Source organism: Amphiprion ocellaris, chromosome 4 (assembly GCF_022539595.1).
Source record: "Amphiprion ocellaris isolate individual 3 ecotype Okinawa chromosome 4, ASM2253959v1, whole genome shotgun sequence".
NCBI lineage: Eukaryota > Metazoa > Chordata > Actinopteri > Pomacentridae > Amphiprion > Amphiprion ocellaris.
The window spans coordinates 1,805,738-1,877,099 of NC_072769.1; the positions used below are offsets into that span (position 1 = coordinate 1,805,738).

Here is a 71,362-nt window from a genome sequence, read left to right on the forward strand (position 1 = left end):
TCTGGCACTTTATCTCTTCCTGGGTTCGGCCGGCGGCCTGTGAACCAAAGTGGATTTATTAGGGACGTTTAAAAGTAATCATGTGTTGGTCTGTGCGTCCTGGTGTGTCCCAGCTGTTTGGAAATGGCTCCGAATAATAAAAACAGATACAGAAGTGTTCAGAGGAGGTTAAGCTGGGTCAAGATTGGGTTTGTCAAAATGAACTTGGAAAAAGATCAGGAAGGGATATTTTTTTTCTCCTCCATTTGGGATCAATTAGTGTCAGGTGATCTGCAGAGAGCACCTGCACACATAAATCTTGCCTTAAAAGGACCTCTACATTAACAGGCAGTTCATTTCCCTCACTTCTAATATGTGCACTCTGTTGATCCAGTGGCTCAGTTTTGCATTTAACAACCAAAACGTGTTTTTATTTCAGATTTCTTGAACCTGAGGAGAAAATACCACCGACACCACTGCTTATACAGACGCTGCCTGCCCCTGCACTCCAGAGTACCCTTCCCCTGAGGTAAGACACTTAAACATGTGTTTCTGGGTAAGGGGAGGTTATGAGCCGAGCTGTGCCAAAGCGGGTCACGGAGCAGGCAGGTGGCAGTTAAGATGGTGGCAGTGATTAGTGGCAGAGGTGAGGTCGGCCAACCAGGGTGCACACGGGGGAAACGCTGGGACATAAATCTCACTAACTGTGGGCTTTAGTGCCATGAGGAGTGTTTGGACCGGGGGGGTGGGGGGCTGCAGGTGACTCCTGTGGTCGTTGAAGCGATTTTGTTGTTTCTGAGCAGGACGTTAAACGCTGTTTTTCTGTTCCAGGTCAGTGCAGTGCGGCTATGAGGAAAACCTAAGGAGAGAAATATGAACCACAGAGTGTGGCATCATGGATGGCAGCAAGAAAAAGGATGGAAAAAGAAGATGGGACACTGAAAATGCCAACCAAAGACTATAGTGTTTATGTTGCTGCTCCGACACACACAAGAATCTGTCCAGTCAGATGCAGATTAAGGTTGTGGATGTCCAAAGACGAACCATGAAATGTTACAGATCATGCTTTGCGAGCAGCTTCTCCAGAGGAGTGAGGAGCTGATATGACATTTAACTTTAAATATGTTTAATAAGCCACCTAATAGTTACGAACCAAAGAGGAAATGTTTTCATTGTATTCCTATAAAGTGTTTATAATGTTTGTATGCACTTCAAATGTTTATTTTAAACTTTTTAATAAAACACGTATAAATATACAGTTTTGTGAGATTGTGTTTGTGGCAAAAAGTAGCAGTTTTGAGCCAGACTTCATTTCAACTGATGAAAAAATTTCACATGTGAAGGTTTAAAGCCGCAGACTAAACTGATACCTGCAGGCCTCCGGTTCACTCTGGCCTCTCAGTTGAACCACATGGGAAAGGAGCCGTAAAATCTGAGCCGCTCTGACCTGTGGAGTTACAGACGCCGGTGCATAAAGGAAACACAATGGGGAGCAAACACCAGGGGCTCAAATGACAATGTTTCGTTAACGCAGACTCCCGTTGAAATTTAACACAGAGAAGGCAAGGCGGGAAAAAGACATTTACACCAGCTAACGTTGATGCTGCAGTGGTTCAGTTGTTGGAGCTCTGTCCTTTAGCTCCTCCAGTCCATTAAAACCCATCCTGAAGACATAAATGAAATAAACAAAACATAAGAACAGTAAAGATTTATTGGAATCTGATCACAAATACACAAACCCATTGAGTGAAAAATTGGTAAATCACGGACACACACACTCACAGATAAAATAGCCTTGAACAAACATTTTACAGCCTCTTTTTCCAGTGTCTCTCTTTCTCGTTTGACCCCGGTAAGTGGTAAACCTCTCCCTCCTCAGTGCACATGATCTCTAAAACTATTTTACTGTTCCGTCCCTCTGGCAGGAACAAAAGCAGCAACGTAGACGGGTCACCGGGGGTCGTAACCCGGTGATAAAACCCCTAACCTCTGATCTGTGACCCACGACTCCTCCTCTCCGCCTCCCACTTTGCCTTTTTAACTGTCCTCCGCTCCCAGTTCACCTCCTCCCACCTAATCCGTGCAGGAGGAAGCCTCACAGCCTCCCGTCTCAGTCTGTGCGTACAGGTGCGATTGCTTACTTGAGTCTTTTATCCAGTGTTTCCTACAGCTTCTCTTCTAAAGCCTCAGATTTTTACTCGCAGCGTTAAAATTCCTCCACCGTGCTGCGGTTGGTTCTCGGCCCGACTGCGGTTAGTGCTGAGCGGTGAGATTGAGCAGCCTCTTGCTCAGCGACGTGTTGTGCTGTTTCAGGTACTCGATCAGGTCGGCCTGCTTCTCCACCACCTCCTCCAGACTGGAGCTGCCTCTGTGACGCAAAAAACAGCGCATGAGCATTTTCACACGTGGAATTTGTAACACCGCTGGATTCGTGTGATTGTTTAAAGGGCTTCCTGCGATAAAACCTTCTATACGATGCTTTGAATATTTTCACCTTAAACTGCAGTGTGCTGGTGAAAGTCTCAAAAACATGGATTGTGCTTTTCTGTGTTTCATAAGTATCAAATACGAGAAGCCAATCCTGTTAACTTGCAGGATGGGAGTTTCTGGTTCACTAGAATCTTCAGAATCCAGTTTGAGGTCCACATGTGTGCCTCAATTATTTCAATATTACAACTTTTCATTGTGTAGTGAAGAGACGTTTGTCAGTGTTTAGGCAAAGTTGGAGGTGAGCTCTGTGCTTGAGTAGCAGAGTGGTTTGGAGTGGATGGAGAGAGGTGCACATTTTAGAGAAATCAATGGGTTTAATCAATGACTAGAGAGAGACTATGAGGAAAAGGCTGCTAAAAAACAACACTGGTGATCTCAAGCAGTATTAATTATACTAAGTACTGCTAAGTGGTGTCTAAAAACAGTTAAAAACGCATTTCTTCTTTAATACTAGCACAGGAATCCCAAATTCAAAGCCATGCTGCTGTAAATTTTGACTAGCATACTGATTAACACCTAAAAACTAATGCATTTCAATGATTTTTCCATCAAAATAATCCCCTCCTTCCTTAAAGTGGTCTAGATATACACTACAACTTTGTGATAGTGATTGTGTTTGGAGTTGTGTTGCTATGTTTTGTGTTTGTTGTTTTACCCACCTGCAAAGCAAATTTCCCTCAGGGGACAATAAAGATAAATTGAATTGAACAGGCCAAAAATTTGGAAGCAAGACACAATTTATACAAAAAAAGATCAGAGCTTCATTGGTGTACTTTGCAACAAAATAAACATGATTATTATAAAAAGGGTCACTCATCAGAATACATTTTTACTGTAATTATCAGGTATTTGTATCTGTACTCTTGTTTTTTTCTAGACATTTCTGTGGTAGTTATAGAGATATGGACACAGTTAGTTTAGATTTATTAGGATTTTTGTATGCAAAATCTCAAAAGCCAAACATCTAAAGTGAATAATGCAAACTGTGTGTTTTTTTAACTTTTAAACTGAAGTTGTGACTCTTGTAAAACTCTAAAACTAAGCCCTTCTTTTCTTTGGTTAACATTTATTCAACAATTGTCTGGTAACGTCAATGTATACTTAAAGGTAAATAAGGGGAAAATGGTGCATATCAGTTAAAGTGAAGTCTGATCATGCAGGAAGTAAATCCTAAAATTCATAGAATTCACACTGTTTTTTATTATGTTTACCTTTTTAAGAAAGACATTGAGAACAGTAACTTGAAGTTGCTTCCAAATGTTTGACCCCTAGAGTAACTAAAGTACTTGTTTTAGAATGTCCGACTCCATTAAAGTCCCTGCCTCTTTCTAGAGTCACTATTCTGCTGCTGGAACTCGTACAACTCTGCTAAAACACTGTTAGACTACTCTACAATGGCAGCTTGTAATACTGAAGTAATTCAGTCATACATGTTGAAGTCACAAACTGATTCTGAAGATGAACAATGATACACAAACCCCTCCATTCAAGTAGACAGAATTGGTTCCCAACGTTTGTTACATAAGGCATCTGAATCTGTGTTTCAACGACAAAATATTCAGCCATGGTATTGACTGAGTATTTCTTGTGATGAGTCTTTGGAATACAAAAAAACCCAACACCATCTGGACGTGAATATAGTCAAAAAATAACTTGATTTTCACCAGGTGTCTTTAAAATAAGCTCCAACATATACAGTTAACTCCTGCTTGAGTGTAGTTTCCAAAAACAAACAGTTTCTTTTAAAATATTTACATCTTCAACAGCTGTGAATGTGTTCGGAGATCCAAAAGTTGGCTGGAGAAGAAAACCAGATAAGTGCATTGTATATTTTGTTTTTAAATATTTAATACAGTCAGATTTTAGTTATCCTTTAACTAAGCCTCTAAACACAGCTGTCCATTACATCAGTGTTCCATAATGACTCTATTCGAACAACACAGCTCCATTCTGACTAGAACTACAATATTTGTACAATCCTGGGTTGCTGCTAAACAAAAAGGGAGACGTGATGCATCAGAAAGAGGTCTCATTTCTGTTTCACAGGCTGCCACAGTGATGGATTTTTAAATAGCATTTTCCCAGTGTACAGCGCACGAAGGTTCCTGAGCAACTTCTCACCACTGAATCCCCTGACAGAATGCCGTCAGTCACACTTTTAACTGAATGTAGATAGAAATGGTAGACAAGATATACACGACTGTTCAAAAGTCTGGGGTCACCCAGACAATTTTGTGTTTTCCATGAAAACTCACACTTTTATCCATGTGCTAACATAACTGCACAAGGGTTTTCTAATCATCAATGAGCCTTTCAACACCATTAGCTAACACAATGTAGCATTAGAACACAGGAGTGATGGTTGCTAGAAATGTTCCTCTGTACCTCTATGGAGATATTCCATTAAAAATCAGCTGGAATAGTCATTTACCACAATGTCTTGACTGTATTTCTGAATGGTAGTGTATATAGAGAGAATTTTGCTGCCATTTTCTACAGCTCAATGATGCTGGGTTGATGCTGCATGTATTAAACTTTTTACTGGGTATCAGTACAGTGATTTTGTTGTGTTCTGATATATTTTCCATCATCAGATCCACATCACTGAATGCTCAATGTTACTGAACGGATTTTAATCTTGTGCATTAGAGAGAGAATAATTAATGGTACAGTCAGTGATTAAAATCCAATCAAATTTTTGTCTAAGTCAGTGAATATATCCTCACGGTCTGCTAGCTGTCCGTTCTGTGCTATTTAAATAGACTAATCAGCTAAATACCAGATAAATACTTTATTCATCGCCTTGGGGAAATTCAGGGTATCCAGTAGCTCACACATGCCATTGGCATGCAAATTATGCTTGTCAATAAGGTGCCTAAAAAGGCTGGTATTTACAGAAACGTGAAAAAAATTGTTAGTGGCTATAATAAGGTGCAAATTGGTGGCATTTACAACAAAACACAGTATTATAAGCAAACAGGGTGCAATGTGAAAACAGAACTAGTAACTAAGAGTACAAATCTTTTTCCAAAACTCAGACCATAATTTACATTTATTATCTCGATAGCTATTTCATGTCATGCTGCTGAAGCCTTTGTTAAAGTCATTCAATTCAGATGTTTGCAGTGAAGAAACATAGATATACACTTCTAAAGACAGGCTGTATGTGCCTTTGCGTACCTGAAGCCGGTCTCGGTCGGGACGCTCGTGAAGCCGTAGTTGTGTGAAATCTCTTCTTGGCTCACATCTGGTGCAGCTCGCGCTCTGTTGAACTGCATCACCTTGACTGGAAACACAAACAGAAACTTCATTTTGTGTTGGAATCATCAAATGTTTCAGGTTTTCTGTAGCACATAAAGAGCCACAGATATTATTGAGCAGTGAGAGCTTTCCACAGATGTTAATCACTCAGGTGAGAAACTGCACACATTTGTTTTTTTTATTGTTTTCCATCCCTCTCCCTCTCCTAAACACACATTGGCTGTTATATCCTGCACTTAGGCCTTATAGGCTGCCATATCCTGCACTCAACCCTCTAATTCTAACACCCTAAACATACACCTTTACACAGGGGGCGGGGCTAGCAGCGAGGTGTGGCCGGGATGGGCACAGTAGCAGTAAGAGGAGCCAGAACCAGAAAGCACGTTGCAGCTGTTGGAATTGAGATAAGGCCACGATGTGTGACGATGTGTGTGTGTGTGTGTAGATGCTGAGCGAGTGTGTGAGGAAGGGCAGAGGGAGGAGCAGGCTGAGTATTGATAAGACTGGAGTGTCATTAGCCAGAGGAAATTGTCAGGGAGGTTCTAAAAAGCGTTCTCTTTACTCTGCTACAGTGCAGCATCTCAGCATCCACTCACACACAGTCCATAGAAATACTGCACATTCCTGCATAATGAGGCACTAAATCTGTGTGTGCGTGTGTGCGTGTGTGTGTGTGTGTGTGTGTGTGTGTGTGTGTAAATAAAGCAACAGAAAGCAAGTATGTGTGAGAGAGAGACAGAGACATTCCTGAAAGGCATAGAAATTAAGTGGTGAAGAGAAGAACAGAAGGTAAAAAGACAAAAAGCGATGAGTCTTTGTCTTAAAGCTGTTTGTCACAGAAAATAATGAAGCAGATCAGCAAATTACTGTCAAATATTTACAATTATTCTCAGGATGGTAAGACAAAACCATTTCCACTGAAAATAACTTTGATTTTCTTGTATATTAGGAATTCACATTTTCAGTTTACACTACATGTTTCTGTTGCTACTACAATTCTGTTTTTACAGAGTTTTACAATTGTTTTTAGTGTATATTGTTGGCACACTTAGAGAGCGGCTCATAAAATTTTTGTTGCACTTTGTTTATTGTCAATAAAAGCTTTCTATTCTATTTTAAATCGCTGACACTGTTGCCGCACTGTGCACTGCTTTGCAGGCATTTTATTCAGGAAAAAATGTACATTGAACATCAAAACTGCAAAATAATCAGCAATGAATTAATAAACGAAACTGCATCAATTAGTATTTTATGCACCAGTGACTGAATGGATTTGGAAGCTATAAAGCTGTTATTACATCATTGAATGACAATACATTTATGAAAACTGCTTAAACTTTCAATTAAAAAGAAACCTTTCACAGGTAAACTGCAATTTAAAACCTTCTTAGAGTTTGCCGATTATATTAGAGCTGAGGGCATTTAAATACAGCAGACGCTTGTATAATTTATGTTTATGTATTTTATAGATATTCAGCAGTAACTATCCTCAGAGGGAGTTAAACTTTCCACAAAATAAAGTCATTTACTTCTATTATGTGATGACAAAAACTTGGTGTTTCTCTTAAATACTTCGTGCTTCATGTTGATAAGATTATAACAGAGGCTTATTTTAACAAAAGTCTCTATACAGTGGTGAAAAAACTTTTCAGACACTCCATACATGTGTGAAATATTGCATGAAGAATCATTCTTAGGTCTTCCAGTCCAATTTCTTTTAGTACAATCACAGCCAAAATACTAAACAAATCCTAAAAAAGCCACGAAAAACTGAAAAATGATTGGTTCCATAAAAAAAAGAAATTTTGACTATTGGGTCATTTTGGTAAAATTTTGTTTTGTTCGTTTTTCGTGTAAACAATAAACAAAAAAATGTCATTTGCATACAATTTTAATTGTGTCCAAAAACTTTTTTCCACCATTGTATGCTTGATTGGATTTTGTTTCTGCCATTGTTTGTTCTTGGTAGATGCGTTTTTTTTCTTTTTATTGTCTTAAAATGTTTAGACATTGATTGATATGTCAATAGATTAACTTGTAAACAAAAGTTACGATGGATGGATGGATGGATGGATGGATGGATGGATGGATGGATGGATGGATGGATGGATGGGGAGTGTAAAGGAAGCGACACATTTCACACGTTGCCGTTAGAGACCCTCTCACGGCTGCACAGACTGAGCTCAGACTTGGTTAGCTCACATCTGAGAGGCTTCAATCACTCATCCAGAAGTGCACATTTCCAGGTGATAGCTCTGGAGCTGCAGAGGCGCTAAAAGTTAATGGGATCACATACAGTGCTCAACAACTTTCTACTGCCGGTACTGAAATCAAAGAGCTGGAAGGAAATTGATCCCAGCGAGCACACAGACTGATACTCAGGACTGAATAGGGAACCAAAAGATGAAGGAGAAGAGCTAGTTGAGCGACCTCTTAGGTGAAATTTACACCATGAAAGGATTGTAAAGTAGAATTTAAGTCGAGTCTAGTCGAGTCTAGTGGGAAATAAACTGTGCTCATCAAACTGTGTGGATGGAGGGCTTGTGTTAAGGAGAAAATGCAGCTCAGACTTACAGGCAATGTTTAACAATAATCAAAACATAGAAATTCTGAAGGATATAGACTCGAAAAGGTCTTTATTGTTCAAAGAACTGAACATAACGTATTATGACTAAGTCTGCACCTGAAAATTCTCTTCGGATGCAATAAAGAAAATCTACGACATTTACAAAGGGTTGCAACCTACAGCGCAGCTTTCAGGCTGCAAAAATAACCTTGCTTTGGCTTCGTTTCATATTAGATACCACAACTGTGATCTATATATCTGCCTACGTTCGCATCATTGATTGCATTTACATTTTTCTATAACAGCTGTGTTGCAGGTTCAGTCAGTAAACCTACAGTTACTGCTAAGTTTCAGTAAGTAAGTCAGTAGTTTTTCCTTTAGTGGCAGGTTTTCTACATCTACACACGTGGACAAAATAGTTGGTACCCCTCGGTTAATGAAAGAAAAACCAACAATGGTCACAGAAATAATTTGAATCTGACAAAAGTTATAATAAATAAAAATTCTATGAAAATTAACCAATGAAAATCAGACATTGCTTTTGAACCATGGTTTAACAGAATTATTTTTAAAAATAAACTCATGAAACAGGCCTGGACAAAAATGATGGTACCCCTAGAAAAGACTGAAAATAATGTGACCATAGGGACATGTTCAATCAAGGTGTGTCCTCTAATTAGCATCACAGGTGTCTACAAACTTGTAATCAGTCAGTCGGCCAAAAGTGTTTGTGTAAAACAGTGTCTGCAACGCTGCCAAAAGTCTGTTTTACGGGTCTTAAAAAGTCGGAGTCATGTGGAAACTAATTGTAAATGTTACAGTAACAGGTATGCGATTTAAAATGAAAACATGGAGTAGAAAGGGAGTAAATAAAGAAAACAAATGTGACAATTGTAAACCAGACTGTTGCTGACAATTTTTTTCACTCTTCAGTGTGGAAATATCACAGCAATAACAGCAGCAATTTTATTGCAAGCAAACCACCCACGATGTTCACATTTATGAACTTCAGATTCAATAAACACATTTATATTATTTCTTATCGCTCACCTGGTTCTACGCTGCTACAAAACGGTCACATTGATATTATGGTTGTCATGTCTAAATAAGTTTGAATTACAGGTTACGCATTTGGCAAACATTACTAAATGGAGCGAGTAATTCTTCAAGTTTTACTAGAGATGCTGCGGTGAAATGTCCAATATTCACCTTTCACTGAACAACAGGCATGAAACAAGCATAAATGACAACAACAACGTATTTATGATCAGCGATACGGTATGATTCTGTATCTTCTTTTAACTTCACCCACAGTTGATGTGTGTTTGTGTGTGTTAACCCTGTGCCCTGCAGTGCTTACACTGAGTTCTGGTCAGCCAGAAAAGAGAGAGATGTATTCAAAGTTAAGCCTTTGAAGGCCGCGGCGTGGCTTTGATGTGCATGGAGGTCTATAGGGGAGAGTGTATTCATGTTAAAATGAGAAAGGCAGAAACACACAGCTACAATCGGCACGCACTTCAAAGAGGAGGTGAACGAGGCCTTCCTGTATGGACTTCATAGCTGCAGGCATTACATCTCTGCCTCCGCATCTCCTCTAAGAGGAGACTTTTCATTTTCTCTCCTTGATTTGTCACCTTTGCTCTGCATCGGTCTAAGTGTGTGTGCCTGAGTTGAGGCGTCGCTCGGTTTGAGTCGTGGCTGACTGCACTGATCTGAGCAGGAATGCGATGGGCGAACAGCGATACCCCCCTCACACGCTGCATCACCGCCACTGTAAACACAAGGACAATGTGTTTACTGGCGGAGGGGGCCGAGGGCGACCCTTTGGCTAGGCTAAATCCTAATGCGTCTTATCTTCTCTACTGTGGTATCTCCATCTCACATCTGCGCCCTTCGGCTGCCAAACACACCTTTAATATGGATTTCCTTTCAATCAAGATTCTTCAATATCAGTATCCTCTGATTGGGCATCTTTAATAGCGGTTTTCCTTTACACACTGGGAGGAAGGTTCATCTGTTGGCCTTGACCAAACATTTGAGGCAACATTGGACATTTTTGACTGTTGAAGTGCTGTAAACAACAGTGCTGTCCAAATTTAAAAACATAAACAAACAAGAAAAGCACTCAGAGAGCGCAGTACTCTGCCAAGGCTGCTCAGTCGTATGATTTCTGACAGATGAAATCTTTAAAAAAATATTGTGGTCCACAGCGGTGGATTTGTAGTAGGATCGCAATCATGTGACCGTCAGAAGGCAGCTGACGTAGTGTCACTTGTCATAGTTACAGTGACGCTATCTTGCAATGATACAGAAATCTTTAACAAATCCGTGGATCCAGACTATAAGCCCCATCACTGCCAAAATCTAATCAGGTGGTCCTTGTGTTATTTCTGACCTTCCCTGAAAAGTTCATCCAAATCCTTTTGTCCATTTTCGAGTAATGTTGCGAACAGACAGACAGACGGACAAACCAACGGCAATCATCACATAACTCCGACGCCTTCCTTTGCGGAGTAATAAAAGCAAGTCAGGTTTGTCACATAAAATGCCAACAATGAAACACTTCATCCCACAGATTGCCCCAAAACATGTTAACTGAGGTTAAAGTGGACGCAAGTTAACCCTCTAGACTCCAAAACCTGCCAGTGGTTTTAGAAGGTAGGTTATCTTCTGAAATAGATTGAAAATTGTACTGTTCATCATAGAAACAGAAAAACAGCAAAAGAAAAAAAAAAACCTGAAAGAATCATCAGATTTTTTGCTTTTCCACAGTCTTACAACTGCTCATCTGTGTGCCCGGGTTATTTGTCAAAATCCAATCTATTTTATTAAATTCCCTTTATTCTACATGTCTTGTTGAAAAGATTACCAAAAATGAAATGTTTTCTCAAACCAGATGTTGAAAATATATATCTAAAAGTTCTGCTCCTCAGTGCAGCTGTGAACTAATTAGTGACTCAGCTGTGACCAACAGTCACGTGTTAAATTCAGGCATTTTTTGGTTGAATTGCAGGCAGTGTTTACACAGAGCAGGTAGGAGACAATGATGGAAGCAGATTAAAAACTAGGAAGCAAATATCTAGAGTATGTTGAGCCACCGTTTTTTTCCAGTGTTGGTATCACCTGTGGGAACAGGAAATGCTATACATGTTATTAAAAAAGTTTTTGTAAAATAAATGCACTACCAGTCAAAAGTTTGGACACACCATGCTTTTCATTTATTTGTATTATTTTCTACATTGTAGATTGATATTGAAGATTAACACTTTTTGTTTGCAACATAATTCCATGTGTATTCTTTTATAGTTTTGATGTCTTCAGTATTAATCTACAATGTTCAAAATAATTCAATAAAAAACACTGAATGAGAAGTTGTCCAAACTTCTGATAGTGAAAGTAAAAACACTCATCAAAATGATACATTGTTTAGCTCATATAAGCCTAATTTGCAGTTCAAATGTAGAGAGAAAAGGTTGTTAATATAAATAAATCTGAGCCAAACGGGTCTGTTCTGCAAAAACCCTCCAAAGACAGCAGTGATTTTTAATTTGATAGACCCCAACTAATGAGAACACACTGGTCTGACTGGCTGCTCAGTGTGTGAGGGTTTTATGTGTGGAGAGCATGTTGAGGTGAATTAAAAATGTCTTCACTGGCTGATATTGTATGTATTACATGAGTAACTGTGATGGGTTACATTTTACACGCTTTTTTCAACAAATAATTCATACTCTGTGAACAAATTTTAATGTCTGTTTCAGGCACTTTACTGTGAAACTGAATCCAGAAATATTTTATGACAAAAACACGAAAATATTTCATCAAATTAATTGGCAAATTAATGATCTAATTTTTTGCTGACTTGTTCGCACAAATATTTGAGGAAAAAATAACTACTAATACAAACAGACTTTGTGGCAGCTCAATCACTGGTTCATACGGTATGAAGTAAAACTGAATTCAACTTTAACAGAGAGAACAGACACTGAACACATAGATGAGTGTCATCCACCAAAGTTTGTATGGTGTTTGTATCAGAAGTCAATCAGCAGATCAGCAGAGAGAGGGAGACGGAAGGAGGGTGGACAGAGAGCTGAATGGTCAATTGTCATGCTGTCGAGGCTGAAAAGGGCAGGGCAGGTTTTGTGATGTAAATGTTGCTCACATAGAGAGTGGGGGGTAGAGTGTGTGTTTGTGTGTAATGTAATCTACAGGGTGTGTCTCTCCATATGAAACAGCTGATATTACAGTTACTGACCACAAGAAAGCTGAGTGAGGATCAGTGATGCTGCAAGTAAAAAATATATTCAGAAGTAAACATAAGTTGCCTGGAAAAAGTTTCATTACATCACAAGTCACAAATTGCCTGGTAGCTTGGGAATGTGACAGAAATAAACTTTCACAAGATACCTGTAAAGACTGGGCCTCAGCTTTTGTCAAATTACCTCCATCTGTACAAAGCATTATGTGATTAAAGTCAACACAGACTTTATTGGTGTACATTTGCTGTCTTTTAGTAAATAAAGTTTACAATTAGGAACTGGGTGTTCCTAAGGTCCTCCTTCAATATGCAGACACAGAAACCAATGTCTTTACTCCTCACTGCAAAAAAATATGCATTCGCTGCTACATTTTTGCTGCTGATGTATTTAGAATGCTGCTCGGTTAAGCAAAGTGTCAGTATAGTGTTTATTCTAATGCCTTTTTTCAGTTGATTCAGTGCGAATGTAGCCACCTAAGCCCCTTTTCGACCAAAGAGCACCAGGTGCTAGGTTGGTTCAAAGTTGAGAGCCAGTGCTTTTTTGGTTCAAATCTCGTGCCGCCCCAGAACGGGTTTGTGTTTCCACTCAAGGAGCAAAGTTGGAGCTGCGTCATTGCGCCACCACAAAACGTGTGTACGTACTGCGTACGTTGCCGTTCAACAGCGTTCACGCTGTACGGAAACCCACACAACAACAATGGAGGGCTTCATTGGAGTGGTGTTCATGGCTTTGCTAGTGTGTCTCGCCATCGCTGAACAGCAAAACCTTCTGTTAGGGGTTACTCATCGGCGTCGCCGTTCCAATGCCCGGCGATCACGTTTGAGAAGAAAGGTAATTATCAAAGACGTTTGGATACTTAACAGTAAACGTGCAAGCGTTAGCTTAGCTACTTAGCTTCGACTACGCTTGCATTGATTACTTAGCGGTTAAACACGCGCAATAAGTTGATGATCATATCTACGTTTATCTTTTTAGATGTTTTTAGATGTCACCCCGCCCTCTGCCCGTGACATGCTCGGCTCTCAACTCTGGCCACCTCTGGCCCAGCAACGAGTTGGTGCCCGAAACGGCCCCAGTTTTTGGAGCCCGGAGCCGCAGCTCCGGTGGTCGAAACACAAAAAACCGGCGCCAAGTCGGGCGCCGGCTCCAACTCCGAACGGGCTCCACCCCGGTCGAAAAGGGGGTCTAGTGAAAAACCGCAGCACCCAGTGTCTTTTTTCAGAGCATTTTGTCTTTTTTGTGTGGTCGCTCCAGTTGACAATTTCTGAACCTTTTAGAAAGCCGCTGTTGTCACCACTGTTGCTCCTTTTCAGACAACCAATCATATGAAAAGTCCAAACTATGACGTTATATACTAACCCTTTTAAACCTCCTCTAGGTCTGCAGTCTTACAAAAGAACCCATCTTACATTCTAGAGCGAGACAGTGTGAGTGAATATACAAAGTGATGACTGAGCTCAGTTTACCCTGGTAATAGATGAGGCATGGCACTGTCACCAAGAGCTCCAACCCCAGAACAACGAGCATCAAGTAGGTGCGGACATTCTGAGATAACTGGGCAACCAGAAGGACCAGCAGCAGAACATTTCCTATTAACACACAGAAAAACAAACACACGTTTATGCTTTAGCATTGCTGCCACCTTGTGGACAACACTGACATGTACATGAGCAGTGACTGGATTTATAGCAGCCCGACAGCTACAGTCGTACCTGCAGAGTGTATGGTGAGTGGCAGGTGTTTCAGTCCCTGCGTCTGTCTGTAGAATCGCAGGTATCCTCGGCTCCGGACTCGATTGTGGTGGTGCTGCACGCAGCCGGTGAACAACAGCACCAGCACCCATAGGCCCACCTTCCCGAACACAATGGCACTGTCTCCTTTGACGTTGCGCAAAATGTTCAGACACACCTCCTCTTGACCCAATTTCAACACACACAGCACTCCCACACATATCGACAACACAACATACAGGACCTTAAAAGAGAAAGAAAGCAGAGGAAGTGAGACCAATGTATCCGGTGACTTTAGTACAGACCAGGACTTGACTATTACAACAGCACAGATGGGACAAATGCATCTAAATGTGCTGCATAACTCGGATTATTCCTAAAAAGGGCCTGTTGTGGCACTTACTTTGTTGTATTGTCTGTTTTTTGTCATACTACAAAAAGAAACAGTCTCCACTAAGGCGAGGTCTTTAGATGTTTTGTTTTGTCCAACCAGCATTCCAAACCGCCAAAGTATTAAATTTACAATAATATAAACCAGACAAAAGCTGCAACTCCTCACAGTGGAGAAGCTGGAGGAATAAAATGTGTGACAATTTTCCTTAAAAAGCCACTTGTGTGTTAATTCTCTAGTGATTGACAAATTCAGTGGGTTGAACAAACATAGAATAAAAAACAACAACTTGATATCATGATATCAAACTAAAATAAAAATAATCCCCATAAAGATATTTGTGTAGAATCAGTTTAAAAACTTGATTGTCTTTTCAGAGGCTTATCTTTTAATTCAGCCGATCGTTCTATGAATACAGGGTGTGCATGTGTGAATCTCTGTGTATCATACATGAAGTACAGACAGCGCGCCAGCATGGTACTGTGTTGGAACAGGTTGAAACTCTCTTCTGATGGCAGAGTGGAGGGCGTCAGCAGAGATCAGTGGTCCATCCACCAAAGAGTCTTCGTCCATGCTGCGCGTCATATCTACTGAGGGGCCTGCCTGCTAAAATGAGCACACAATTACAAATTAACAAAAAGATGGTTAAGAATTTCATTTATGCAGTCTCGTTTAGGACAAGCTATAGTATAACTTTCCACCTTATTAATTGGGATTTATATATTTGTTTTTTGTCAAAAAAAAAAACACAACCTGTTTAAATGTGCTTCTCTGGTTTCTTTCTAGTGCTTTTGGGATGATTCATTTCTCAACGTGAACAATGGAGTTTCATACAGCAGGCTTCCTCACTATATCCTTCTTTATTAATATAGTCATGTTCTCATCATCACATCACAATTCTTTTTTTGGCATTGTGTGAGTGATAATTTAGTTTGGATTATCTGTGGCTTAAACTGTATATATACTATATTATATGCTCAATACATTTCACTACACATTATGCTCTGTAGAATTGCGTTTGTGAAAAATGAAGCTCTTGAATCTATAAACAAACTAATGGTTACTCAAAAGTGCTTCTGGCCATCTCGAGTTAATTTAGGATTAAAAGAATAGTTTTAAGCACCATATTTCAAATATTAGTTTACTGTATATTTACAATATACCAGTGAGCAGGTAAACTTTTTATTATTATAATATGTTTTGCATGTCTTTGTAAAAAAAATTAAATAAATACAACAATCTGTTGCTTTCTTTGTAAAGAAAACAACAGGTCCTCTAATAATTATTTCCAAAGCTGTGTATCTTAAAATCGTGTAAAAGCGTCACATTTCGGCGATGACTGATTGAAAACGTCTTAAATAAAAACAAAGAACTGACTGAAATAGATTTAGGGAAAAAGAGGACAAAAAAGCGTGTCGGCTGATCAGTTCATGTTAGACAGCCATGCATGCTAATGTGCTAATGACCGAAAAACATCCAGAAATATTTAATGTTCAGCCAAAATCAGTTAAATATGACCACATAAAACAGCTGAAAAACACGAGATAACTGACAGGAGGTGCAGTTTCTGTGTGGGTGAATCTAGCATGTTACTAATCTGATCATTTGTAACAGAATCGTTTCTCCACGACTGAAGCAGAGTCCTAATCAGCGTCACATCTTGATGTTTTTACCCGATAGCTCTAGCTAGCTCCCAGGCTAACAGCTACACACCGTCTATGGAACAAATAAGCTACTGACACGGCAGTCAGTTAGCGTTAAACGACAGGTACATACTGTATAAAGCGACGGTCCTTTTGCATCCATTTGTCTCGACGTTTGACGTTTAAAATAGCAGATAAAAAAACTAACATTAGCTTACATTATCTCCGTAACTGGTTTAGCGCGCAGGTAAACTTCCGGTTCCACCCTCTTTCTGACGCCGTCCTCTGTAGAATTTTGGTTCCTACCTCTAAAAGACTGATCCATGGAGCGATTATCGGGATGACTCATTATTTTCACCTGCTTTGTGCACTAATTTACAACCAGTCCAGTTGTTTTTAACTGTTAATTTTTTTTAAAAAAAGGACCGATTCAACTCATTCAGTTATTTACCCTCCAAAAAGTGACCGCAGTCCCTAAACTTTATTTATTCATTTATTTGACCAGGGACCATGCAAATAACATAGAACACATCTGATGTATTACATATAGTGTATAGCATTGAGCTAATTTTCAACTCTCGTCCCTGGTTGGGCTTTTCAACTGCAACTAAAATGTTATTAATTACTTGAATTTAATCATGAAGGTTATATTTTTTAGATTACAGCCCATAGGATTATTGCAGAATAGATGATTTCTTTATTTTATACATAAAAGCCATCTGTAAATCATGTCAATTCAAGTCTTAACAAGGTGATTAGACACACTAAGCACATACAGCCTAACATGAGAAACAATATTACAATATTGCCGATAATATATGCCTGCAACTATGAATTATTTTCACTGTTGAATAATCTAGTGATTACGTTCTGCATTAATTGTTTAGTTGTTTGGTCTATAAAATGTCAGAAAATGTTGGCTAGTGTTTCCCAAAGCTCAAGATAACAAATGTCTTGTTTTCATCTCAAAAATTTTCTGTTTATTGTCATAGAGAAGGAAAGAAATCAGAAAATATTCAACAATAAGAAAGTAAGATCAGAGAAATTTGACTTTTTATGTAAAGATTATTCAAACAGATTTATGGCTTATCAGAGTAGTTTTTTGGGCTTTAGGTCTGCTCCAACCCTCACTTTTAAATCACAGCTCAAGTTTGCCACTGCTTTCTTATTATAGCTTATTTTAAGTTGTTTTAAATGCAAATTGTAATTTTATTTTTTAATATATTTCTAATTTTCCTATTCTTTTCTGTTTTATTATATTATTTGAATTGCGCTTTTTATTCTTGTCTGAATGTTTCCAATGTTTTTAATGTTTTCATGTAAAGCATATTGAGTTGCCCTCATGTGTGAAATGTGCTATACAAATGCAGCTGCCTTGCCTTTATTTAATAACTAACAATTAGTCATTACAGATCTAGTATAATATTCATTGTTGCACTTGATCACACTATGAACCATAAAAATTTCTTTGGTCGCAATTATTCAGTTATGAGCAACTTTACGTTTCATAAAAACAAAAATTTGTCATCACCACAGACACAAAGCTATGTGTATTTGCACATTATCACTGTTCAATCCAGCTGTAAATGTCAAGGGAAAAAAGCTTTAACTGTGTGATTATTATTTTTACAGGTAAATTTTTACATTTTAGTAAAATTACAATGAATAGAACATCTTTCACCAGTGTTTCCAAAGACATTCTACTGTAAAGTGACAATATATTCATCCACTTAACAGCAACCTTTAGTTTCATTGGGTTAATTATAGTAATCTCCAATGGAAACACAGACAGAATCCCATTTAAAATATTTTATTGATAAACATACAGTTGCTATAAAAGACAACAAACTGAGCTCTGTTCCTCTGAGTGATGAAGATGCTGTCAGGTGTCCAGATAGAAGCTCAGACTCTGGGGAGGCAACACTTGTGATGGAGGCAGACGAGGAGAGACTTTAGGACATTGCAGACTGTCGTAAGATTGGTCAACGACTAAGAGGGAAGCAGCAAATAACTTTGTGTCATTGGTTTTGTTTGTTGAAGGAAGTGGAAGAGGACAGTAGGTGATTAGGAGAGGCTGATCCATTTAACGTTATTATTTTTTGCTGGTATGGAACTGTGCTTCAAGTCAAATCACACACACTGCATTCATACCTATACATGCACACAGTCATGACACACACACACACACACACACACACACACACACACACACACACACACCATGTGCCTAGACCCAGAGGTCAGTGTGAGTGTGAAATACTCCTGCACATCCTGTACACTCGCCCTCGCATTCGTTACATAAGGCACCGATTCAGATGTAGTCAGTCTATGAGGAGAAACAATGGCTAAAACATCCTAAAGGGAAAATATTAAAATCCAAAGAACAAGTATTGTCACTTAATAACATGCATTCTCATTCCTGCAAAATGATTTATAAAGAAAAAGCTTGTGTAAGTCAGCCAGATTTCCAAAAAATGCAAAATTATCATGATGATGTACAACATACAAGAGAACAGTTAAAAGTTCTACCGTTGAGAAAATAACAACTCACTATCCATCTGAGCAGTACTCACAATAACTTATATATGCTCATTTTTCATGCAAAACTGTAAACACAAAATCCAAAAAGAATGAGAAAGTATGAGTAAGGCATTATAATGGTCAAGCTACTTCAGGTCATCCAATCCGAACCAGTTTGCATCACACTCTGGGAGTATGGAGTCTCATGATCAGCACAGAAGCAGGAGCTAATGAGGACTAATGTGTTCAAAACAGCAGTGTTCAACTTTTAGCACAACATGTTCAGCTTGCGACAGGAGAGATCCTTATTCAAGTGTCTTGTATGGATGTGCAAAGGCCTAAACATACTGATTTCTTGATTACAGCCATGCTACACATATTAAAAAGAAGTGTATACATGTGTACCTTTAAGAAGTACATCTATAGTGCTGTATGTGCATGTTGTGGTGCCATTTAGTCCACATCTCTCAGTTCCTTTGTCATGAACACCCATCCCAGCTGCTTGTGCATTTCAGGAAGAAGAAAAAAAAATGAAGTTTCCCAAGCTTTGAGGATTCCAGGACTGTTCCACAATGTGATTCAGGGTTTCATAATTGTTCTTCATCCAATCACTGACTGTGATGGAGAGGTTCCAGTTCCAAAAGGAGGTCATCAAAGCGTAGTGGGCTGACCTCTTCCTGCAAACAAACACATCACAATGTTTAAAATATTATAAAATGATATGTCTGTTAGTGTTGTTGGAGTCAAATTGTTTGACACTTGAAATAAAGACAGAAATGAGTTGATGTCAATGCAAGAAATAGGTTTAGATTAGAAAAAGGTGTAAGGACTACTACAACAACAACTACTGCTAGTACCACAACTACTACTACTACTAGACAACTAAAGATACTCTAAAATATGATACACATCTCCATCTGATCTCCCTTTTTTTAAGCCTGAACTGTGAAATTATGAACATCAATTGGTTTTCTGATTTGGGGTTTTTGGTGCAGTCTGCACAGTGACGTGGTGGTTAGCACTTTCGTTAGTTTTGAGTTTTCTTGTTCAGACATAGAATGATTAGATAGATGTTGATTACCTTTCTTGACAGTTTCAGCGAACACTCTCGCCTTCCTCAGAAGCGTCTCACTGACAGCATGTGACGTGTCAGCCGGCAGGTTTTGACAGCCGGCATTTGCGGCCCAGTAGAGTTGCCAAATTTGCCGGGCCAACCACACCCACGCCGTAATGGCATGTCATGGTGAGCCCAACGGACCTGACCACCCCACCAGGCATGCTGCATCCCCCGCTGTCCTATTTCCTCTGGAGTATGGTGTCCCAGGTGTGGGAGAGCATGCTATGGAGATGAGGAGGCGGGCGGAGAGGGCCATGAACAGGGACGAGGGAGGCTTCAGGTCCGTTGGGCTCACCGTGACATGCCATTACGGCGTGGGTGTGGTTGGCAAATCGGGCAACTCTACTGGGCCGCAAATGCCAGCTGTCAAAACCTGACGGCTGAGACGTCACATGCTGTCAGTGAGACGCTTCTGAAGAGCTTTCACCGAAACTGTCAAGAAAGGTAATCAATATCTATCTAATCATTCTATGTCTGAACAAAAGAACTGCAAACTAATGTACTAACAAGAAGACATAATGAACATTTTCGAGTGGTTAGCACTTTCTCCTTGCAGCTAGAAGATCCCTGGTTCGCGTCCCGGCTTTCCCGGGATCTTTCTGCATGGAGTTTGCATGTTCTCCCTGTGCATGCGTGGGTTTTCTCCAGGTACTCCGGCTTCCTCCCACAGTCCAAAAATATGCTGAGGTTAATTGATTACTCTAAATTGTCCGTAGGTGTGAATGTGAGAGTGATTGTTTGTCTCTGTATGTAGCCCTGTGACAGACTGGTGACCTGTCTAGGGTGTCCCCTGCCTTCACCTGAGTCAGCTGGGATAGACTCCAGCCCCCCCGCGACCCTAATGAGGATCAAGCGGTGTATAGATGATGGATGGATGGATGGATGGGTTTTGGGTGCAGAATAATGGAGTGAGGGGCTTCTGTGAAGTAGAGCAGAGCCAGATCCAGATGAAGACTACGGTCAGTATAAACTTCAAAAGAAGAGTTTTAGCAGAGTCTGAAAGAAGGAAAAAGTTTCCTCTAGTTGTTCAGACAAGGCAGACAGTGTCAAATAGGAATGTCTTTAAATTAGGTTTACTTTCTGCAGCAATTAATGCAGGTTGGCATTGAAGTGCCAAAAACAGGTACCATTCCAATCTTTCTTCAGTTCTGTTTTACTTACAGTTCAGTTTTCTTTTCACCACTATCTGTGTGTATCACTGAATCACATTATTCCTATAAAATCGAATCAGAAATTGATTTATTTAGACAGGAGACCGGAAAAACTGTACCCAAAATCAGGTTTAGGTTCTCAAAAACCATTAGTATTTGTAAATATGAGAAACTACATTACTCTTTTTAAATGATGAAAAAAGAATCCCCAGAAAACGCTGTTTCTTGTGTTTACCCATAAGCATTTTCTTTGTATCATACATGCCTCCTACTTTGCAGTCCTCCCACACAAAGAGCTGATCGTCGCTGTTCTTATTAGATAGTAGTAGTTGTTCTGTATTTGTCTTTTATTCCTCCTAAACGACTCACAGCTCTTGACTTTAATAAACAAATCCTAATAGAACGATTTAGGTTTATATAAAATTCATATACGTGGGACAAACCTAATGGCTGGTTCTTACACTTAGTGTAAGATCAGATTTGTGCAACAGTTTGTGTGCTTCTTTGTGCATGTGTTCTCACCCCGAGATGCAATGTAGCACTCATGGCAGCTCAGCAGTCCATTGCGAATCCTTACATCAGTCCCTGCAGTGGCGTCACCCAGCTGCCCCTTACACACCCCACACTGAGGACAGACATGCAGTAAACAACATCACACATACCAGGGTCTGTTTTAGACAACATCAGAAAAAGCTAAATCTAATAAACACTGAATATGACAATTATCAAAAATACATTATTTTGCTTTTCACTCCAGCGGCGTACCAACTATCTTATCTTGAAATAGTCATGATGTACATAATAGATCTGAACATAATAGATCTGGACCCATTTCAGAGTAATTGCTGACTGATATGTCAGTTAATGGACTTCAAACATTATTAAGGGTCTTATTTTATTTCTGTGCTTTCCCTGCAATGGCAACACAAATTGCAGCAAAAAAGGTCTTTTGCACTTCAGAATACAAATGTTGCTTCTGTATAAAGTATCTTAATCAATGTGTGTATGTGGACTAGAATAAAACAATACCTTGAAGCACTGTATGTGGAAAAACAGTCCCAGCGTATCAATGATCATAGCAGCTCCTTTTCCCAGAGGTTGAGAACAACCAGAACAGAGTCTCTTTCCACTAACACACCTACACAGACAGAGACAGTAGGAGGGAAATTAACCCCTCCAGGCCTGGGCTATTTTATTATAAAATGACACCAGAAAAAAATTCATCAGTTGCATCTGCAAAAACTGTGAGGTTTGAACAACCTTGAGCTGTATGAATAAGAAACATGTGGAGGGATTTTGAAATAGAATAAGTCTCCTTATCTGTAATTACCAGGCCAACTGACATTTTTACTTTCATCAAAACAGTAAACTAGACAGTAAAAAAAAACAAAACATATAACAATAAGTCAGTAAACACTGATTTTCTTGAATCTTTTCCAAAAGTTTTCTCTGCCAAACGTCATGAGACAGAAATGAAGCACAACAAATGCTCATTCATTTTAGTCATAGCAGCACCAGGTGGCCTCTGTAGCGACTGTGCCAAGATCACCAATCTTCAAAAAACACAGAGCCGGTTTTATTTATTTGTGTATACAGTGTGTGTGCTGACAACATTACCTGGTGGGAGAGGGAGGTTGAGGCGCTGAAGGTGAGGACTGCTGTTTACTTATGACAGCATCATGGGATCCAGATCTGAGGTACAAAAAAGAAAAACAAAATAGAAAATAAATACACACAGATGTATACATTTATTTATATATATGTATATGTATATGTATATCTATATCTATATCTATATCTATATCTATATCTATCTATCTATCTATCTATCTATCTATCTATCTATCTATATATATATATATATATATAAAAAAAATGTAAAACATATTTACCTGATATGTATGTGCACATAAGGTGTAATTCTTTTAGTTTTGCTTTCCTCCCATGTTCTTATAGCGTGTATTTTATTATTTATTTTATTCTATTCTATTTTATCTTTCATTCTATTGTAACTCAGGGAGTAACACCATATTTTTGGTGTATTGTTGTCTACAGCTGTAGAATGACAATAAAGGTCTTGAATCTTGAATCTTCCAGTTAAAACGTAGCTTGTCATGTATTTTTTGATGCTCAGATTAAAACGCCACAAGCTGAACTGCACTGTTCTCATAACAACGCTGTGGTGTTGGTGTTTGATGTGTTAAGATTTTTTTCTTCTCCAAGCATCTTGGCATCAGGTAAAGTTCTCTCTACTCTGCTTCAAACCTTTTTTGACTTGAATGAGCAGTTCAGAAATTATGATCTTGTTTGTAATCTTTAAACCGGACATAAAACATATTCATGCAGTACTTCCAGTCATTTGTTCGCCATAATAATGTGGCCTTTAACACAGAGATAAATGCACGTAAAACGCATCCTGGTTACCTTTTAACAATCTGTGCCTGGTTCAGCTGAGGGTTGCGGTCTAGAGAGGCTGTTTTCCAAAGTTCCTGTTTCTTTGACGGTTCACCATCAAAGGCAGAATCTACAAAAACACAGAATAAAATAAAATTTTGTCTCATAAACTCTGAGGAACACATGGAATCCAAACTGACTGAGCTTTTCTTCTGCATGCTCACCCTGGAAAAAATGCAGCTTGGATGCGTGCTGATCCTCGTTCCCTGTGGAGATTCTTTGGCCGTTGTGCTGCGGGGCAACATTTCTTCCCCCGGTGTCGTTGTTTTGTGGGGCTGACGAAGGCATCGCTGTCTGTCCTGACTGCTGGTTCAACAAGCCGGTGGGATTAAGTGGTGTGACAGTCTCCTCCAGAATCCGTCTCTCCTGGACGAAGCACAGAGATAACAAACTACAGAAAAATAAAACCAGAACATGATGTGTTTTATTTTTAGTCTGTCTGGGTGTTTGTACCTCTTCATTGTGTTTCCTTTCCTCCTCCTGCACCTCGAGCTGAGCTTTCTCCCATTCCTTCTTCAGCTTCTCCTGTTCTTTTTCATACTGCTCCTGAAGAGAAACACTGTCGGTCTTAAATGCTGTATGCACAAAAACGCATGCATGGCACACACATAAAACAAGTATATAAGCACATCCGGCGCAGCATGTGCCGTCTGTTCTCCATGCACGTACACACCATCACACTACAGTACCTGGAGGACACGCTCCTGCTCCTGTTGCCACCTTTCCAAGCGTTTACGCTCCTCATTGGGGTCCCAGACCCAGTGATTAACACGTTTAGCCAAGTTCAACATGGGGGTCTCAATCTACCCAGACCCGGACAACAATCACACACACACACACACACATATACGGGCCAAAAGGACAGAAAGAGAGGAAAGGTGAGAGGACAAGTCTGACTACAGGCACTACAGCGACCACTGGGGACGAAGGGTCAGGACAGGGTCAAATTTAAGAATGAAGGAGAAACAGAAAGAACGAGCTGCAGCTGTTTCGAGATACTCACGCTCACACTGCCTTCCTCAAGTCCTTCTGTTGAACAGGACAGAGACACACAGAAAATAATTACAACTGCAGAAAGAAAAGACCCAAAATAGGGAGACATAATGCTGTAAATGACACCTCTTTGTATGAGTGACTGAAAAGAGAGCAGTTTTACCCGTGACAGTGGGACAATAGTCCTGCATGCTGTTGGCTGATGCTGCTGGATGAGTATTCTTTTCCTCCAATGGACTCCCACACAACTCGCTTGTCCCAACCTGAAGGGTAAATACTCAATTTTATTAATAAAATAATAACTGTAAACCAATTGGATAGAAAATTGGATTTATACTTGTTCTGTTTATAAATTGCCTAAAATATTTAATGGCTCATACAGGTGCTTTTCAGTGTCTATTTAGTGAAAACGTAAAAATATTTTAACACTTCTTGGTCATTCGGCTGACTTTTTAAATGCTTTTGATGTGTTTTTCTTTACACTACAGGCAGCCACCGGGTTTAGTTCATGTAAATGCTTATTAAAATGAGCCAGTAGAAACCAGAAACTTGTTTTACATTAGTGATCCACAGGGAAGACACTGGAGATAGTTTCAGGTCAGGCTCATGTCCTTTACTGTGGCAGAATACACAGCAGGACCAAGATTGTTTTGTATAAAAATGTGTCAGTATTTTTTAAAAAACAGGAGGGTTAAACATGCAGATGACCAAGGGTTTGGCAAAAGCCATGTCAAAGTGACAACAGTACTGAATGCACATAAGTAACTATTATTTTTGATTGACTTTTAACTCATTATCCATCAGATGTCGTTCATGTTTGTGTACGGTTTATGGTGAGAATGAACTGATTCTAAGCTAACTCTTATGTGTCAGTAGTCAGGGTTTTGCACAAACATTTCTTGAAAACTTTCCTTGCTATTTTTCCATGCAGACATAACGCAACTTTGACAAAGACATTTAGACAGCAGATTCTGATTAATTACTTTCTCTCGAGCTACACTCCAAGTGGCTTTTATAGATAAGAACTTGCACACGTGTCTGTCTGGAAAGTAGAAAACATATTGAACAAACGAACACACAAAAAAATAGGAATCTAAAGAGCTTAGTTTGGTTAAATGGGATAGACACATGGGACTTGCAGTATTACCTTTCCGTTGCTTTGGGGTTCTGGCTGAAGTGGCTCCACAACAGTCTGTGTGAGTTCTGTCACAATGGTTGTTGTGATGATGCAGTTTCGGCCTCCAATCAGGGAACTGATGGCCGAAGCTGAAGACGAGGTCGATTTTCCTGCCTTTGGAGGTCGCGGCTGCTCTGTTGGCTCTGGACTTTTTCCAGCCTCCTCAGGCGGAACATCTTTCTCTGTCTGTTTGGGGGGAACATCTTTGATCTCCTGTGGTGACTGCGGAGGGGAGGTAGGTGGGATGGAAGCAGTTAAATCCTCCGTTGCGTCTCCATTCACTCGCACCAACCCGTCCATCTGAGTGGGACACCGACAGTATAGAAGCATACTCACATTTAATAAATGGTGTACAACAGACTATAATGCTGGAACAAGCAAATGTAAGGATTCTTATGATAACACAAACAATATTTGTATAATTTCTCCTGTGTTGTTGCTGATTCATGTCCACAGCAGTAATTACAGTTGTTGACAAATACAGCAACATTACTGAGTAGTAAAAATCCTTAAATAGTTGTCTATACATAGATAAATAAATGACAAATAGGTAAAGTGTTATTCATATGAAAAAAATCAAGATGACAAGAAGATGGAGCCTGATGAGATTATATGTGTGTACATCTGAAGATGTGATAAACACAGTTATGCCAAGCTGAACATATATTTAAAAGATTAGTTGTAGCTCCTGCAAAAATACATAGTCTCAGGTGCTAGTTATTTACTTTCTGTTGTACTTGTTGGTCATTTTTAAATTATTCTAAAACAAATATCTTTAAAAACTGCTTTAAAACTTCCCCATTGGTTCATTATTGTTTAGAATTACCTGTTTTTGGTTCAGAGTTTAAGGTTCAGTTTATTTATCCACAAGATTACATCTGATACACCAATTATAGAATACAGACAAATAAAATTAGCAGTGACAAGAGTATAGATATTTGTATTAATTCAACATATACCGGGGAAGTAAATCAGACATTTCATATGAAATACTCCATTCCATTGCAAATACCACCAATCTGCATCTTGTTGTAAATATTTAGATTTTTTGCACATTTCTGCAAATACCAGCATTTTAGGCACATTATTGCTATTTCTGCAACTAGCACAATTTGCATGCCAGTTGTTTGCTCTTTTGTACATTATTCCTCTGTGTGTGTGTCTGTCTGTCTGTCTGTCTGTCTGTCTGTCTGTCAATCCATCCATCCATCCATCCATCCATCCATCCATCCATCCATCCATCCATCCATCCATCCATCCATCCATCCAAACTCCCTGTTTCAATGACTTTGTGTGATGTAAAGAAGTAAATAAAAATGGTGAAACATGAGTACCAGCAATGAGGTGGAACAGTGAGCTATCAGATGATGCTGACTGGTCTGACTGGCAGATATTGAACCCTTACTTTGACTGGTTTGTGTCCAGACTGTGTGCTCCTGGGCTGGCAGTAGGGTTTGGCAGCCAGCAGGGGGACAGGTCTGGAGGAGACAGATGGAGGGGAGGGGACTGTGTGTGCAGGCTGCACTTGAGCAGCCTGAGGGGAGGTTTGTTTGGTCTGAGGCTGAGCATCTCCTGTAATCTGGTTCTGATGTGTAGACGGAGACTCTGTCATTTGTATCTGTGGTTTGCAAAGTTGTAGTGATTGAGGTGGCACATTTTGTGAGTTTGTGACTGTGGAGACGGGACTGCTAGGCGCCGGAGAGCTGGTGGAGATGATGGTGGCAGCTGTTTTCTCTTCTTTGTTAGTTGTCTCCATCTCCTCAGGTTCTGTGTGCTTCTGGTTCACTGTAATGGTTGATTCTGGTCTGTGCAGAGGCTCTGACATCTCAGAGTTATTAACATGTGATGTTGGTTTGTGCTCCTTGTCCACTTGAATTAAGTCCTGTTTGGGTTTTGATCTGGGCAGTTTTAGGCTGTCCAGTGTTGCGTCGCTGATGGTGAAGCGGAGAGCGTAACGCTGTAAAACCAAAGCCGCCTCCTCTGACGTCGCTGCACTTCTGTAGGCTTCACACAACTCTGCTTCTCTGCGCTCCCTGTAAAGGAAGAACAAGAAGAGAGACATAAAGCATCTGGTGTGTAAGCAGCGATTCTCATATTGTCTTTAGACTAATTCAAATAAGTTTCAAATAAGCCTCATGTTATGGAATCAGTATCATTCTTACTTTTCCTCAACGATCTCTTTGTACGTCTTGATGCTTTTTCTCTTATCACCTCCCTCCTCCTTCAGCCTTTTCTCCAGCTTCTTCCTCTCCTCCTCCTTTTTGATGAGCTCCTGTGATGCGCTGCGGCGGCGATTCTTCCAGCGAGCCAAGTCCTGTCACACGTTTACAGCGTTAATTCAGGACATGGATATTATTTGAATGTACAATTTCCCCACATTTCTTTAAATGAACCCTAAAAGTTGTGCTAATCTATCTTTACACTACAGGTCCCTTACGTCTTGCCAGTGGTCCTCGTCCTCCTGAAAGTTGTGGTATTGCTCGTGCATTCGTTCATATCGCGATTGGCTCAGTGGCGGTAAATGTCCCACCTCTTCCTCGTTCAGCATGTCACTCATACTCACGCTCCTACACACAGAAAAGATAGTATAACTTTGTACAAATCATCAAAAAACTACCAATAGTTGCTTTTTTCAGTTCTCTGGCTCTGAAAAACAGCACATTTAATATATTATTTGCATCAATCACATTAGTGTTTATCACAGAATTTATAAATATAAAAATATTATTATTATTTCAAAATAATACATACTTCATGATCATAAAGGAAACAAACTTTTTCTGAAAATAACAGCAATTGCAATGAGATATACAGCAAGACATACACAACCAGTAACAGTCAACCAAAACTCATATTAATCACTTGTATTTTTCTTTTCCATATGTGGTGGATTTGTATTAATTGTGTACGTGTTGCCTCACATCTCCACACAGTAACAAAAACATGTTACTGTTTACATAAACTAATCACAAAGCACTTAAACAAGCAACTGAGTAAAAAATAATAAAATTATTTTGGCAAGCTAAACAAATGAACTTAACTTAATAAGGTGGTTTTAGTTGAGAAGTCTGCATTAGTGTGTATTTTAATGACCAGCTACTTGTAAACAAACAAATCAGAATTACAGTAAAAATAAAATTCAAAACCAAAAGATGATAATAAAAAGCTTGATGTTAGTGATAATATTATAAAGCACAGCGATGAGAACAAAGTTATTCTGTATGTGTGATTATACAGTGCCAGCATAATTTTGGATTGTACTGCTTGAAATGTGACATGCACAGTGTGTGTATGTTACTATCATGCATAAGTCCATCCAGATTCACGCTTAAACACTTACTCAGTGTCCTCAGACATAAAAGCAACTCGTCGGCTCATCCTAAAACAACAACAGAATTAAGTGAATGAGAGGAAAGAGCATGTGAAGGTTGTGTGACTGGATGTTCTGCAGGACTTCCTAAAGGCATCGATTTAACATGAGACATCGCTGTAACCAAAGACGCTAAAAGAGATAAATGTTTTTCATTTCCATTCAGAGATGTGAGCAAAAAATGAGTGAAATAAATGCAGACTGGTTGCATGAAAGAGCTACTGTCCTATTCATCAAGTCTGAGAGTGGAAGTATCTCACATTATTGGAGGAAGCTCATCATCCTCCAGCCAGAAGGGTTTCTTTTGTGGTTTCTCATTCACATCCATCTTCTTCTCTTCCACCTCGACTTTCTCTTCAACTTCCTGCTTCTCCAGCTCTGCCTCGACTCTACAGATCTGAGCAGCAGCAGCAGCAGCAGCAGCAACAGCAGCAGGAGGAGGAGGAGGAGGAGGAGGACTGGGTGGACACACGAGTGAAGGGAAGGAAACAGGTTCACCCACAACTGTGTCAGTGGTGCTAGGGATCTTCATGTCATCCTTTTCTTGCTCTTCCTCCTCCTCCTGCCTCCCCCTCAGCCATGCACATGTAGGGCTGGTTGGGGGTTTGGATGGCAGGTCTGAGGTCTGAGGTTCTGCCGCCACAGCAACAATGCCGCTGAAACAACGATCCAAGATTAACAGGAAAACACGCTCGAAGGGTAAATCAGTTACACAAGATCGCTTCTGAAGCTTCTAACCTGCTCTGAGATGAGTAGGGAGAAACCAGAAAGGGCTGAAAGAGTCGGTTCACCCAATTTTAAACATATATTTGCTTAAGTATATCTCATGGTATGTAGTTATGCAGATTGGTTGGGTTTTTAACAGCTGGGGTTCTGACATATCAGCAGTGACTCTGAGATTTCTGCCTCTGCTCCACTGCAGTAAAGAAAATTTAGAAAGCTTCTTCCAGAAGAAGCATTATTGCCGCAGTGTCCTTGAAATGGAATTAGTCCCTACTGATCAAAAACTATGACAAAGTCTGGCTCTTACAGGATAAGTGCAAAACAAACTACTGGAGAATCTGAGCAACATAATCGTTCAGCGGAGTTGAGTTTCTCCTCCTGTTAAGTCCAGGGTTCAGGCACTTCTAGCTCTATTTTGGTCTCCTGGGGAAGCATATGTCTCTTAAGCTGCTCAATGCCCCATTATGTTCAACAGCAACTTACTAAACTGTGGCTTTCTGCTGTTTAGTGCAGAGCAAATAGCATAAAATTATTCAAAGTTGCAGGCTTGACCACTGAAGAAAGACTTAAAACTCACTATGAAGCCCTGAGCTGATTAAAGCTGCAGATTTAGTTGATATTTCTGTGCAGCTTCATCATTACATTTAGCCTCTTTCATGCGGTCGCACTGTTTTCACTTTGTCATTTCATACACTGGTATGATAAAACGATGCAGTATATCTGCTTTAACCGATTATCAGACTAGTTGACAAATAATTTTTTTCTTCTTTGTCCCGCTCATAGTTATTTAGACTCTACCAAACATTAAAATATGGATATAAAATCCTTTTCAAATAATTTCCTTGGGGTTTTCTTGGAAATAGCTAGTTATTTGATATTAGTTATAAGAAAAGCAGAGACAGAGCTCGGTTGTTAGACTGTGTGACCTACATTCTTTTACTCAAGACATTAATTCGATGTGCAAAAATGTGAAATTTGTCTTCAGGCAATTCAATTCATAGTCAAGGGTATTAATATTATACTTTGGTTAAAACAGAGTTCAAAGAGATGTTTTCTTGTCCTTAAAATTAGTACCATATTACATAGTATTTTTCCATGAAATGCACAAGGTGATCATAAACTTAGAGACCTGTTCAGGGATTATCTTTTATGTAATCTGGGTGACCCGACCCTTTCAGCATATTTAAACAGAGTGGAACGGCAGCACTTTAAGCCTTGTTGTGATTTACACAGACACACAACTGGAGCCAAACCAGCCAAAGTCATACCAAACAAAGCCAAAGTCAGACGTCACCAACAAAACAAAATACCAGATTAGTCCAAACGAAGCACAAACCGAGCCAAGCCATGTGAGAAACAGAGCTGCAAGAAATCCACCACAACAGCAAATCTGAGCCCTTTCAAACTAATGAATCCACATCAGGCATCCAGATGCAGGTCATCACACATGCAAATACAGAACCACAACAACAGCACAGTCAAGTCAGGATCACCTCCAAATCCAAACAGAAACCCGCTGATGTTAGTATTTCAAGTCAACTAAAGCAAAGCTGGTTAAACCTTCAGCTTTGCTAGTGTAATATTCTAATAGTTCACCAACACCACAACCCGTTCTTCATTCAAACACAGTAAATACCTTTCGCTGTCCATCTTCACTGGGAATTTAGGCCTGCTGTGGAGCTGCTTCATTGCAGACACTGGGCTGATGGTATATTTGACTGATCCAGGTACAGGCAAGAACTGATTTGCTTTGGCTGCACTTGCTTTTTGGAATGATCCGGTTCTTCGTGCCATCATGTCATCCTTCTCCAAGTCAGGCACAGGTTCATTTTCATCATACTCATCCTCATTATTGTCATATTCATGTTCGCCATGAGACGCTGCCCGGATCACTGCTGTCTCTGGCTGCTGCTGAGGTGTTTCCATGGGAACCCTGGGTTGCTGTTGTTCCACTCTGTGACAGAAAGTCCTGTGATTGAAATAACTAAACATCAAGTTGGAAAATTTTGTTGAAGATGCAAACAACACCGAGCTTGTTAGTGGCCTCTGCACGCTGTTAGATGCAGTCCAAATCAAATCTCAGCCCACCTGTCGTTCACTTTCACGCTCCTGTCTGCCTGGACTTGCTTTTTGTTTCTTGGAGCAGCGTCTGTGGCGCCCTCCCCTCGTGTGCAGCGCCTGGAGGCGGGCATAGGCAGAAAACGGTTGTAAGTTGCTGTAGAGGTGCTTTGTTTATGGAAAACTCCTGTCCTCCTTGCCATCATGTCGTCTTTCTGAAGATCTGGGATTCTCTCCTCTTCCTCCTCTTCATCTTCCTCTGTCCTCCGTTCATATTGAGCCAGACGAGCATCTAGCTCTGCTGGAGTGGCCTCAGGGGTCCAGGGTGGGAGGTCAGCAGAGGCAGGGGTAGCTTGACTGGAGTCAGCTCCGTCTATCTGGCTTTTAGAGTATTGTAAAATGCTCAAACCACAGCAACAAATATGGATACTCTATACTCATGACTGCAACTATAGTTGTAAACTCCAGGCATGAACATGCAAACAAGCAGAGGGGTATAGAATACAGAGTGTAAAGAGGAATAAATTCCAAAAAAAAAAACCACACAACTGTAATGTATAGACATAATGTACACAAACTGGTTGTTAATTATCTCGGGGGTAGAAAGATTTAACTAATCATTACTAAAATCTAAGAATGATTCCTTTATTATAGCCTAACACCAAAGCCCAATCACAATTTTGAGGCCTATATCTAAGACGGGGTTTAAAAAATATATTTGGGGGGTATTTTATGCTTTATTTGATAGCTGCCAGTATGGAAAGGACAGGAAATTAGCAGAGAACCAGGGACGCCACGTGTTCATTGTTGGCGCCCTGAAAACCCTAATGAAGCTGATATTTTAAAGTTCATAAATCATGCAAACAATATATTAGATGACATTAATTTTTTTAACATAAACAAATGTTTTGATCATTACATTTTTTGAACAGGAAATTTTTTTGTCTCTGATTAAGTATGTATTCGGAAAATGATTTCAAATATGTAAAACAGACGTGAAACATCTCTAGAGGAATTTCTTGTTATTCACACATACATTTATGCTAATACTAATATATCTGCAACAAGCTAATATCAGATTCCAAGCAGATTTAGGTAGCTTTGCTTGTTGCAGTTTGTTCATGCAAGTGTGTGAGTGCGTACTTTTGTTTCCTATTGAAACTACAAGCAAATCAGTACAATGCAGAGAAGTGCAAGTTCAAACTACCTAATGCACTAATTCAAATGGGTTTACAATGTAAAACATTTCCCAAAATGACACTGACAAGCAATTTAATCGAATAGCTTCATAAGCAACGCAACAGAAAAGGACCTAGTGTTCCTCAGTGCAGTCCATACTAATGCAGGCGACCTTGGATTTGAGCCAGTGCAGCCTAAGTTGTCTTGCATTTGGCCTCGTCCATACCTGCGTTCCCGCTCTGAAAGCTGGGAGCCCAGGCCAACGGTAGGCATGGCTACGGTTGCCTTGGAACGGAGTCGTCTTAGCAACTCCGTCTCCTCCCCTTCACTTGATATGACTGTGTCTATAGGCTGCTCGATCTCAGTCACGCCCCCAAAGGTCACAACTTTGCTGTGACCTCGTCCAGCCTTTGCTGATCTGCTGAAAGGACTTCCATAATTTTTCTCCAGACAAGCCTGACACACAGGGGCCGGGCTAGCCTCACTGTAGATACAGTCTCACAAATGAAGACAGGCCCACCGACAAAACACGGTTACAAACATCCACACCAACAACAGCCAGGAAAACAGCAGGGGGAAAAGAAACAGGGTGGAAAAGAAAATCATGAGCAACTACAGACAGAGGATCAGACTGTGAAGACAAAAGAAGAATGAGGTGGAAATGCTGAATCAGACAGGAAGTGTGGATGGACAGAAGAGGACAAAGCATTGGATTTTGTATTTGAATCACTTGAACACACACTTATGTTCACGCATACACACCGAGCATTTCATCTGCTCTAGGCAGCCACATTTTCCTACTTGCTGCTGCTCCTCCGGGAACACAAAAAACTCTTTATCCTATCTAATGACATCAGCACAGAGAGAGGAAAACAAAGCCGAAGCAGCGCTCACGGCCAACAGTCGCCTCTTTTTTTGGTCACACACACAGAGTCTCATACACACCGGCCAATTCCCTGCTCTGTTTCAATGCCTGTCAAAGAAGACTGAAGAGGACTGAAGTGCGCAATAATGAGGAGAACAAACAAGCAGATGAGAACATGGGGAGCGACCGAGAACAGCAGAGAAGTCGAGGGAGATATAAAGCTGCTTAGAAAGAAACACTGAATATCTGACACTAAAAGATTCTTAAAGGAGGATACTCAAAGGATGTAACGTTAAATCTATTTCATGTACATTTTATTCGCACTGTGAGGTCAGCTGTTTTAGATTACTAAATCATTTATTAGATAAAGAGCAACTGGCCAAAAAAGAGCCAAAAATACATCTTTAAGCTGTCTGACCAACTGTCAACAAATATCATGTAATAAATGATTTAAACAGTTTGAAATTTTGAGAAATAGCTTATTTGCTATGTTGCCAAGAAATAGATGAGAAGATTGATACCACTTTGGAAAATATTTAGCAACATCCATTTGGCCAACAAACAGCACACTTCACTTCCTCCAAGAGAAATGAAATCTGTGTAACAAAAATTCTGCACAAAAAAGGAGACAAAAAACAAAATCCCACCTAATTAAAGGTACTATATGCTGCACTATATCTTAACCGGTAACTTCACAGTTTGCCTCGAAACTGTTCTTTGCAAAACCTATGTTACACACACAACACCCCCATTAATTTTAAATTGTTGTTTTTATATTAATTATTTTATCTACAGCTATAATTTCAGCACAACTTGGGCTCAGGATAATTGAATACTTGCTTTTAATTATATAACAAGCAAGCTATTTTGCATACACCCTCAAAAATGGCACATCCAAGATGAAAAAGCTTGAGAATACTAATCATTGGATGAGAGAAATGGCATTTCAATCTCGTCTATACCCTGTACATATGGCAGAATTCACAATAAAGTTGACTTTGATGTCAGTGATGCGTGTTGTCAAAAATTATGTATTTTAAGTAAATTCACTGTTCTAGCTTGCATTCATTTTACAAAATAACGTTTGCAAAATGTAGTAAAATAGATGACAGAGAGACATTTTTTTTTCAAATAAAGTGTATTTTGTAGTAGTTTAACCCCTTGACGCCTGAATGTATTTACAATTCAATAAAAAACATTTTTTTGTGCGTTTTTGCTTTCCAGCCGATGCTAAAATAAGTGGAGATTATTAATTTATCTATTACACATCGAACACAGATACACAGATATATAATAATTAGGTCCCACTCTGACCAGTCCTACGAGAAACCAGTGCTTTAAAAGGTTCCGAGGTACGTATTGAATATGCACAAACCGGCATTGGGGGAATGGATATGCTATCTCAGCTGCAGTCTGAATGAAAGTGGTATGATACGAATTCATGACAATAGGCGTCAAGGGGTTAATGAGGATTCAACGAGTTGCCAGTCAAAATAAGATAATAAACCTCCTGATTTTTAAGTCACTGCTGATAACATTTTTCAGAAAGGTCTAGTGACTCTCCTATGTCTTCAACGATCTGCTCGGCTAGAACTGACCAGAAGCCAATGCCAAACACACACACACTGCACATTCTGTCATCAGCTTTTAAACACAAAGTCATGACCAACCACACACTTGACATACAACAGGTGTACTGCATGTGTGCTGAAGCAGAGAGTGTGTGTTGGGGCACCTTGGTTCAGTCATCTTGAGTCTCTCCCACTTCTGCATATCGGCCTGGCTCATGGAGGAAGAAACAAAGCTCATTGGTCCGTCCCTGTGAGGGAGGGGCCTGCTCTGAGCCCGCCTACGAGCCAGGTCGTCCTTCTGCTTATTAGGTATCACCTCAAGCTTTCCCTCTTCTCCCTCATGCTCATCATTCTCCTCTTCCTCATGGCGAGGGGCAGAGTTCAGGAAGGGGTTGTCTCTGCGTGTAATGATGTCAGGGACTGCTTCCTTCTCACTGTCCAATCACAGAGCCAGTACGGCGGTATTACACAGCACACGTTACCCATCAAAAGTGAGCACATCGAACCATACGTGACCACAACAACCAAAGAAAGACAAAGCAGGAAACTGAGAAAGGAAATTTCGACGTGAGTTAGAAGAAAAGGAATAAAAACACCAACATACATGGCTGACCTGATCTCCTTCTCCTGCAGTGTCTGCTGCGAGGCTCGTCTAATGCCCTCCCAGCGCTCGCGGTCTTTGTTGGTACACAAAGGAGCAGGAATGAACTGATGCACCTTAGAAGCAACGGGGCCACGATGGGCTCGTCTGGACGCCAGGTCATCTCTACGAACATCTGGAACTTTCCGTGCTTCGGCCTCCTCTTCGCCATCAGAGGCGGAATCCCACGCAGATTTCTGAGAGCTCAAAAAGTCATTATCACGACGAAGGATGATGTTCGGGGAGGGTGACCGCACTTCTTTTTCCTCCACTATGGGAGGGCTGGGGTTGGAGACGGGACGCATAGCAAGGTCATTACAGAGGGGATTAAAAAAATCCACATTTTGAACAAAAGCAGCAATGTGCAACTTTGGACTGACATGCGCGTAAAAATCTTAATAGCAAATCCTGTTGATTTGTCCAAGATTGCAGACAGAGGTATCATTGTGTGCTTTTGAAAATAAGGACTTCTGACACGAAACTCGAAAGCAGACTCAATCAGGCGGCATTCCCATCCAATTAATCCTGACACAACTGACATGGTTTAAATCAACCTCTCCTATATGCCTCTCTCTCTCTTAACACCAGCAATCAGTGACAAATCAGTATACTCTGACGTAAACATCATCATGAAGTAGCACAACTTCTGCAGCCACACAACTTCACCAAACCAAAAGTTAGTCCACAGCATCAGTGTGAATAGAGCACAAACCTCAAACCAATTTCTCATCACAACTTTAGTCAGTGAGAGCAAACAAGCAGCAGCTCTCATGCTTGTCCTCTCTGACCTGCTGTAGCGAACGGCAGCAGGAAGAACTTTAATTCCTGCCTTCTCTAACTTCTGCAGCTTCCTCTGCTCCAACGCCTGCTGGGTGTCCGGCTCCTCTTCCTGTTTTGCTTTTTCCCCATTGCTCTCAGGTGCCCAAGTGACAGTCTTGGGAGTTTTGTGGTGCAGTCCAGTCTTTTTGTTTTGCTCTGGAGGGGCTTGAGGGTGACTGAAGGATGGTGTGTAATGGCAGGGAAAGATTAGGGATGTGTGTGTGTGTCTGTGCATCCATGTTTGTGTTTTTACCTCGTTCCTTGTTTCCACCGAAGCACTTTAGAATTGATTTTGCTTCACAAATACAAATCATCTGAATTAGAGTGAGTGATGTTTAATGTGTTGCTCATTACCTCCGCTGTTCTCCCTCTTCTGGATGTGGTTTTCGTCGCGGAGCCGGGATGTAGGAGCTGGCGTTGGTTCGGTTAGGAAGGAACTGGTTGAAGGGGATGGAGCTTCTCGATTCACCGCTGGCAGTCCGTCTGGCTAACATGTCGTCCTTCCGCACATCTGGCTTCCTGCTGGCTTCGGCCTCCGAGTCGCTGCCTCGCCCTGGGCAACAAAGAGCAACGGAGCATAACAGGGAAGAGAGTGATGAAGGTGAGAAGGTTATTTTTAATTAGCCCTTGTATAATAATTTCTGCAAAACACTGCAAGCATACAGGATCCAATTTACATCTTACATTAACATGGTTATCAAAGTATATCTGGATAGGAAAGAACACATGTTAATACAAGGTGTAAATACACACAGCATAAATTTCTCATCAGAAATGTAACTGAACTGGCTTGCAGTCCATTCAGACCTCGGTTAGGTGTTAAATCCATACAGTATAACCACAATCACCCTAACTCAACCTTCTCCTATCAGCTCAATGAAGAATCTGCAGAAGCTAACAAGTGCTTCACAAAAAGCCCTACTTTTCCTCCCACAATGACCCATGTTTGTTAACAAATCACCTAATTAATTTTCTTAGTGACACTGACCATTTATAACAAAGGTAGAATTAACATAAATATCAATTATTAATACCAGGTATAAATGCAAACACCCACGCATCAAATGCCATTATCCAGACAAGGTCTTCAGATAAAAATCATATATTAATGCGGCGTCTAAATGCTGTTTCCAGTTGTTGTCACCTACTAGCTTAATGTTTTATCAATAGAATTTATCTCCATGTTTCATGTCAGTATTGTCAAGCCTATGACTGAAATAGTGCACGCCAATTTTAGATACCACATATTATGAGATGCTGGCAGAATATTTAGGATAGTAGGATATTGTTTGGTAAGCAGTAACCCACTTTCTCTGTGACCTGCACGGAACGTAGGGAATGAGGCTATTCCTGGCTTTGGGATAGTGTTTTTCTTGTCACCCTGCTGCACATATATTGTACTGTCAACATGAAAGACATAAACAGGATGCTTGTGATAGCCCACAGACATATGACAAGCAGGATGTTGACCTCAGCCTGCGTTTCCCAGGTCCAAATCTCTAGTGATTGCTACTTAGACCAACAGCTGCTGCATCTGGGGCACCACACACACACAATCTGAGACACTCAGCTGTTGTCCAGCCAGCCGGACTTGTCATACTATACGAAGGTTAAAACCCCAACATGCTGGAGTACAGCAGTCAGTCTTTTTCTGGATGAGTGGTTTTGTATTTAAAGGAGTAGTTCGACAGTTTTTTTAGGTGCACTTTCTTTCCTAGAGCAAAAAGAGACAATTGATACCACTCTAGTGTTTAATGAGACTATATTAGCTTAGCATAAACAGTACAAGCAGGGAGAAGCAGTAGTACTAGTAGCTAGCCTGGCTTTCTCAAAAATTAAAAAAAAGACACATTTATCGCAACTGACCATCACTGTTTCCTCGATTTACCACGTCAGGAGAAGGACTGTGCTGTGAGCGGGAGCCAAAGGAATCCAGACTGAAATAAAAAGAAAATACACCAGAACACGCATATTAAAGTTTGACAAATAGCAATTAAATTTGCACATTGAACATTTATTTGAATGCAGGTTTTGTGTTTTGCTGAACTTCTCATGAGTGATCTTAAATGCCCTTGTGTGTGTGCAACCACATATCAGCGTGCATGTGCACTGAAAGATGTCTCCCACCTGTCTAGGGAGTTGTCTCGGGTGTGTCGCGGTGGAGAGAGAGACTCGCTTCTCTCAGAGTCCCAGCAGTCGTAGCCGCTGTCTCTGACGCAACGCTTCTGTGGACTGTCCCCTCCTTCCTCGCTCTCCTACACACACAAAGCCAATTAGACAACGTGATGTTATAGGAAAAGCTTTATACAGGAGGAAAATGCATGAAGAAGCTCACTTAAAATTCAATACATCGGTTGTCTCACTGTTTTGCATAAGAAACCTAATAAAAACTTATTTGAATTGAGCCAATCTGTCCAAACTCAAAAGTTGTGGTGTGTTTGTCTCTTGTCTCGTGACTCTCCGACACCCCAACAAAGACAGAAGGAACTAACAAATCTATCCCTGGCGCTCCTCAATGCCTCCACTATCTGCTCTCCTCCTCCTCCTCCCTACTCTTTCCCACTCAATGAGTTTACTCACCACCTTCATCTGAGCTAGAAGCCCTTCAAACTCCTTGAGGTTGAGCGTAGGGCCGCTGTAGGAGGCATAGCCACTGGCAGCCTTTCCCAACCAGAACACTGTGTTCAGCACCTGCGAGGCAAAGATGAAGCGTTTGGTGTAATTTTATAAACGTTCAAGATAGCACAAGAGTAAAAAAAAAAAAAGAAGAGAGTTCCACACAACTCACATTTTTTAGTTTGCGGTTGCAGTCGGAGTCCCTAATGAGAGAGAAGTGTGTTATTATTGTGTGGTATGGCAATAAAAGAGACCTCCATAGGAACATGAAGGCAGACGCATGTTCAGAAGTGTATTTACTTGAAGTTCGCTCGTATGGAAGTGTCTTGCAAGTCGCCGGGGTCAAACAGCTGGGAACCCCTGAGGCCCAACTCCTCGCAGCCCCTCAGAAAGACTGACAGGTTGTCCTACAGGAAACAGCAGGGGACAACAGTCAGTTTAGCACTTTGACGAATAGGGTGGTTTACTGAGCCGAATGTCACAGTGGAGAGTGTCTTCTTACCAGGCCGGCGATGGGGGTGGGCAGTCTGTTGATCTTCTTGACCAGCCCCGGTTTGATTGCACTCAGCAGCCTGTGTGGAGGAGGGGAGGAGCAGAGATTTATTGAGTCTTAGGGGAGTTTATGTGTGTTGTTGCTCCTGCAGGCATCGAAAACTGAGGTGATGTCACAGGCTTACTCGCATAACAGGATGCCGTTCTCCAGAGCACTGCGGAAGTCCTTGTCTCCAAAGCTCTTCCCTGTTACAGCCTGCGGAAGGACAGGAAGAGACAGATGTGAAGACTTGTGTAGGCTACAGCTAAGAAATACATGCAATTTTTATTTTTTACCCATAAGATGCAAGAGAATAATGAAAATGCCCATTACAATCTCTCAAAGGGCCAATGCTCATGGATCTTTGTTCAGTTTACAACAGTATGAAACAGTGAAAAGCGGTGGATTTTTGCATTTGAGAAGTTTTTCTGGAAGTAGATGTCAGGCACACTACCAAGCATTTTGTGTGATAAAAGGGACATAACTCATTTTTAAAATGGTTTAAGTTGAACTTTTTCATCATGCTGTTCATCCCTGTGCCATACAAACGATTAGAACAATGTACTAGGCCGATATTACTTAAAAATATTTTGGTATGACACTATTTACAAAATACAGATCATTACTGACAATCAGATAAATGTTTAAGACATTTATCAAATAAAAATTAATGTGATGAGGCCAGATTTTGGCAAATTTCTATCTTCTATCTTCCAGAGGCACTGTAAATATGTCCTTTTGAGGTCCTTGACCCTGCAGTGGGCATCTGCTTAGTCCTAATAAGATCTTTGTAGACGAGTATTATACACTATAGTTCTGGAAAAGTGCCTCTCGATGGGAACCTGCTGCTTCCCAGTTCACCCTTCCCCCAACATTTTGCTTCAGTAGAAACCAAATTAGAGTGATGGCAGGTCAGTGACACACTGCTTTGCGTCCTCATTCCATTTTGTCCAAAATACACCCATGTGCCACAATGATAACCTCAATCCTCTAACCTGGAGTCAATTCTGTGCGGGCAGGAGAGGCGAAGAGAATCAGGATACTAACACTGATATATGTTCATGACACCAACCCACACACTGCCTTTCTGAGCTGTTGTGCAACCAGCAGCCAAAGATGAATGGAAAAGAAGAGAGGGTTGGCTGATGCCGTTTTGACATCTAATCCAGATTAGCAGAGATTACAGTTAGCGCCCAAACTGTTAACTGAAGGCCCACACTCTCTCTGATTCCGCTGCTCATACATACGCTCCTTTACATGCTTTCTCAGCCAAACAAATGCACTTACAGTGATCTGATTTAAGAATCTGCAAGTCTAAATACTTCAATTTGTGATGCAAAAAAAAAGGAGTCTTTCCTTGTCTTCCTCTGCTGCGTCCCCCTAGTGATACTTGTGATTCATTTCTAGTTTTTTAAATACATATCTGCTGCACATGCACCATATGTACGTGAGGAAAACACACACCCACACACTCACACACACAAACGCAGTGCATCTGCAACTATGACAACTGCCTATTGTTTTTTTGTTATATAAGTGATGGCCAGATGTTTCCCATTGGCAACCCCTTCTTTGTCTTGTCTTTCATCATTCTGTGGTTGTGTGTGTGGCACTTTTGCTCACACACAAAGTTCATATGTCTATCTTTGTGAGTACTCTCACTGACCATGCATTCTTTATTTAGTTATTGTAACCTCAACCATCATGACTAAATGCCTGAACCCGAGCCTAACCCTAAAACCAAATCTTAACTCTCAAACAGAACTTTGACGATGGGTCTAAAGGTGAGCGCTGCCCAAAACGTCCTCACTCCCAAGGTCTACTCAAACTCAAATTGATTCTCCTCCAACATTTCAAAGACTCCAAGTCTTTGAAACATTTACAGCACGGCCATGCATAATTTAATCACAGAGCAGAGTACTGTATTGAGGCGAGAGCAGGACTACTGTTTGAGTTTTGTGTAGGTAGTGAGTGTGGAGGAGGCAGGACACAGACAGTGGGTGAGGGGTGTAGGTGGTTAATGATGCGAGCTGAAACTGAAATACAGCAATTAAAATGTAGAGAGTGTACTCGGACACGTTTTTGATACAGAGATCATGAGTGTTTAAGCAGAAGACAAAAAGATTGTCATGTGTGTGTTAAAATAAGGGACGGAGTGTATGCGTTTATGTGAGTATTCATGGCTGCTACAACACCAAGCCAAAAGCCTCGGGGCATTTCAGCGCCAGCGACAGTAATTTGACCCTCCTCTGCTCCTTCTGAGCCCTCATGGAGGATTACTCTGCTTAGCCTGGTGAATGGCAGCAGCAGCTACTATTTAAACCCCGAGGTGGGAGTGTGTGAGTGTGTGTGGAAGGGCAGCGGGGAAGCAGAAGTAGGCCAAAGTACCCCTTATTTTAACAACTGAATAAAGATGGAAGGAACGAGAGGCTGGAAAAACAGAAAGCAGAGGAAAACGTGCCGCACGTCAAGCTAGTGGCACAATTTCAAAAAGAACACTGTGCACTGTAATATATCAAAATGGTAAAATCTGGAATTTTGCAGGTTCAGACAAATAGTGAAAATAATGTTGCTGCAGCTGACTGACTTTGTTGTTTATGTTTATCACGGGACCTTTCACTCATTACATTAGCATTCAAGCTAGCCATTTCATTTCTCTGTAATCTTGAAAAAAGCCAGATGGTTAATTAGTAACTCTTAGCTCTTTTCTGAGGGTATTTTACAGAATTAAAAGATTCTTTGTAAGAAAAAAACGCCCCATCTTCAGCCAAATAACATTTTTTTAATAAGTATCCCCTCTCTCCTTGCTTATTTTGTAGACATAATATAAATTCAAACAGGTTTTAGTATAAAACTCTAAAAAAAAAAATAACAGTAATCAAGAGAAGCATCAACATACACAATAAAAACTAGCAATACTTTTTGTAGTTTGCTTCAAATCAAACAGATTGAAAACAAACACACACTAAGTAATTTTATGTCAGCATCTGCATTTGTACTATGAAATCCAATTCAGTTCAGTTTAAAATAAAACTTTATTTGCAAATGTGGTCTGAACTTGAAGACAGGGCTAAAAATCTTTATGGTTCAGTGGATGCTGTGTTTTTTCCATGGAAATTCTACTGTTTAGCTGTATGACTCAAATTCAATTTTACAGTAATGCTGAGCTGATACGATTAGTTGCACAGAAAATAAAAACAAGATATTTTTAAGATGTTCTCTTGCAGCCAGAGAATTAGTAATGAGCATTTTTCTGTTTTTTTAAATTGTTTTTATTTCACATTTTGTCAAAAAAAATCATTAAACAAAAATAATCTTCAGATTCATCAAAAATGAAAATAATCTCTAGTTGTAGTCCAAGGATTATACATGACAGGCATAAACTGAGGATTGCTAAGCTGTCAGTGCGCCTACAGTAAGACCAGTCCTGAAATTACAGTGAATGGATTTATGGTTACCTTGGCTTATAATGTGCTGTTGTCACTTTATTTGACAGAAATCTTCTCATTTTCCTGTTGTTTCTGACCATATAATGAACAAAAATGTCAATTATGTTTGAGTAAATTAAACCCCACTGATGAAAAAGCTATTTTATGTTAATTGTTGTCTGGCGATTTTCCTTTGAAGCTGGCTAAAATGTTTTTGGGATGCACCAAAAATTCCTGTGCACAGCAAAAGCCTGGACTTATTGTGCAGGAAGCAATGGCCATGCAGACTATTGGAGCACTACTGTGATGCAATGACCACCAAGAGACACAAATGTTTAATTAGTGGTGGTTGCATAAGCCTTATTATGATGTTCTACAGGCCATTTGTGCAATAAAGTCATGATACAAACAAAGCAGTAGACAACAAAGAGGGAAAAAAACTGAAAGAGAGAAAGACAGAGAAAAAGTCATAATCCAGATGCACTGTGGATAATCTGGGTCAGAGTAATTAACCACAGTGAGTCAACACGAGACAGAACCAGACTTCTAAGTTACTGACAGCTGATATTCAACTCAGAAACAGTTCACTGATATTTTTCTAGTAAACTTGCTGTACAAAATATTTTGAAGCTGTACATAAAAGTTCTTTTTTTTAGCGTAATAGATGATTAGGGAGTGTCATAGAATTTTCATTGCATAATATTTTAGTATTTTCCATTCAAGCAGCATATGTGATGAAAACGTGTTTTCTGACATAAAATTTGGGGACTATTTAAGTATCTGTGTGGGAAATATGCAACAATAGAAGAACTCAGGAAGAGGGCAAATATCTTTTTACAGCACTGTATATTATTAGGAAGTGTCAGCATTTTCATTGCATAACATTTTGGGATTTTCAATTCAAACAAGATATGTAACAAAAAAAATGATTTTCTGACATAAGATGTTTTTAGAAATGCATTCACATTTTATTCATACTTACTGGTTAGACTTCAGGACACTATTTACTGTATTTTAGTAGTAAATTATCTTAAGATTTAGCCTCTAAACTTGCACATTTAAGCGCAAAAAATGGAACATTTGTCCAGTTATTACACCACACTTTAGATATAATCACTATTAGCCTGGTTGCATGTATATCTCAGTGCACTTTGCATCTTAAATTATAGTATAATCAAGTGCATTGCCTTTTACAAACAGCTTAGCATCAAAATCTACACAGCAAAGACTAATGCTACTTGAAAAATCAGTCAGTCTACAAACACCGCTAACTTTTAGATAATGCTTCACATAAACATGTCAACGTGTTTAACTTCACATGTGGCGATCTAACACCAACTCTGTGGATTTCCAGAAACATCACAAATCACTGAGGCATGACAGACACCTTTGCCAACAACAAGTCTGCGTCATCATTGTTTCACAATCTTTCACTCGGCATTTGATGCACAGTAAATCCATGAATCCCTGCTTTCACTCTCTCTTGTGCAGACACAGCTGGCTGTCTGAGACTATTGGAGTTAATCTGCCGAGGACAGCTGTGACATCTGGCGCACACACTCTTATTCAGTCATGCGCATTCTTTCATTTATTCCTTGTGTGTCTCAGCCAGACTCTTATGACGCTGTATGTCAGTGACAGCAGAGGTTAACTGCTGTCACTGAAGTTAGCTTAGCATTTCCCTAAGCCTGTATAACTCTAACCTGCTCAATGTCACATCCAACAGTTTTTAAAGCACCTCTGACCGAGTGTACCGGCTTTGAGACAGTCTAATCCACCCTTGTCTTGTCTATAAACAGAACGGTTTTGTCTATGCCAGTCTAATTTCCTGCCCGGGTCATTTGGTGATATATAGCCTACTGCTCTACTGCATCCCTGGAAACAGTGACACCTGAGAGCTTGCCGTTGTTATGTTCCCATAGTGACTGGTGTCACCCAACCGGGGCGTGTCCGAGGTCGCGAGCCGTATCATGCATAGCTGATTGGCGTCTGTGAGTGTGCATACACTTTGCATATACAAACGCGCAGACTGGAAATGCTTCGTGGAGCGCAGGGCGGCATGGTTAACCCTGAATCATGCCCACCTGTGAGAGCACATAAATACACCACTAGAAATAGAGTCAGCCTGACCAGCCTGAAAATAACTGGAGAATTAGGAGGCACCAAGACGACAAAGCAAGAAGAAGCAAAGACGCAGCAGGAGAGATTAGGACTTAGAGACCAGCATTAACATTGACTAAACTGAGCTCGCTACTGATGGGGCATGTTGCATTTACACTGCAGTTTGAAGTCTTATCCAAATATCTTGTATTTACTGCTACTTTTACTAGTTGGGAGTCGGGATAGACAGTTTAGCGGCCTGGCTGACTATCATGGCCGACATTTGGCATTTTCCTGATTGTCGGTATTTTTGTTGACTGATTATTCGATTATTGATAAACTAAGTGTGCTACTTCAGGTCTGAGCAGCCTCCCCTCTCTGTCTGTCATCACTCTGTGGTGTCAGAAATGTCTCTCAAGCAACAACTGAACAGCAAACACAAGCTGCTGACACAAACCAGGAAATTAGCTTCTTTCACAGTGGCCAAGGCTATGCTAATGGACAGCCGCTAAGTTAGAAGGCAGCTACAGATTACCCTGAAACAGATTCTGGAAAATAAAAATTATTATTGCTTCAAGATATGAACCTTACTGGCAAAAAAGTGACAAAACAGTGAAAGATTAAGGAAATAGCGAAGAACAGCCAGAGACAAACTAATGAATCTCAGCCGAGAGTGTCTTAATTTCATCACTCCAATTTCTATTTTACATTTTCAGTTATAGTCACCCTTATTAATGAAGAAGCCTAGTCATGAATGACCAGTTCTCTGCTATCACAGACTGTTAAAACATTACATTTAATGCTCCAAATATCGATCATCGCCTTTCTTGATCAACAATAATCTGCAAACCCATATCAGGCAATCTGTAGTTGGGAGGAAAGATTGCATCATGTGAAGCTATTCATTAATGAAGATTTATGTAATGCTATTCATGTGGCATTTGTAATAATATTGTAAGTCATGCTAGATGAATTGCACGTAATTAAAGCAAACACTAGCTCAGCTAACATCACCACAATGATGAGGCAAGTTAGCCACAAAATTGTAAGGGAATGTTTGCTTGTGTAAAAAAAACTTGGAGTTTTTCCATATTTCCTAAAAGTGGCTTGTAGCACTCAGATCATAGTATTGAAAAGGCTTTATTTTCATGTTGACACCAAAGTCAGGTATCACCTGTTTATTTTACCATTTCTGTCTGTCTTATGTCAAAATTTGTGTAATGTAAGTTTCTCAGTTTAAGTTAAAGCTGTGTATACCAACTTTTTTTAGCTTGTTAGTCCTTAACACTCCGGTACTTGTGTCTACTGGTACTAGGTGAAACAGAAAGTGATCTGAATGAACTTTTACAGACTTAGTAGTAAAATTGTCCACGTTCACAACACTTTTTACTTTCCTGTCTCATTAATCATTATGGGACTTATGTGACTTACCTCTGACTTCGACCCCTGTGGAGGTCCTGACCCCTAGATTAGGAACCCCTATGTTAAACAGACCATTTTAAAAACCGCCTGGATGCATGTCTAATCTCAGTTTGGATTTCAGTCTTAACTGTGTGCACTGATTGAAGACCTATTTGCTTTGGTGAGCTGTGAAACATTACTGAAATATCACGAGTTTTAAACAATCACTAATATTTTGGTAAATGTTTTGTTTGCTGTGTGTTGTGTCTTTCATTAAAACACCATTTTTAGAAGGTTGTCAATGTAAACCATAAAATGAAAAAGGTTTTCTAGAACGACAATGGACTAAATGAGTGTAGCAAGGTTGCATTTTATTTTCGTTGCATCAAATTGGTTAGAGTTGCAGTTGAGGATCTTTAATAACATCAGTTTAGTGATGCATCGTTGTAAGGCCATCACCTACTCTCTAACTTACAGCTTTCATTAAGAGGAAGGTAAGAATACCACTTACTCTCGTCTACAAGACTGTTTCAAAATTCTCCCAAACGACTCTTATCCATAGAGCCCAAGGTTGTTAATTTTGGCCTTACGGGTACTGTCTAATATTGCGGATGTTTTTTTAAGGTGGAAGTGTAAAAGAAATAGCCTAAGGTCAAGAGGTTAACCTACTTGTCATCTTACTCATTTTCAAACAAAGACCTCAAAGGGCATAAACTTTTTTTTGGACTACGTGGTTGCAGTCTTACATTTATCTACAGATTTAGCAAATACACCTAAACCACCAGAGCTTGTGGTGAACTGGCTTACATATGGGACAACCAGCCAGAAGTGACTACTGGTCCACAAGTATGGCTACCTCCTATCTGATAGGTCAAGCACACAACACCACAGTGACTAACTATAATTAGAAATTGTCTCCGATATGGACACAGAATCGATTAGGATCTAATAGAGGTAGTTAGAAGCAGAGTGGTCTAACGCACAAAAAAAAAAAACAGAGTTTTACACAATTTCTGGTCTAGATTTTAGTGGCAAAGTGATCTAACCCACAACCACAATATAGCGTTGTAGTGGTGCTGCGAATGTTAGACCATTCTTGAAAACACAAAACTTAGAACACGTTTTTCTCAAAAACTACAGAAAGTGGGTTAGACCATTCTGCTTCCAAATCCTCCAACAGTAAACAGCACGGTGTACTTTTCTTTAAGGCAGTTGAGGTGCTACAGTTTATCAGCAGTAGTTAACATCATGAACCTAGCTGCACCATAGCTGGATAATATTTCACTGTAAAAGTCCCATCCACTAGTCATATCAACTGCTTTTATCAACATATGGCAACAGGTAGCCACAACATATTATATATACCATAACTGGGGGTAATTATGGTTCTGTGATGGACTGGAGACCTGGTCAAGATGTAGCCTGTCTTTAGCCGTAAGTCAGACAGGATAGACTCCAACCATAGAGTTAAATTAATATCACTATTCCAATCATAAACAAACTATGGATGTTTCACCTTAGGTGAACTTTTCCCCCACAAATACACCTGCATCTCCTCTCTTGTGTTGTTCTGAATAAACAAAACGTTATTTGTACATGTATTAGTCCATGCACATCAGATAATTAGCTACCTTCACTGTAAATTAAATAAAATTTAATAAACAGCGTTTACGTACTGAATTGGGCCAAAAGGCTTTTGTTTGTTGCACCTTTTGCATGGAATATGTTGCAGAAAGGCTGGAAATTCACCGAGTTAATCTAAATGAGAGCTTTTAAATCCAAACTGCGAGTTCTTGTGGCTGGCTCCACAACATGCACTTGTTTTTCATAACTTGCATGTAATTGTAATTTTTTAAATTAGTTTTTAGATAGTGTTTTAATCACGTTTTAACTGTGTAATTCTGTAACTGTTTTGTATTTGCTGCTGCCTATCTTGGCCTGGACTCCCTTGAAAAAGAGGGATTTCTCCTCGTGGTGGATGTGATCAGTATGGATCTAAGCCTCTCCAAATTAAGTTATGTCTTTTGGTTTTTGTGCACCACTCCAAGATTTTCAGTGGCCTCCATATTTCCAGCCCGGTGAACAATTTCTGGAAGCTCCCCTGCAGCCAGTACAGTCTGCGGGAGTCCTGTGAAGATAAAGCCAAAACTTTCTACATCAAAAACCATCTTTGTTGTCCCATCAAACCTTCGCATCCTCTGGTGTGAGCCTCTACGTTGGCAGGTAGCTAAGCTGAAGCAGAAAATAGGTCAAATCATGATTCACCACTCGGGCTTATGGAGGGAGGATGATGATGGTTGGGAGCGATGCAGCAAAAACCACCGATGATAATCTCATCCGATGACTGTCGGTACAGTGGAGCATCTCGTGCGTGAACGCTGCCCCGGTTTCATAACCATGGCAACCGGAATCCCCCCGCGTCCGAACAAGGGGGCGTTCCCGCTCCCGGTTAACAGAAAACACCGACACTTTTGGAGGCTGTTTACGGTGCGTTTTCTGGGCTTCCGCGGCGTTGAAAGTCCCCACGGTGCTCAGCGTGGGTGTCCACTTTCATTGGGAGGCAGGCGAACGTGAAAACTTTTCACACACACGGCTGTTCCACGCGGTAACCCGACACTGCATAGTCTCCCCAACAGGTGACGGTGCACCGGTGTTGTGTATTTATATCCCCGGTCACTGAATATGACCCGGTTCTGTCCCCCGGCGTGCCGTGGCAGCAGGCCCGGTTCCCCCACACTTACCTCGATCCATTTCTGCGCCTCCAGGCAGGCTGGTTCGGGATGGTTCGGCTCCGGTGGCGCCTGCTCCCGCGGCGGGGACTCTCGACAGGCTGCGGGGCTCGCCATCACCGGGCAGGCCGTTCCACCGACAGCGAAGTGATGATACTGTGATGCGTACTAGAGCTCCGTCCGGATGCCCGGTGTCGGTGCTCCCGCGTTTATTTTCCTACCGGACCCGCAAACTTCACGCGCAGTCAGTGCGGTGCGTGGATCCTCTATGGCGCAGAGACGAGCGGCTCCTCGCGACGCTGCAACACGAACCGCGCGCTAAAAATACCGAGTTCTTGTTCGGCCGAAGTGCGCGAGAGCTACTGCTGCCCTCAGACACCGCCACGGCCGCGCGATTCAGCAGGCGTGAACGCGCAGGCAGGAATCTCTGCGGGGGAGGTCGAGATACACAAGAGAGAGAGAGATAGACAGGAGAGAGAGAGACAGAGACAGGAGACAGAGAGACAGGAGACAGAGAGGGAGGGGGGAGACAGAGAGAGAGAGACGGGAGAGAGAGAGAAAGACATGAGGGGGAGAGAGACAGCGAGAAGAGAGAGAGAGAGAGAGAGAAAAGGGGGTTGGGGGACAAGAGACAGGAGGAAGAGAGACAGATAAGATTGGGAGAGGGATGGAGAGAGAGAGACAGAAAGAGAAAGAGAGAGAAGAGAAAGGAGTGAGAGAGACAGGAAGGATAGATAGGAAAGAAAGAGGGGAGACAGACGAGATAAGGAGAGAGACGGGAGAGACAGACATGAGAGAGATAGAAAGAGAGAGAGAGAGAGAGACAGGAAAGAGAAAGATAGAGGGGGAAAACAGCGACAGCGGGAAGAGAGACAGGAGACAGGGCAGAGACAAAGAGAAAGACATGAGAGAGACAGCAGGCATAAGAGACAGTAAAGAGAGAGACAGAGAGAGAAGACAGAGAGAGATGGGAGATTAAAAAAGAGGCAGGAGAGAGAGACAGATGAGGTGGGGAGAGACAGGACAGGGAGAGAGACAGACAGAGGCAAGACAGATTAGACAGAGAGAGAGATATAGTGGACAGAGACAGGACAAAGAGACAGGACAGAGACAGGAAATGGAGAAAGACAGAAAAGAGACAAAAGAGATTAGGAGAGAGACAGGAAGAGAGAGAGAAAAGAAAGAGACAGAAGACAGAGAAAGACAGAAGAGACAGACAGGAAAGAGGAGTGAGAGAGAGACGAAATACCGAAAGACAGGGTGAGAGACAGGAAAAAGTCTGAACAGATATGGGAGAGGGACAGGAGATAGACAGAGGAAGACAGGACAGACAGACAGACATGAGATTGGAGTGAGAGAGAGACAGGAAGATGAGGCAGGAGACAGAGGGAGACAGAAAAGAGACATTAGAGAGACAGATGAGTCAGAGAGGGAGGCGGGACAGAGACAGGATAGAGAAAACAGACAGGAGACAGAGAGACAGGAGAAGGAGGAGAGCGATAAGACTACAAAGACTTCTCCGTACTTCATCTGTAAACGGGAGTAGCTTTCGTGTGAAGACTGGAGGTCTTAATGTGTATCCGTCTTCCAGCAAATTTTGAGCCCAAAACATTTAATTTCCATAATTCTGGTCAGAAAATGTGTTTCATACCTGAGACACAATTTAAGGCCATGAAAGACACAATGGTCACATAAAATCCTGTTATAGTTAATCTAACCATTTATCTTCAAGTATCCTCTACAGAGAAAAGTTTGAGCAGAATCCAACCAGAATGCTTCCCCAACATTGTATTTGTGAAGTTATATTGATGGTAAATTTTATTTTTTGGTCTGTTAATTAGATTAACCACAACATTAGGTGTAAAAATCCGGTTTGAATACCTTTATTATTCTTCATCTTTATCAAATCAAATTGCAATAAACAGGGATAATGACTTAATGACAACGCAATATATATGTAGAAAATGCAAATAATAGAGATTTTAATTCAAAACTTTGAGTTGTGCCCCTCATCAGGTTCATCTTATCATGCTTCTCTAAATTGTCTTAGACTAAAGTAATTACATTTGAACACAGTCTAATAAGTCTAATCTACTCCCCTGGGAGGTCCCAAAAGAACCTTGGTGTTAAAGAACAGCTACAGCCTGGTTTTCAAGTTGCAACTGAAGGGTTTGGAAGCAGAGTGGTCGAACCACTTGTGTTGTCCAGAATGGTCTAACATTCCAAGCACCACTGGAACTCTGTATTTGGATTGTGGGTTAGACCACTTTGGACTAAAATCTAGACCATAAAATATTACAGAAATGATACAGAACCCAGATTTTTTGTGGGTTAGACCACTCTATTTCTAACCCCTTCAATTATCTTTTGTTTAAAATCACCACTACTGTTGCAACAACTTGCCTATTGGATTATTGAATGCAAATGTGACTTTTTCAGGTGGTAGTTTATAGTGGCAACGTTCCCAGCAACAAAAAAAGACAGCCACACAATACAAGGCCCATTCTTCCACCCAGACCCTTCTTCCACCGTGTAGGTATTTGTTAGGATAAGGACTGACGCATTCATCCCTCTGAAAGGATCTGTGAAAGCCACTGTTAGCCACAATTAGCCTCATAGAGCATTTTGTCTATTTGGACTTTATAATCGAAACAGGGGTCCCATTATTCTGGTCAGTGTACTGTATTTTGCATGTTGCCTGCTTTTTTTGTAGCACAGAGAAGGGTCTTGTGTCAGTCCCAACAGCGATGACACAAGCTATCGACAGCTCTTCTATTCTCATCCTGTTGCCCAGTCAGGACGGGCGTCAAGCTGTGAGAAACCTCAGGACGTCAAACACTTCACCACCTCGTGTGAATAGAGTCTGACTTGGGTGTTGGCTGAAATGGAGGTGTAGACGTTACTGGGATTTAAAGCCACAGTTAGAAAGGCTTAGAGCTGCAGCTAATGATTACAGGCACAATTTATCTAGTCAGCGTTTCCTTGATTGTTCATTTAGTCGGTGCAATGGCTTCCACTATTTCTTCCAAATGGCTGATTTGTTTTGCCAAAACAACAGTGGAATTAAATATTTTTAAACAGCAACTAATTAACAAATCCAATTGTACAGGTTTACAGGCCATGCAATGACTAGGATGGCATACTAGGATCTTTTGAGTGCAAAAAACCAAAACAAATCGCATACCTACAGTGCGACCTTTGACATCTCATTCCTAAGATATCTGCCGCAGATTAAAAGGCCGGAGACCGATTTGGATTTTTTTCTAAAACAAACCCAGTAGGAGCCACATGGAAGTTTAATGGTTGCTTTATTGAATTCCCACAGCTGCATTACTAGTAGAACTACAGCAACATAGGATCTGGAAAGTGCAGAAAGGTAAACAGTTGAACACAGCCTAGACAATACTACTAACCCTGCACTACAAGACTACAACCCAACATACAGTAGCACTTTATTTGGATGGTCTCCTTCTTGACTGGGAGTTTCACTTTACCTGTGGTAAACTAGCACACCTAAGGTGTATTTAACTATTTGTGGATTGTAAACTCAACTCAAATAAAGTGCATTTGTCAAAACAGCAGTGAATTAAATAAAGGGAACAACTCGGATTCTCAAACTTCATAAAGAAAACCTCAGTTTTTCAGAAAAATGTCAGAACGTCGCTCAAAAGGTTGCAAGCATGCTCTGAACAATGGTCAAATTATTCCTACGGATACATTTGGGCTATTCTGAGGAATGTCAGATCGTTATAAACTCAACCACACAGCGACCAAAGGCATTCAGAGGAACAGGGAAACAAGTTTCCCCAAACAAGTGTTCGCCTTTTCCATCTCACTCTTATTGGCACAAAAGGTATTTAAGCATCGGACTTCTGAGTTTGACACAGATGCACCAGTGAGTACACACAAGAAAATAAGTACCAAAAAGACAAATACAGATATGCACCCAAGCAGTGGTGAAACCTGACCTCATGTTTTACAATTTCCACGGCTAGATGAAATCACAGAGTTTGGACAAGCTTGCATCGGTTAGCGTCGGCAGAACAAAAGGTTTTGATTGTGTTTGTGTGTGCGTTTGCTAAAACTAAAGAATGCTTTGTTCATGAGATGAGAGCAATATGCGGAAACAATATGTGCTTTATAGTGCATAGTGTCTGCAGATGTGTGTGCAAACAGGCTGCTCTGGGTGCCTGTTGATTGTGTTTGTCATGTGGATGCTCCAAGACATTTTGGTTAACAATTGGCTTGATTTGGTGTCCTGTGGAATATCTAACTCTGACAAAGGGCAACCGCAGAGAAACGGACTTCCCCATGCTCCCTTTCCATAAATCCACGACACACTCTGGCAGCATCCTAGACATGATCAAAAGAAAAGAAAAAGTCAACTCTTATACTGAATTTTCATCCACATCAAAGTTTTATGTAATGATTAAAAATGTCTCAAGTATATTCAACTAATAACTAAACTTCAACCATAAACTGTATTAAAGGAGTGGACAGAGAGAACATAAAATGAGTGTATGTATGTATATATATATATATATATATATATATATATATATATATATATATATATATATATATATATATATATATATATATATATATATATATATATATATATATATATAAATAAATGTAAGAAGATTTAAAACTTGTGATTGAAACCATAAACTCACTTGGACAGTGGAAACTGTGCTAACAAAAAACAAAAACATTATTTTATTTTTCAACATTTGATCAAAATACCCTTTTTTAATTCTAAATGTTTGTTTTCAAAATCAGAGTGAAAACACATGTTCAACTTAAGCGTCCCTCTACACTGGTGCATCTTCACACACTTCAAAGACATCAGCAGTCCTTTTAAATGAATTCCAGTAACAAATGCACGTAGTGCCCTCTTGTGGTAGTTTGACATCACAAGTTAAAAGGCCTTGTGTTCAGGAACACCTAACCTTGAACGACTCAACCAGGCTATAAGCAAATGTAAGTAAAAGTGTGATTTCTTTTAGTTGTATCAGTCACTCATTATGCTTATGAAAAAGACAGCTTCTTATTTATTTTTTTTATTTAGCAAACAGACTTCCATTGCATTGCTTGAGCAGCAGCAGTTCAAGCAGTTTTGCAACATCATTGGTAGTAAACAGCATTCCTTAAATGTCATCTATCCTAACACTATCTATACAACAAGTCTTACAGACATTGATATTTAGTTTGTATTTAACAATTTTTTATGACCTATACTGCAGATATGTCAGAGTATGATTTAGCAGAATTTACTGACTGAATCCAGACACCCATTAACCCAATTACCTATCTCAGTTTAACACCATGACTCATCAGAGATGATACACATTGAATAATGTTGCTCACATCTAATGTTAAAATGTCCATAAATTGTTAAAAACTCATCATATTTTGACATACCGTTATGAAGGAGTCCGCTTTGGTCACTCCATGCTTCACTGCTCCATTCATTCTCCCATCTTAAAAACAAATAAGATGATTAAGAATGCAGAATGTGAAAATACACACAGTAATGTACATGAAGACATGTGCTTACCAAATTCATAAAGCTGTCCATCTACATTGACAAAGGCAATAAAGTGAAAGTTGACTTTGTCAGCCTCTGGCTGTGGGAGTTGAGATATAAAGAATTAATGTAAGGGTAAATATTGTGAAACAAACAGGAAAAAAACTGCACACTGTTGCCATCAATACTATATACGGTTTGAATACAAACGTTCTCATGTTCTTAATGCCTCATATGCAAAGTCACAGATGGGCTATAAAGACAGAGGGAGTCAAACAGAGGTGAAATGGAACTCTATCTGGCAATCATTTAATACAAATCAGTGTAATTCTCAGGTACACTCCAGTATACTGACTACACCACAGACTGGATGCAACAATGACAAACAGGGTGACAAACAGGCTGACAGCTATCACATATGACTGGGTAACATCGATGAAGCAAGCATTCAGTAAACCTGCACATGCATGTTTGTAGTGTGAAAGTGGTATGAGATGTTGGCCATCAGTAGGTGCTGATGTTGTCTTACCCGACACTGTCCCTGCACTGCAACCTCATTGTGAGCCTCACAGATTGCCTGGAAGATTTAAAAAAAATAAATAAATAAAAATACCAAAGACATGTCAGTGCTAAAAAGATCATACTACTTTTTCAAATATAGATGCCAAGATGCAATGTAACGGAAAAACAAAAGCACAGTAATATCGTTTACAAGCAAATGGCCATAGCTAGTGACAAGGATTCAGCGGTGTGTGGCGCCCCCAAGTGGCTACAACAAAACATGTTGGTTAAGCAGCACAAACGGATTCTGAAAAATCAAGATTTACCTCAATGTCTGAGAAATGAAGATATTTTAAAACATGTACAGTCTTATAAATTGTAGCTGTGGTAATCCATATTTTTTTTATATATATATATATATATATATATATATATATATATATATATAAATAATATTATTTTATATTATATTATATTATATTATATTATATTTTAACTGAAAATGCTGTCCATATATATATACACAAAAAACATGCCTAAAGACACAAAACTGTGATTGTTAAAGGTGGGTAAAGAACTCACCTTAATACTACACACAATACATCACCATCTATTGCTCAGATTTGTAGTATACCAACAGATGAAGTGTATTTCCTTTAAATGCATCTTACCTGGTTCTTCTCCAGTTGTTTGGCACGGTCATCAGGAGACATGTTTGCTGTGTCATCTAGAAATTTCTTCAGCGCAGAGTCATTACCTGAAAACAAGAGAATTAGCTCAATCAGCAATAAACATGTCGATATTAAGTTATTTCTAACCACAACCTGCCACACCAAACAACTATGATTTAATCTCACAAGTAGTTTAAGTAGGAGCTGAAACGTAGCATTGTCTGTTTTTATAGTTCATTGAATTTCTCCTGTCCAGGACGATGCACTTGAAGCTCTAACAGCCAAATTTGTGACTTTACACAAATATAAAACTAGGTGCAGCTCAGTCTACCATTTATTCAGGCCATTTGTGCATCACTTCTTGCACCTTGGTTTAGACTTAGCTTCAAACCTGTTAACAATGCACTTCATAACAAACATATTTCAGTGACAAGCTCAAACTAAACAGTACCCCAGTCACAAGAGCAGATGTTGTATTTTACATCTTTGAAAAAGCATGCATTTTCAGCTTTAATGATTAGTCCAGGTTTGAGGATTTTTCATACACTGAAAGACATACACTGTTGGTTGTAATATGAATTATCTCTAACTGCTGAGACACTGATACAGAATTAAAATGCTAAATATTAATAAGTGCAGTCTAAATACAGTTGCATGCAAATTAATTACAGTAATATCAACAGTAGTTATTGTATTTACGATCATGTTGATTCCAGATGCACTCACCAAAACTGAGTTTGCCTTTATTGTTGGCCACAGCATGCAGCAGGGCGATGGTGCCACAAGAATTGACTATTGTCTGCTTCAGGAAATAAACCTCAGAGCCTCCTGAAACCTTGTCTGCCTGCTGCGCTCTGAAAGACTCATGCTGCCGTGCATGAAGACAACACACACACACACACACACACACACACACACGCAGACAGAGCATGGCCATTGTCATATGAGAACACAACGTGCAGCCAATTCTTTAAAAAAAGAAATAAAATATGTGCATGATTTAAGGGCACTATTAGAAATTAACAAGCAGCATAAAAATGCCAATTACTTGTGTAACTACATCTTCTACGGTGTAAAGAATTACTATTCATCTCTATTTTATATCGTCATAAATTGAATATCGTTGAATCACTGATCAGGCAAAAGGCCTCTGAAGACAACATCTTGAACTCTCCAAAACAGAAGAGCATTCATCAATTTTCTGATTTTGTAGGAAAACTGATAACTTGAAAAACTGAGAAATGAGAAAAATGTCCTCTGTGTGAGAAGTGTGGAGAATTTCCTATGCAATCACTTTCTTTGTGGAGCCAGTGGATCCCCCCTGTTGGTCATTACAAAGGTTGCAGGTTTAAGTCACTTACGGCTTCACTTTCCAGACCCAGAGCCCATGTCCATCCTTATTATTGCAGTCTAGATTACCAGTACAGTAATATAATATGACTTGATGCCATTAAATTTATTGATCATAGCACAGCTTAAAACAATAGTTCAAATTTTGGAGGCAGATACATTTTAAAGTCATTTTCTTACGGTTCCATCTTGGTAAAATGAACCCCCGATGAATGTATATCTTAAGCTATCTTGCGCATGTACAATAGTATCAAAAGCAGTTCCCAAAATACTGCATTATATTTGTGATTGCACTATTTGATCAAAGCTACCAATAACTTATTTCAGGTTAACGTTTTACTTCATGAAATCATTGTGATCTTCAACTTAAGTGTTAATCAACATAAATATAAGATACAAACAGTTCTTTTATTTGAAACCCCGGTAAATCATCACATTGAACATCACAATTTCATCACAAGAGTATGTAGAGCTCTCTCCCTTTTAGAAGAGAAAGGGATAAAATAAAGTAAAATTAAAATAGTGTTTTCATCGTACTACAATCTGGCCATTGACCCGGGGTATAAGGTGTGGTTCACAATACAAAGATTCAAGTCAAAATCAGAGTGCACATTGAAAATTTTTTTTTTTTTTTTAAAAAGGTAATTATCTGCTGATTCATTTCCTCACACTAGCCTGTCCATTCAAGTTACATTATAGCTCTGCATCTCAGCGTCGCCCCACCCCAGACAGCCTGTACCACTGGCTCACCCCACCCTCTGGTCTTACCCTTCCAGGAAGTAGTCCACACCACCACCCCCATTATTATGATTATCATTATTGTTTTTATTACCTGTTGCGTCAGGGGGAAGAGCAGCATCAAGGCACAGCACGGTTTCGGGACGGCGGAGAGCTGATCGCCCTCCAGCCCTAGCACGTCAACAAAGCGCCAGCTCTCACCCACGCCTAGCTTGTTCATCATCTGAAACACACGAAACACGCTCGGATGAATGGATGACCGAACAGCACAACAATCGGACATCGATGAATGATGCCTGGCGAGGCCGTTCAGAGATGCTGCGTTGTGCCGCTCCACTCAGACCACACCCTTCAGCCTAGACACCGGGGGAAGCTCCTGGAAGGATGCTGCCGCTCATTAAATTGACATGAACGTCAGGTTAGGTCAGCACAGGTTACAATAACTGCACTAACACGGTGGTGCGTAGTTACCTGAGGTTATGACAACACTGGTCTCAGTTCAACTGCCTCCCCAAACTTACCTGACAGTTGGATCAAAGGGTTACAAACATGTCGCCATTACTCGGCGGCTAACGTTTCATACGCACCTTGTTCAGCATCTGAAACGACACAAACACAGACAAGAGGTCAGTTTTGTGCCCGTTAACACGTTGCAGCATCGTTTAAGTAGTTATTCCCCACCTCGGGGTTGATTTCCATGGCGGTCCATTCCATGTTTGCGGTGTTTGGCAGTGACTCCGCTACTTCAACGATATATTCTGACGGTTTGACGGTTGAATCAGTTGAAGATACACTGTCCCCGCTTTTTATATCTCCGGTCGTACCATTTACCGGCAGACGCGGGGGTGGGCTCGGATCAAATGACCGTCGGTGCTCAGATTTCACCGGATTTCTGAGAAATATCAGATTCAAAGTAACCTCTAAATTTAAGTTTCTTCACGCTCAAATACCCCATAAAGAAAAAAAAACATGAAAAAAATGAAATTTAAGTGACATGACACCGCCAAATGTGAGATCACAGTGAATATATCCCGTTCCCTCTGGAAAGGAGGGTGTGACGTATTTATCACTCTTCAACACTTCTTCTGGTTAAAGATCAGTATCAGACTGAGTGGGAGTATAAGATTAAAACAGCTGCTTTTCACATTCTGGCTAACTACGGTCTTAGCAAGCTAATCTGCCAGAGCAATATGACAGTATTGAAGTATTTTCTTGAATTTGCTCTTTTTGTTGTTGCTGGAAGGTCTTCATGGAAAGTAATTTTGCTACTGCTGCAGATTTGCTGTGGGGAGGCTTTAATTCAGCAAGCATGGGGAGGCTTTTCAATGCATTACAATTTCAGTGTTACCCATGAAAAATTAATTACACATTATACATGGATGGTATACTGTAAAACATCATACAATAATGCAGTTGAGTCAGCATTTCTAGTTTACTTAGTGTAAATGTATGCATGTTGTTAGTTTGTAGTTGATTTAACTTTAAATATCTATTTTATAAATTTTCCGATCTTATTAGAACTTGAGCCATTTCACCTTGAAATGATGAGTTGCATGAATGAACAGTTTGAATTTCACTCAGCTTATTCAATTAGGTTTACAGTGTTCCCTCGTCTATCGCGGGGTTACGTTCCAGACCCTCCCACAATATATGAAAATCCCCGATATAGGGACCATATTGTAACCCTTGAATATTGGTCGACTCATCCGTCTCCAGGGCTGTAGGTCAGGCCGGTTCCAGTTAATTTGCGTTTTTATGCTCATGTCTTTTGCTGTCTTCCATGCTAAACATCCCCAGCATAACAGGACAGTTTTCTGCAGGCTTTATTCACTGCTCAGCACAACAAACCCGGACTGCTCTTACCAGAACAACATAAATAAACACAAAAAATAATAAACAAAATAAAGTAAATGCAAATGAACACAATCATACACAAATCCGACACTAGAATATTTATTTTATGTGACGATCAGCTACGTTTCTCTGTGAATCTGTCTGTCCTGTGCAACATTACTCAAAACGGACCAACGGATTTGGATGAAATTTTCAGGGAAGGTCAGAAATGACACAAGGACTAAATGATTAGATTTTGGCAGTGATGCGGCTTATAGTCCGGATCTACCGATTTGTTAAGGATTTTCCATTGCAAGATATAGCAGCCGGCACGGCGTCGCTGTAACCATGACAACAAGTGAACGCATCATCTCCCTGCTGATGATCATGTGATCCTACTACAAATCTGCCGTTGCTGACTTATCGGAATTGATACAAGGAACAATTGATTGATTGATTAAATTGTTTCTGAGTCCCATCACATGTGTCCCACTACATATTTAGTTCAGGCGATTCAGGCACACATGCATGACACACGCCTGTGTTCAGCACCAGGTCAGAGAATCAACATCCTTGGTGGAGTATTGAGCTCTCTGAGTGTTCTTCTTGTTAATGTATATGTTAAGGCTTTATAAATCCTCTCCACACACCTCACATCACCGCAGAGCAACACTATGCAGTGATCAGATGTCTGTGTGAGACGGACAGGCCAGATACTGAATGCTGCTATACCATATAGAATAGAATAGAATATATATAACATATGCGCTACACACAGGGGAGACGGAGGAGACTGATGCTACGATCTCTGAGCCAATCAGAGCCCAGCGCTGCACGCTGGCTATGACTGAACTGTTGTGCTGCAATGCACCATGGGAGTTCGGGGTGTTGGGGGTTTAAATGTCATTATTGTGGTTTATGTTAGTGTTCCAGTGTCATTAGTATTTATGCTTTATTGTGTTTTTGTGGTTTAGTCATCCTAGTTAGTTTGATTAAGTGGTATGTTGTCAGGACCTTGAGTGTGAAGTGTAGTGTGTTTGATGACTTCCTGCAACATTTATATTGTTGTCTGTGTCAAAATAAAAGTCTTGGGCAACTATAATGTACATAAAGACTAGGTATGTGGTGTTTAGTGTTACCTATCAATGCGACTTGCTACAGTAAGAATTGTAGAAAAAATATCCATACTGAAAATTTCTGCGATGTAATGAAACTGAATCTGTGGAACCAAACCCGATCTAAAAATCTGTGATATAGTGAGACCGTGAGGAGTGAACCGCGATATAGTGAGGGACCACTGTATAACGAGCAACACTGGCAGGTAAACAGACTTCCCATGATGCATTGTTAGAGAGTTAAAACGCCCCGGAGACTCTTGGTTTTTGTAGTTTGAGGCAACAAACATGGTGGAAACTGGCTTTGTTTCTTTAATACGTTACATCCAGTTGTGCTTGTTTCTTTTCATATACAGCATTTCAGTTCCAACCAAGCTAGTACTGAATGTTTATGAGATTTCTGATGTTGAATAAATATTCTCAAACAGAAGAGAGTCCTTTCTTAGTTTTAGTGGATTCTCATTTGAACTCAGTCACTGGGCAGCGTTTGTGGCTGAATAAGTGCCAGAGCTCCATTAAAAAATGTACATGAGTAACTGACCACATTGGTAAACGATAACCTAAGCAGGTTACATAAGTAAATGATGAAACACAAAACATGCTTCACACCGAATTTAATCCCCACATCCACAGACTAATAATTTATTTCCCTGTAACCAGGATAAACCTCACAGGCTGTTTTTGCACTGACTCTGATCAAAAATGTTCTCAAAGTGAAATGAATAAGAAACTCTTTAAACTGAGCAAATATGAAACTAAAGTAAGTCTGTCTGCTGCTATTGTCTATGTGACTTGTTGATTCAGCTTAATATTTTGGGTTTATTGAACTCATTCCTAAATTCAGGTTTTTAACTCATCTTTAAGCTTTCAAACAGCTGATTTTGAACTCATTAATCAACTGAAGTGCACTCAATGCTCATTTTTAAGTTAGCAGGGTACCTTGAGTTTCTAAAATGAATGAACTTAAAAGTATTTAGAGTGTAGCTCTTAGTATGGCTAGACGTATACCACTTGATCACTTTAAAAACAAACAGGAAGCAGAACAACAGGTTAAATGACTTTTTCTCTTCTGTAATTTGCTTGTAACATTCAATATTTGTAGCCTATCATACGTCAACATGGATAAAAACAGATATTCCAGAACCTTCTTTGAAATAATTTTACGTAATTGCTCCGTCAAGGAACACGGCGGAGTTATGTGATGATCAGCGTATGTTTGTCTGTCCATCTGTTATTCTGTCTGTGCACAACATTTCTCAAAAACGGGCTAACTGATTTGGATGAAATTTCCATGGAAGGTCAGAAATAACACAACGACCACCTGATTGATGCAGCTTATAGTCTGGATCCACGGGTTTGTTAAAGATTTCTGTATCATTGCCAGATAGTGGCACAGCGTCACTGTAACAATGACAACAAGTGAACACTACGTCAGCTGCCTGCTGATGATCACATAATTGTGATACTACAAATCAATCATTGCGGACTTATCGGGACTTATCCATCGGAAATGATACAAGGAACAATTGATTAAATTGTGGGGGTGTTTCTGAGTCACATCGCTACATATTTAGGTGACACAATTCGGTATCTGTACATAACGTACACATGCTTAACACACGCCTGTGCTCAGCACAAGGTCATTTTTTATTAAAGATTCATCTGCTGGAAATGATACAGAAACTGAGCAGCCTTGGTGGAGTACTGCACTCTCTGAGTGCTTTTTTTGTTTGTCTTATTTTTGTCATCTTGTGTTTTGCTTTATTCATTGTTTTGTGTACTATTTTTGTTGCTTTGTGTCTTTTTTTGTCTTGCTTGTGTCGTTTGTCCATTTTTTTGCCGCTTTGTAACTTTTTTGTCTAATGTTTTTTCTCTTTTTGTTTTGTTTCATGTCTGTCTCATTTTTTTGTAATTTTGTTTCTCGCTTTTGTCGTTCTATTTGTTTCTATATGTGTTTCTATGACAAAATATATTTTAACCTTTTCTATAAAGGGTAATTTCTTTTTATGTTTTCTGTAATTTCTCCTTGTTTACCAGCTGTTCTGATAAGGAACTAAATAGCATACAGACGGCTAATTTTATTTATTTCGTACTTTTGTACTTATTTTCTCCCATACAGAGTAGATTTCTTCTAACAGTTCTGGAGGACATCGCTTTGATTACATGTCGGTGCACAACAACACATGCGATTACGACACACCCAGTTAAACTGCAAGCAGAATTCTTTTTACAGCTTTCTCTGTCATTGCAACCATGCCAGTGTTTCCAACTGTCTTTACACCTGTATGTGACTTCCTGCACATTTGGTTGGTGATATTTCTTTTCTTCCTGATACTTCGTCCTGCAGGATACAGTCAAGGGCAGAATATGAGACAAGAGACCACTGGGCACAGACTTAGAGAAGATCTCCTATCTGTCCTCTACAAGTAGAAAGACACCCAGACTGACAGACACAAAATGATGACAAACAAAGCCATCTTTTGAGTCTTTGCGGTTGTTTTGTGCCTATCTGGTGATGTTTGCACCACTTGAAGACAGCTTTAACCTCTTTCTGGCCATTTTGTGCCTCTTTGCTGTTGTTTTGCAGTGGGTTTGCATTTGATTGTTATTTCTGCATCACTTTAAGACAGCTTTAACATCTTTCTGGTCATTTTATGTCTATTTGTGATACTTTTGCACCTCTTTTCGGTCTTTTTAATTGTCTTTGTGTGTCATCTTTGTGGTCATTTGAGAAGAAATGTTATCCATCATGTCAAAGAGAGTAATCAGTAATCTTTCCATGGATGTAATTTTTAATTTTTTACTCTGCCAAGGAATGCAGTGAAGTTATAAGAAGATCAGGGTGTGTTTGTCCTTCTGTCTGTCTGTCTGTATGCAACATTACTCAAAAATGGACTAATGGATTTGGATGAAATTTGAGGAAAGGTCAGAAATAACACAACGACCACCTGATTGATGCTGCTTATAGTCTGGATCCATGGATTTGTTAAAGATCTCTGTATCATTGCCAGATAGCGGCACGGCGTCACTGTAACTATGACAACAAGTGAACACTACATCAGCTGCTTGTTGACGATCACATGATTGCGATCCTAGTACTAATCCACCACTGCAGACTTATTGAGACTTATCCGTCAGAAATTATGCAATGACTGAGTAGCCTTGGTGGAGTACTGCGTTGTCTTTTGTGTCTATGGCTTTATTATTCAACAAACAGCCATATATACACAGAAAAAAAACACCAACAAAAAAAAACGGCTCCTCTCTTAGAACAAAGTTAATTTCTAGTCGCTTTCTGCTAAATCTATGTCCTTCACAAATTTTTCAAAGGGTCCCCAAACTTCCCCATATTCTTTTCGTTTGCCCTATATTACATAAGCCATTATTTCCAGTGGGAGGCTTGACATCTTTTGTCTTATCCAGGTTATGTTAGTTGGTTTGTGTTATTTTTGTCCAGAACAGTCATTTCCTTTTTGCATTTAGAAAGCTGAGGTTCATCCATATTTGTTCATGTTCATGATAGTTGTGTTTTTTGTGATATAGACCAAGTAATGGATGCAGTTTTTACTCACAAATCTCTTGGTGCAGTTCTGTTGTGTTCTCAGCAGCAGATTAATGGAGCAGAGTTGTGCTCCACAGCAAGTGTTTGTCAGTTCTAAATCTGGGCAGCACTTGCTTGTTTGTTGAAACTAATGCACAAGAAACTGAAGTGCAACAGACTGTAGTTGCCAAATTGGATTTTATCCCAGGCTGCCAGTGGGATTTTATAGTAGCGTGTCTTGTTTTCCCAGTTTGTCTGCACCCGATTGTTCATCTTGCCATGTTTTTGTAAGAATGAGCACCTGTCTGCGCTAACACCTGATTTTTCTTGTCAGCACACATCTGTGTCAGTTGGAATAAACCACTGAGTTAATCAATGTCTTGTGTGCAAGTTCTGTGGCTTACAGTAGGCGGTGCTACACTCTCCCAACCACTTGGTGGCACTATAACCTGTATTAAATGTAATGTGAGCAGCCATGAAGTGACTTGGATAAAATTACACAACACTCATTTTATATTCATCGTTTACAAGTTTCATATTTAATTTTTCTGTTCTTTGTTATTCTTTTCTTACAATGAGTGTGACATTTGTAGAAAGAGGACGCTTTGTCCACAAGGTTTTCATTTTAATAATCTGTTATTTTAAAGGCCTTTGGGATGAGATGTTCCAACTTAAAGGGCTTTCTAATTAGACCCTGCTTTGCTACACTTATTCAAATTATTTTAAGCAAAAGAATTCAATAATTTAACTACAGAACATTGCAAAACTGTGTTCTAAAGGTCATATTTTAATCATGACACTTCTTCAAAATGCATACGTGTTGCACTGTGGCTACAGCATGTTTAATTCATGCAGGATGGACTTTAAAAATGTCTTTTAACCAGAAGTGAAGATGGGGTATCAGTAGCTGTAGGGTGTGTTCAGAGATCAGTGACAGGGTGATGAAGAAAAAGAAGGATTTAGAGATTAGATGTTGGCTGATCAGTTCACAGGTCAGACTGAAATTGGTAGGTGGTGATTCGATCCTTGTGTGTCTCCATTTGTCTGTCTGTCTCTTGGAATAGTACAATAATAGGAGGATTTAAAAGAGGTAAGTAACAGTGAGGCAGTGATCTATAAGAAATCTGGCAGAAGAAGAGAACAGAGAGAAAACTCTGACAACAGAGACGAAGAAGGATGCTCTTCATCTCACTGGATGATCATTCTGTCAAACTGCGAAAGAATAATTGGATGTGATCGAGGTTGTTCCTTTTGGAATTGTTTTGCTGTTTTATTGAGACAAAACTTGATTGCATTCTGTATTCTTCAACATCCCATGCATGCAACATGGATTAAAAGGGATGATTGTAGTCTTCAGAAGATAAGAATACCTCAAATAACTCCCTGTAGACAACAGAGCTGGGAAACAGGGGCACAGTTATTGTACATCACCGTCAGATTTAATCCTGGACTTCATTTATCATCAACAAGGCATCACTTTCTGACCTGTATGCCCCGGCAGCATGTTCATCCCAGCACAGTCTGAGGAGATGAAAGGTGTGTCGCCTTTACCAGCAGGTTGGGGATGGAGTACAGCGATGTATTTCTGTCTGTCTGTCAGCATGCTGTTGGTTCTGCTGCTCTGCTTCTTTCTCCAAGAATCACGGCGCTACAGAAGCAGAAAGTGACGATGCTCCATGTGACCTACACCTGCCCGCAAAACAGACAGTTTGTGTACGCCTGCGTTTTGTTGTTATTTTTGATTTATTTGTTTTTATCAACTCTGTAATGATTTGAATATTGAATCTGTATTGTAGCACCATGTTTGAATGCATTAGACCTGTGTAAAAAAGTTAACAAATAACAGAAAAGAATGGTTTAGATTAGAGATGCTGTGTTTATTCATAGCTGGTCATCCATCCATCCAGCCATCATGTATTCACCGCTTAATCCTCTTTAGGGTGGCAGAGGGGCTGGAGTCTATCGAAGCTGACTCAGGTGAAGGCAGGGGACACCTGGACAGGTCACCAGTCTGTCACAGGGCTACACATGGAGACAAACAATCACACTCGCATTCACACCTATGGACAATTTAGAGTTACCAATTAACCTCAGCATGTTTTTGGACTGTGGGAGGAAGTTGGAGTACCTGGAGAAAACCCACACATTTACAGGGAGAACATGCAAAACACGAGTGGAGAATAACAGGCCAGGGACACGAACCAAGGATCTTCTAGCTGCAAGGCGAAAGTGCTAACCACCAAGCCTCTGTGCAGCCCCATAGCTGGTGATTTTATTCATAAAATGTACTTTTATGTAAATATGTATTACGTGCATTACGAATGTGATCTTAGCTTGATTATAGTTTCAGTCGTAGCAAATGTCTACCATGCCATATCCAGTTGTACAATCATTTATGTGTTTCTTTGAGTAGATTTATGAATGCTTGTAGATCTTAAACTCACATTAACAGCTACATCAGTGGATAAGGGTTCCAGACCCTAACCTGCTCATTTTGAGAACCTTTAGCTAAAGTGTTGAGTTTGCTGCGTTTTCATTGCAAAATGTAAATATGTAAGAAAATAAATGGATCATTCCGCCTGAAGTCATTGAACGCTCAACATCTGACTATCTTCGATTTGAGAGATTTTTTAAATTAGTGGTGAATATTGATTGAGTTATTCATGGGTAAAGTCTTTGATTAAAGCTAGCATTAATGTCTGAGTTAAATATTCCTGAAGAGGGGTGACAGCATGTTGATTTATGCCTTGTTTTCTTTGCACCAATCTGTGGAGTAATGTTTAAAGTGACATTACTAAAGAACTGCTTATGGTACCAAATCACAGGGAAAAAATATCAGCCTCTTAGGGTGAAAAATAAAGATTTTATGTTTGGTGAAATACCGGAATAGAAAAAAACACTAATGTTTTGACATTTTGATTTGTATCATCATATAAGAGGTTTGTATTATTCCGTCAAAGCAAGGTTGCACCATTAAGGACCACAGGTACATATCAATGAGCCTGCAAAATTTCAGGACTTTAACTAAATTATTTCTTAAGTTATCACACTTCAAACATTGCTTCACAGATTGATGCAAAGAAAACAAAGCAAAAATTGACATGACCCCACCCCTGTCTATACATATTTACTCAAAATTTACAACACCTGTGACCAAAAATTTTACACACATTTTACTTAATACCATTCATACGCACAGAAAAAAGTCTGATAAATGTGAGATGGTCAGGTGTGAACTTTTCTTTAAAAATTTGGTGAATAGAGGTGTAATGATCCAAATATATATGGGTCATTCCAAACTTTTACATTCCACCCATCAAATTTCAAATAATCCATGTAAAAAATACTAAAACATGCAGTTGTTGCGTAAATGTACTTGTCCTGAGACAAAATCTAAAAAAACTAGGAGAAAAGAATGTTTGAAAGTATTTTTTAAAAATACCAAGTAAGTCTGGAGTTCCCCCTAAAATGCCATTTTTCTCTCATCCCACCCCCCGATGACCAAAATTAATCTAAAATAAAGCAGTTAAAATTAAATTTAAATCTCCTTTTTTGGTGTTGTTTTTATCATTGCTGTCTCTTGTAACTGTGGGGAAAAAAATTTAATCAACATAATATTTGAAATAATAATTATTAATGCATAGAACGTGTGTCCCACAACAACCCTGTTAGCAGAACCTTTTTAGCTGGTAGAATAAGAATAAGAAGAAAACAGTGAATCACATGATACGCTGGAATTAACATCATTAAACAGTTTTCCTAAAGAATGGTTAGACCAAAGATATATCCTCTCTTCTATTTTTCATCTTTTCATAACATTGTCAGCCTTGATTGAATGTCTCACTCTACCTCATGCAACCCTGTTCTGCATATTATCAGGATAAGACAAATCCAAATATTAATGGACAATGAGGGTCTAAAAGTTGGCAAAACAGGCCTCTAATCGGTGTTTGTCTCCGAGAGCAGCAGGATATTTTGAGAAGCTGCTCTTCAGCAAGGCAGCAAACACCCAACTGCTCCAGTGAAGCTGCTCAGTAAGGAAGATTTCAGACTGAGTTTTGTTTATTGCTGTTTAACTTGAGGCATTCCAGTGAATTTATGTGCAGAGTTTGAAAGTAGCTCAGCATTTCTCTGTGATCGCACTAAAATCTTGATACCACCTGGACATACCGCTAGGATTTGTACCATCACAGCTGTTCTGGAAAGTGTTGGTGCAATGTGTAGCTTATACAACTGTGATGTGTAAAATGTAAATTTTCAGTTCACATTCACTGAAAACACAATGTTTTTTTGGTAAACTGCTGTTTTCATGGTTAAGGTAAAGGAGTGTCTATCTATGAAGTGATGTCAAAACACACGATCTATACCTCAAATCTGCGTCTTTAGCTGAACACACATTATGCCTTGCTCCCTATCTCACTCTCTATGTGTTTAGTCTTTTTTTTCGAATTGATTTCTTGCTCTCAGTTTACTTAGTGATTTATCAACATGGCATGAAAATTCCTGACATGCCAAAGCAGAGGGCAGCAGAATGAATAGCCTTCATGCTAGAAACTAAGCTAATCTATATTTCTGTGGTGACATTCTTCCTGGAGTACATTCAGTACTTGTGATAACATCTTCGGTGTCTGTCTCTCCTGATATCAGTCCTGATGTCTCCTGGAGATCCGTTCGGATCTAATTATGTAGACAGTTGACAGAGTTAAGTCAGTGTTTCAGTGGAAATAAACAGACGTCAAGCTTCAAATGTGATAGTATCACTAAATGTTTGATTTGTTCCACACTATCCATTAACTTCATTTTTCCTTGATCTGAGCTAAATTGCCAACCATAATTAAAAGGAGTAAATTCTTGATCAGTTTTTATTATGCTACTTATGCTACATGCTGGATGAATGTACAGTACTTAGAAAAAGTATTCAGTCCACCAGTTTTCTCCTTTTATTGGTTTTCAACATTGAATCATGATAAATTTATTATTGCTGATTTTTTTGGACAAGCATTTACAAAAAAGACTCTTGCCGATAAAGTTTTTTTTTTTTTTTTAAAGCAAAATTAGGTATTATTAAGTATTTATCCACTTCTAGTCAAGATTTAGTGGAGTAGTAGTAGCACAATTACAGCATTGAGCACGTGTGACCTTGCACATCTGGATGCTGCATTTTTACCCCAGTCTATTTGCAAAACTGCTGAAATTCTGTCTCACTGGGATCCTGAGTGAAGTGTTCTTTTCAAATCCAGCCACAAATTCTCAAATGAATTGGGGTCTGGGCTCTCACTCGATCATTCCACAACATTCACCTTATTGTCCATAAACCACATCTGTTTAGCTTTGGCCTTATAGTTAGGGTCATTGTCTTGTTGGAAAACAAATATTCTCCCCAAGTCAAAGTTTTCACGAAAACTACATTAGATTGTCCTCCAGTCTTTCCCAATACTTTGCTACATTTATTTCCAATCTAATTTTACAAGCCTTTTAGGGCCTGCTGCTGAGAATCATGCCCACATCATGATGCTGCCACCACCGTGCTTCACGTCATGATGCTGCCACCACCGTGCTTCACATCATGATACTGCCACCACCGTGCTTCACATCATGATACTGCCACCACCTTGCTTCACATCATGATACTGCCACCACCATGCTTCACATCATGATGCTGCCACCACCATGCTTCACATCATGATGCTGCCACCTCCGTGCTTCACATCATGATGCTGCCACCACCGTGCTTCACATCATGATACTGCCACCACCGTGCTTCACATCATGATACTGCCACCACCTTGCTTCACATCATGATACTGCCACCACCATGCTTCACATCATGATGCTGCCACCACCATGCTTCACATCATGATGCTGCCACCACCGTGCTTCACATCATGATGCTGCCACCTCCGTGCTTCACATCATGATGCTGCCACCACCGTGCTTCACATCATGATACTGCCACCACCGTGCTTCACATCATGATGCTGCCACCACCGTGTTTCACATCATGATGCTGCCACCACCGTGAGTCACATCATGATACTGCCACCACCGTGCTTCACATCATGATACTGCCACCACCGTGCTTCACATCATGATACTGCCACCACCGTGCTTCACATCATGATGCTGCCACCACCGTGTTTCACATCATGATGCTGCCACCACCGTGAGTCACATCATGATACTGCCACCACCGTGCTTCACATCATGATACTGCCACCACCGTGCTTCACATCATGATGCTGCCACCTCCGTGCTTCACATCATGATGCTGCCACCACCGTGCTTCACATCATGATACTGCCACCACCGTGCTTC

At 40.0% G+C, this 71,362-nt stretch overlaps 3 protein-coding genes across 13 annotated transcripts; all 3 read right to left on the bottom strand.

Annotated features, from left to right (window-relative positions):
• Positions 1-1,672: 1,672 nt before the first annotated feature.
• Positions 1,673-16,638, bottom strand: tmem192 (transmembrane protein 192). 3 transcript variants are annotated; one of them, XM_023291919.3, is made up of 6 exons: positions 16,541-16,638; positions 15,130-15,285; positions 14,271-14,532; positions 14,025-14,147; positions 5,650-5,755; positions 1,673-2,347 (listed from the first exon to the last, which is right to left on the bottom strand). In XM_023291919.3, exons 2-6 carry the CDS (start codon positions 15,262-15,264, stop codon positions 2,233-2,235), a joined length of 741 nt encoding a protein of 246 aa, XP_023147687.1. In that variant the 5' UTR covers positions 15,265-15,285; positions 16,541-16,638; the 3' UTR covers positions 1,673-2,232. The 3 variants fall into 3 exon arrangements, with proteins under 3 accessions (XP_023147687.1, XP_023147686.1, XP_023147685.1); XM_023291918.3 differs by having other exon boundaries at positions 15,130-15,282; positions 16,456-16,593; XM_023291917.3 differs by having other exon boundaries at positions 16,456-16,593.
• Positions 16,639-18,116: 1,478 nt separating this feature from the next.
• On the bottom strand, positions 18,117-50,107 carry LOC111583011 (LIM and calponin homology domains-containing protein 1-like). Of its 9 annotated transcripts, none has more exons than XM_055009733.1 (32): positions 49,778-50,102; positions 40,253-40,323; positions 40,078-40,147; positions 39,876-39,982; positions 39,748-39,778; positions 39,540-39,650; positions 39,087-39,214; positions 38,826-38,896; positions 37,314-37,512; positions 36,929-37,135; positions 36,105-36,422; positions 35,665-35,934; positions 33,291-33,548; positions 31,916-32,266; positions 31,464-31,796; positions 29,365-29,760; positions 29,075-29,113; positions 28,172-28,301; positions 27,897-28,048; positions 27,140-27,767; positions 25,705-26,034; positions 24,721-24,820; positions 24,568-24,593; positions 24,254-24,367; positions 24,018-24,110; positions 23,729-23,930; positions 23,535-23,634; positions 22,728-22,802; positions 22,140-22,248; positions 21,633-21,735; positions 20,760-20,878; positions 18,117-19,519 (listed from the first exon to the last, which is right to left on the bottom strand). In XM_055009733.1, the coding sequence occupies exons 1-31, from the start codon at positions 49,880-49,882 to the stop codon at positions 20,808-20,810; spliced, it is 5,298 nt and encodes a 1,765-aa protein (XP_054865708.1). In that variant the 5' UTR covers positions 49,883-50,102; the 3' UTR covers positions 18,117-19,519; positions 20,760-20,807. The 9 variants fall into 9 exon arrangements, with proteins under 9 accessions (XP_054865708.1, XP_054865709.1, XP_054865710.1 ...); XM_055009734.1 differs by having other exon boundaries at positions 36,114-36,422; positions 49,778-50,101; XM_055009735.1 differs by having other exon boundaries at positions 31,464-31,781; positions 49,778-50,101.
• Positions 50,108-53,056: 2,949 nt separating this feature from the next.
• On the bottom strand, positions 53,057-59,344 carry uchl1 (ubiquitin carboxyl-terminal esterase L1 (ubiquitin thiolesterase)). Its single transcript, XM_055010386.1, has 8 exons — positions 59,240-59,344; positions 58,653-59,157; positions 57,197-57,338; positions 56,471-56,556; positions 55,828-55,875; positions 55,329-55,398; positions 55,193-55,251; positions 53,057-54,118 (listed from the first exon to the last, which is right to left on the bottom strand). The coding sequence occupies exons 2-8, from the start codon at positions 58,839-58,841 to the stop codon at positions 54,035-54,037; spliced, it is 678 nt and encodes a 225-aa protein (XP_054866361.1). The 5' UTR covers positions 58,842-59,157; positions 59,240-59,344; the 3' UTR covers positions 53,057-54,034.
• Positions 59,345-71,362: the final 12,018 nt, after the last annotated feature.

Bases quoted from the DNA above. Each gene is read 5' to 3' on its own strand.
- tmem192 (XM_023291917.3), bottom strand. From the start codon at position 16,485: ATGGATGCAAAAGGACCGTCGCTTTATACA. The intron at 14,148-14,270 runs GTACGACTGTAG...GTGTGTTAATAG, and splicing joins ACTCACCATACACTCTGCAG to GAAATGTTCTGCTGCTGGTC. The intron at 2,348-5,649 runs GTACGCAAAGGC...TTTGCGTCACAG, and splicing joins CCGACCGAGACCGGCTTCAG to AGGCAGCTCCAGTCTGGAGG.
- uchl1 (XM_055010386.1), bottom strand. From the start codon at position 58,841: ATGTCCGATTGTTGTGCTGTTCGGTCATCCATTCATCCGAGCGTGTTT. The intron at 57,339-58,652 runs GTAATAAAAACA...CATGCACGGCAG, and splicing joins TCTTCCCCCTGACGCAACAG to CATGAGTCTTTCAGAGCGCA. The intron at 55,876-56,470 runs GTAAGATGCATT...TAAATCTTCCAG, and splicing joins AACAACTGGAGAAGAACCAG to GCAATCTGTGAGGCTCACAA.
- LOC111583011 (XM_055009733.1), bottom strand. From the start codon at position 49,882: ATGGCGAGCCCCGCAGCCTGTCGAGAGTCCCCGCCGCGGGAGCAGGCG. The intron at 40,148-40,252 runs GTAAGCCTGTGA...TCCTCCACACAG, and splicing joins AACGGCATCCTGTTATGCGA to GCTGCTGAGTGCAATCAAAC. The intron at 24,821-25,704 runs GTAATACTGCAA...TTTACCCTTCAG, and splicing joins AACCCCAAAGCAACGGAAAG to GTTGGGACAAGCGAGTTGTG.